The 72,089-nt window shown below is 39.1% G+C and overlaps 5 protein-coding genes across 11 annotated transcripts in view; 2 read left to right on the top strand and 3 right to left on the bottom strand.

Moving 5' to 3' along the window:
* Nucleotides 1–1,244, top strand: part of LOC125178173 — a 3,213-nt gene extending 1,969 nt beyond the window's left edge. Inside the window, exon 1 of the mRNA XM_047881320.1 lies at nt 1–1,244. This exon is cut by the window's left edge and continues 1,969 nt beyond it. Coding sequence (XP_047737276.1) covers nt 1–1,238 — 1,238 coding nt within the window. The 3' untranslated portion in view covers nt 1,239–1,244.
* Nucleotides 1,245–15,670: 14,426 nt separating this feature from the next.
* On the bottom strand, nt 15,671–27,942 carry LOC108666513 (neprilysin-4). The gene is made up of 16 exons (XM_018153399.2): nt 27,357–27,942; nt 26,456–26,562; nt 26,061–26,199; nt 25,471–25,676; nt 24,841–25,020; nt 23,886–23,972; nt 23,604–23,728; nt 23,069–23,194; nt 22,832–22,928; nt 21,764–21,862; nt 20,967–21,044; nt 19,805–19,967; nt 18,472–18,681; nt 18,212–18,318; nt 17,261–17,433; nt 15,671–15,770 (listed from the first exon to the last, which is right to left on the bottom strand). The coding sequence occupies exons 1-16, from the start codon at nt 27,940–27,942 to the stop codon at nt 15,671–15,673; spliced, it is 2,583 nt and encodes an 860-aa protein (XP_018008888.2).
* Nucleotides 27,943–35,942: 8,000 nt separating this feature from the next.
* LOC108666512 (annexin A7-like) lies at nt 35,943–36,702 on the top strand. Its single transcript, XM_018153397.1, has 2 exons — nt 35,943–36,006; nt 36,248–36,702. The coding sequence occupies exons 1-2, from the start codon at nt 35,943–35,945 to the stop codon at nt 36,700–36,702; spliced, it is 519 nt and encodes a 172-aa protein (XP_018008886.1).
* Nucleotides 36,703–42,922: 6,220 nt separating this feature from the next.
* Nucleotides 42,923–51,460, bottom strand: LOC108666522. Of its 7 annotated transcripts, none has more exons than XR_007156813.1 (5): nt 49,990–50,371; nt 47,584–49,402; nt 46,969–47,189; nt 45,448–46,547; nt 42,923–45,281 (listed from the first exon to the last, which is right to left on the bottom strand). XR_007156813.1 is itself a non-coding variant. In XM_047881318.1 (4 exons), the coding sequence occupies exons 2-4, from the start codon at nt 49,319–49,321 to the stop codon at nt 46,389–46,391; spliced, it is 2,118 nt and encodes a 705-aa protein (XP_047737274.1). In that variant the 5' UTR covers nt 49,322–49,402; nt 51,348–51,460; the 3' UTR covers nt 42,923–46,388. The 7 variants fall into 7 exon arrangements, 2 of the variants coding, with proteins under 2 accessions (XP_047737274.1, XP_047737273.1); XR_007156812.1 differs by having other exon boundaries at nt 42,923–45,447; nt 45,481–46,547; XR_007156814.1 differs by having other exon boundaries at nt 42,923–45,405; nt 45,501–46,547.
* Nucleotides 51,461–54,756: 3,296 nt separating this feature from the next.
* On the bottom strand, nt 54,757–61,022 carry LOC108666511. The gene is made up of 5 exons (XM_018153396.2): nt 60,894–61,022; nt 59,921–59,979; nt 57,301–57,358; nt 55,232–56,691; nt 54,757–54,946 (listed from the first exon to the last, which is right to left on the bottom strand). The coding sequence occupies exons 1-5, from the start codon at nt 60,949–60,951 to the stop codon at nt 54,875–54,877; spliced, it is 1,707 nt and encodes a 568-aa protein (XP_018008885.1). The 5' UTR covers nt 60,952–61,022; the 3' UTR covers nt 54,757–54,874.
* Nucleotides 61,023–72,089: the final 11,067 nt, after the last annotated feature.

The following is a 72,089-nucleotide window of genomic DNA, read 5'->3' as shown; positions in this document are numbered from 1 at the left end:
CGAGTGTTTCTGAAATTTCTGTTGAGTCCAAAAAGTCCTTAGCTCCTTGTAAAGATAATGATAATACAGCTACTAATGCGGTAGAAAAGTCTAATAGCTTTGATTCTCTGTGTCGTAATGTAAGTGGAATTTCCAATGGAAATAATAAACCAGTGGAAATTCATAGAAATAATAGATGTGATAGTTTAGACCACAAGCAAACTAGCAAATCCAGTTCTGAATTATGTCCAAACCCTAATCCTCATAGTAACTCGTTACCTGTCACCCCTACACCAGTTACCAGCACACCAATCCTCAGTAGCGCAAGATGCTTCCTTAAAAGAACAAACAAGATTCATTTCAATTCTGAGGATGAGGATCTAGATCTAAGTTTGGACGATGGTGACGAAACTGATGAACTGGGAGGCAGAGAATCGTCGGAACATTCAACTGACGTGGTGGTCACGTCAATCATACACACCTGCACTGCCGTCACTAAGATAGGTGACGGGGAATCTCCTAATTCACAAATAAAATTACCACCTCTAGTGCATCCCCAAACTGGACGTCGAAAATCAGGTTCCATACATACAGGACGTCTGTCAGTAGACAGCGGCAGATGCAACGCTAACTCCAACGTCAGCGCCGCTGGTCAACAATTGAAGGCAGACCATAACTCTTCATCTAAACTTAATTCGGAAAATTTAGAAAGCATTGACACAAAAGGTTCAGGTTCCCGTATATCATCCGCCTTAAACCAGCTGATCACAACTCACAACGTCCACTCTAACAAGACCAAAACAAGCGTCGCCAGAGCAGAATCTTCCTCGGTTGGGGAAAACGACAGAAGCTCCGTGGTGGTCGCGCCAGGAACTTCAGACACTCAGTGTTCTTTGAGAAGTTCCCTTAAGAACTCGAAGAAAAGTATCGCCAAGTCCATCAGGAGTTTGAAGAAAAAGAAGAAGAAGAAGGACGCGGCAGCTCATGTACGGCATCGCTCCAAGTCAGAGAACCGTGCAAACAAAGCTCTTCGCACAATCTCTGTTATTTTAGGTTGTTTTGTTGCATGTTGGACGCCATATCACATCATCGCCATAGCTGAGAGCTGGTGCACATGTACAAACATTCACTTGTTTTTGTTTTCGTATTTCCTGTGTTATGCCAATAGTCCCTTGAATCCTTTTTGTTATGCCTTGGCTAACCACCAGTTCAAGAAAACCTTTATAAGAATACTCAACGGGGACTTGCATTACACGTGAATTATGTCACGTGCTTTTAATTTAATTATTTTTAAGACCAGCAATATCTAATAAAAAATTGTAAACCTTCGCCCGCTTAACTCTCAGTAAAAATTAATTTATTATCAATTGACTGGGCATGAATTTATGTTTAATGTAGGTAAAAAGATACAACCATGATTTGCCTGTTATGTTTTAAATGGAAATTTTTTTATCAGTTTTTGGTGTTGATTCATGAGAAGGTATTTGGACGGAGGGATATTTATACAGGGGATATTTGGACGGAGGATATTTGGATGCAATATAAGATTTTGGATGCAATTTATATCCGATATCCTTATTAGAGATCGATAAAATGTATATTTTATTTCTCTATGCAATATTTTTGAATTCATTATAACTTTGACAGTTAATTGGGAAGTTAATCCCAACGTAGTGCTTAGCATCAGTTATTTTGTGCAAATTGGAAAAGAAGAGTGTTATAATATTTATACCTTACCGCTTAAAATAAGCAACATTGTTAAAGTGAAGTTACACCTCCCTCGATAACCTATACATAAGAATATAGCTTAAGAATCATGCTACTTCCAAATAAATGTGCTTTTCTAGCATAGGACACCCTGTGCTTGCTAGCGAGTAAGCCTTGTATAGAAAAGATTATAATGAGCTTTATTATACATAGTTTAAACTGTGCTTGCTATTAAAGGTAGAGACTTCATACGCATTGATGACTAACCGTACGCTTTGTCTATATTTTCATCATATACATTATATGTATGTTTTATTCTGTGATGTAGATAACCCAGCGTGTAATGTAAGTGTCTTAGTAATAAGAGCGAGAAAATTTCGTTTATTTTGTATTGATGGAAACTTATGATTTTAAATAACATTTGGAGAGATAACTGAAATAATTGTTGTAACCATTGTTTAATGGTTGGATTTTTGAGCCTAATGGCTTACAATGGTTTGAGCCTAATAGTTTATAATGGATTGGTCCTAATGGTTTTTCAATGGATTGAATGAATTCCGCTTCCCGTGCTGAAATTTATGGAGATTTTTTCCAACGTGTATCGATCATCCCATTGAATATTTCCCATTTTACGTATTTAAGATAAAAAACATGATATTATATCCAAATGGATGCTCAGAATTTGGTAAAAGCAGAACATATATGAAATGAAATTTAAGTTAGCACTCGACGCGGATTATTTCCCCTCGAAATTCCATTTATGAAAAATTAAATGAAATTTGAATGACATATTTACTTCGTACCAGGTAGGGTTCAAAATTTATATTCATTTCTTCTCGAACGTTCTACCTTCTACCATCACTCAAGAAAGGAAAATCATTGAATCAATGAATAGAATAACTTGTTTATTGTAGTATTAATAATATAATAGTGTTTATTATATATACAAATATCATCAAGACTGGGCACGAAGAAGAGCTCAGCTGCGTCTGTTTCGACTGCTCCCCTCATCTCCCGCCACCGGCAATTAAAATTCATTTTTTTAAATACATGAACTAACAAATCCTCCAAATAGATTAATTAACCAACGGTGCTATTACTAATAATCCTCTGCTTGTGAAGCCTTTAATTACGTTATACTATGAGGAAATAGGCGAGCTTTGTTTTCAGTGGTTGAAATCGTGTTAAATTAATTGTTGCCGAAGACGAATTCATGCTAAATTTGAAACTTTCTCCGCTAGTAATAGTAAATCTTTTAACTAATTACTAAATAAATTCGTTGTTCTAAATTCTTGAAATTCTAGGACAGGAAAAATTTAGTAAAATCTAACAAACCAATTAAAAAATTTTATCTTAGTTTCGCGTTAGTGCAGACGACCTGGTGGTGCGAATAACTAATTATTACTTGAGTTTGTCTTGATATATAATACGCGTTGCGGGTGTCTAGTGCCAGTGCCACGGCCGCAGCCGAGGGGGGCGGTCATGTGAGCCCGGCAGTGCAGGACTGCAGCTCGTCTCCGTTCCTTGTCTTATGGGCATATTTTTTACGGATCTGTCCTTTAAAGATTATCTCATGAGGATGTTTTTTTGTATACTGATGTTTGAAGACATTTGTTTGAGTGTATAGTGGATGATGTACAAACTTCCAAGACTGAGACATTTGAAGCGAATAAACTCTGTCAAGATTGTGGCGAAGTCATTTAGAAGTGTCAACTATGTTGACGATAGATTATGTCGGATAATTAGACATATTAGAAAATCAGCCATGTCAGACTGTTAACTATGTTAGACGACCAGCCATGTTAATCGGTCAGCCATGTTAGATAGTCAGCCATGATGTCTAACGCCCCCGAGGGCAGTCCCTCGTATTGGAGGGGGATACCCCCAGCTACCCTAGATAATGATAATCCTAGAGTCTACCCTAGCCCTAGAGGTCCTTCTCCACTAGGCAAATGACGTTGAAGCCGCGATTAATTAACGTTTGTTCATTGAAACACTATTTTATCAACGTTGATTAATTGAAACGACGTCTTATCAACGTTGTTTCATTGAAACAATGTTTTATATACTTTGATTAATTGAAACAATGTTTTATCAACGTTGATTCATCGAAAAACTGTTTTTTCAACGTCGATTCAATGCTACATGTCGGGTGGGTCACATATTGTCTACAGATAAATTTACAACGTTGATCTGATATCGTTGAATTGACGTTGAATTTAGTTTATTACAATCTCAGCTGCCAGCTAGGCAGGATACCTAGAATCTAGTTGCGCGCTTGGAAGAAAGACTTCATACAATAGCGGCATGTGCGTCACTAGTGACATTGCTATTGGTAACAATAATCTATCATTGTACAGTATTGCTGTTGTTAACAATAACCAATCATTGTACAATATTTCCTTTTCAACAATGACATATCATTGTACAATATTGCCTTTGTTGACAATAAGTCATTAACCTATCACTGTACAATATTACCTATGTTAACAATGACATATCATTGTACATTATTACCTTTTTAACAATGACAAGTCATTGTACAATATTGCTATCGTTAAAAATGACCTATCATTGTACAATATTGCTATTGTTAGCAATAAACTTTCGTTGTACAATATTGCTATTGTTAAAAATAAGCTATCATTGTACAATATTGCTATTGTTAACAATAACCGACATTTGAATTTGTTTAACCTTCAACCTCATCCTTAGCACTGAACAATGAATTATAGAGATTATTTTTATTCCCATCCGTGTTGCTATAATTATTAACCACTAATTTGCATAAACTATAAACAAAACGAAATTTGAAAAGTTGCCCCGTCAATAGGCTGTAGTTTTAAGTTTTTTTTTACAACCGAATTATTTGTGTGAGTTGTATGTTGAATTTACCAAGAATTAGGGAACTTAGAGTTAGATGTATTAATTGAGACAAAACTTATTTAAAATTAAATAATATCAATTCCACGAAAGTTCTATATTTCAATTTTTTCATTATTTATGATAAATATTCTGGATAAATGATTGATTTTGAGTAAAAATATCATTCTCATTATGATATTTTATTAAGTGGTATTCGCATAGAATTTTAAACTTTATTCTACTTCTTCAATTCGTGTCGGATTTTTAAACTAAATGAACATATTTTAAATTTCCGTGTTACTTCTTTAAGTAATTTACTTGCTTCCGAATTGCGTAGAATTTTTAAAACAGTTTCGCTGTGGCATTTAATAATATTTTGTATGTTATCGTGTGCAATTTAAATTATTTAGTAATTATCGTAAGTAAATTCTTTAATCAGATATTGGGGTACATTTCTTCTAACAAGAACGAGGTATTAACGAGATTTTGGTCGCACCAGGAAGCCCTCTAGAATTTCTTACTTACTTATTAGTTTCTTGGTGAAGTTCTTTATACGGATGACATCCAACCAAGGACGATATCCGGGGCATGCACGATATCCGGGGAATGGACGACAATATCTGGGGCAAGTGCGATATCTGGGGAATGGACAATAATATCCGGGGCAAGGAAGATATCCGAAGCAAGTGCGATATCCGGGGCATGCATATCCTTGAAATGGACGATAATATCCGGGGCATGGAGGATATCCGAAGCATGGATGACATCCGGGGCATGGACGATATCTGGAGCATGGACGATATCCGGGGAATGGACGATATCTGGAGCATGGACGATATCCGGGGAATGGACGATATCCGGGGAAGTGAGGACAATATCCGGGGCATGGACGATATCCGGGGCATGGACGATATCCGGGGAATGGACGATATCTGGAGCATGGACGATATCCAGGGCATGGACGATAACCGCGGGAAACTTGAGTGTATTATCGCGTGTCCTATAAAGTGTGTATAATTGATCAGGGCTCTTTAGTTTAAGTTAATCTATAATCAAATACTATATAAATATGATGCCAAGTCTATAGCCTATTCATCTGTTTGTTTATGTCTGTGTTACATAAATGACTCTGTATAGTGTACACAAGTCATACGGTGATATCAAGTCGTACGGTGACCTCAAGCCACACGATGACCTCAAGTCATACGGTGAGCTCAAGTCATACGATGACCTCAAGTCAACGGGGACCTCAAGTCATACGGTGACATCAAGTCATACGATGACCTAAGTCATATGGTGACCTCAAGTCACACGATGACCTCAAGTCATACGGTGACCTAAGTCATACGATGACTTCAAGTCATACGGTGACCTCAAGTCATACGGTGACCTAAGTCATACGATGACTTCTCTCAAGTCATACGATGACCTAGAGTCATATGGTGACCTCAAGTCATACGGTGACCTTGAGTTATACGGTGACCTCAAGTCATCATGCTAAGTGCAGTTGTCCAATTAATCCTGAGTGTACAGGAGCTTTGTGGCTGGCTTTTAATTAAGCCCTGCCGAATAATTGCAATCGAGGCTAATTGATTGATTTGATTATAACTGAAAACTATTAATTACCAGTCGAAATTAGTGGACTTTCAAGGTGATTGGAAACAAAAAATATATTAAACCCTGTTTCAGACCCTGTTTTTCCGACCCTGCTTGTCAGACGAGAATAATTGTCAGACCCTCTTTTCCGACCCTGTTTGATAGACCCTGTTTTCCAAACCCTGTTTGTCAGATACTGCTTGTCCGACCCTGTTGGCCACCCTGTTTTCCCAACCCTGTTTGCTGGATCCTATTAATCAGACCCTAATTGTCAGACCCTCTTTGCCTGCCCTTGTTTACCAAACCCTGTTTCATTTCAGGCAACGTCACTAATTTATTATTAACCTACCCAGTGAATGAAATTAGATAAATAATTTTTCGAGGAAAAAATTCTTAAAATGTTGTAATTTCGAGAATTATTCTACTAATTATCGAATTATATCTCTCTATGGATTCTTTATCTACAAAACGTACCGGAAATTATTATATATTTACGTTAATGTGCTTTTTGTTTGTTACATTTACCTGCTTTATTGAATTAACTTATTGTCAATTACCTCACATGATCTATTATTTATTTATATCTCCCCTTAATCTCATCAGTACACTACGAAACATTTAAAAATATTGTTTCATTACCCCCTAGATTTCCTCCGAAGAGGTTAATTATTATTTAGCTGATTTTTGAGGGGTGAGGATTTATATATACGGGGAATAGGGCTTGTAATCCATTACGGGCATGGGGGGATTTTTCATAATGATGGGATTTATCCTAATTATGTAAAAGCACCATAAATGGAAGTGAGGGAGAGTGATAACTTTAGGGTAATTCGTAAATGGTAACATAATTTAATGTGGATATGATCGCATGCTACCCTCCCCATGACACCTAGGCTCAGCCTTCCCCTTCACATGGGGTTGAACCCTAATACTGGCATGGGGTTAAGCCCTCCTCGTGATGCTTGTTCAGAGGGATGCCAACTACCATTTTAATAGAGTCCCATGATATGAATACGATGGAGGGCAATAGAGGGGAGGAAGTGAGGGTACGAGGGGACTTGTTGAGTCGGAAAGGGAGTGGGGAAAAAGAATAAATAAAATTGGGATAAATTTAAGCAAGAATCGTGTAGTTGGAGTGAAAAATATAATGAAGTTGATATTGAAAGAAGATGTAATAAAGGTAAAAAGAACAGTAAGATGAGAAGAAGGAAATGTGTGAATGTAGGATGGAAAATGGAGGAGGTTCGGTGAGATGTAAAGCGCAGTAAGTGGAATGAAAATAGATAATTTGTTCTGGAACGTGGGAAAATTTAGGGAAATGAAGATAAGATCGAAGTACAAGATGGAAAGAAAAGGATCCCTTCCCTCATAATATGAGAGGGAAGTAGAGTATAGTGATAAATAAAATTTAAAGGTTTTTTTTTTCTTCATGGTCAAACGTGTACAATTATGCAGTGCTGAAGTTGATATTAATATTTTTAGGCTGCCAGCGCGAGAAATGCAAGTTCAAGGTTAACAGTATGTCAATACGTTGACTGTGTGACTGTTGCATCAACTTGGGGAACCTTCGTATACATTTTAATAACCGTGAGTCAACATAAATGTGACCAAAGAACAACGTTGGAACATGTTACAATGCTGACGTAAATGATAGAGTTGCCAAAGCAGGCAACGTTTATCCAGAAAATTTCTCATGAATAGACAGCAAAATGTTAAAGGGAAGATGAACATATCTACACAGGAAAATTTACTCTACGGAGTCTGGTGCCAGCATTTGAGTACCTCGTTGATTGAATCATTTTAATTTTTATTTAAGTAACTTGTCATTGAATCACAGGGAATTCACGAGGATGTGACAATGCAACGTGTAGGATTTTAGCACCTGTATAAAATTTGATATTCACGTACATAGAATTAAAATTTTAACTATACATGAAAACAGAATATTTTAAATTCATGCAAAAAGCATAAGTATATCGGTATTAACTTGGTCTTTTTGAAACTTTGGTTCAAGACCCAAAATAAATTATGTTCGTGCCCCAAATAGTGGGCCATTATTGAAAATTGCGTTGAACCTTAGACCTGACCACTTCCTTCATCTCCTCAACTTCCCCTTCCCTTTCCCCACCTTACCTTCCCATACCCGGGGGAAGAGGAAGCCGCGAGGAAATGGGATCCCCTTGTCGGCCGCGTCTTGCACCAGTACTGCACCAGCACTGCACCAGTACTGCACCAGAACTGCACCAGTACTGCACCAGCACTGCACCAGCACTGCACCAGCACTGCACCAGCACTGCACCAGCACTGCACCAGCACTGCACCAGCACTGAACCGTACAAAATTTACATGCATACTGCATAGACGATATTTTAAGGCTCGTCAACATATATTGATTGCTGGTAAAATGTTGAAATATCTCAATAAAAATATAGAAAATACATATCAAATGCTCCGTATAAATTTTGTCTTAGATAAACACGGAAATACGGTAACAAATGTTTCTCAATAAATGCAAAAGACGTTAAAGGAACAAAAGACAAAGTAGAGAAAAAAATAGTGCTCCAAAAAAATAGGAAACGGCGGAGAAAAGATGAAAGATTGTTAACGAATTTCAGAGAAATTCATACTATTCATTATACATTTTCATACAGCGAATCTTGATTCATCCGAGGCTTCGTTCTGCGACCTAGGATGCAAATTTACAGTGAAATATATACATAACATAAATACATTAATTTACTCGGAACTGATACGAAAATTCCGGCGAGATAACCGGCTCAGACCCGACGGCTTTGAAGTTAATGCAGGGGAAAAACTATGCATTAGTCAATTTAAATAATATATTATGAATATTTTAGCTGAAAACGATTCCATTAAAAAAAATTCTGGTGTTGGTAACGCATTAGGATGAGTTATTGCATTGCAAAATTTACTGAATAATTTCTAGATTATTATTTTTTTGAGGCCTAAAAAAGTTTCAGTTTTTATTTTTTAATTTCGCTTTTCTGAAAATAATATATGCATTTTTTCTAGCAGTTGTTTGAGAAAATTCAGAATAATTCAATTTTATTAATAAACTTCTTTGAGATTCTGCTCACACTAATCATGATTTTGCCCTGTTAGAAATTTGTATATATTTTGGAACATATTTAAGTGAATTTGTTTTTCATTACATGAAAAATGAATATATGATGATTATTCCGTGCATACATAAATGATTATTAAATGAGTAAAAGGAATATTTTACAAATGATAATATGTAGACGACAATAGATAATTATACGTCCTATTTTGTAATGTAGAGAGATAACTTCAGTCTTCGTATTCATCGTATTGTATAAATAAATAATGAATTTAATTTTGAATAATCGAGCCCCTGATGCAACACATTCCAATCTAGGAACTTTGTACCTGCTACTCAAGATTGCCGCCAATCCGTGGCCATAGCAAAGTGATTTAACAATCTCCCAGAAGTGACAAGTAACTCTGGCAATCTAACTCTTCGGGCCACTCAGAGCAATGTGCGAGACTTTGTCTAAACAGGGGTGTAAATTTTGCCTTTATTTGGATCATACTGACCCATTCTGGTCCGATAAATCTGCCTATTATTCCGTTCATTACTGGGCTGTTTGCGAGAATGCATGTTACTATGTGGATAATGCGACCGGATTATTTTTCTAAGTGTGAGGCATTTCGCATTACCACTTTGAATGGGGGGCATCCACCATCCCTCCCCTAAACTTTTAATGGGGGGCATTACCCCCCAGTCCTGACGTCAGCAATGTGCACTCTAACTTCAATCACCTTCAGCCCAACTTAGGTGCAACTTATAAAAGCCATTTGGAACTTTAAGGAGAGTCTTTGAATCTCTGCAGAGATTCTCGATGTTTTTTAAAGTACTTCCACGTTATTTTAAAGTTTGTTCTTGTTATATTCTGATCCTCGGTAATTGTATTTTTGAAGGTTTGAGCTATATTGTTGAATATTCCATTCGATTACTATAAATTAAGGCCGTGGGCCGAATTTCAGCTGCTGTAAATAAGGCTTCATTGTTTTCATTAATAGTGAATTTTGCGTCTCTCATGCAAAGAATTTTTGATTCACTTTAAATTGTTAAAAGAATCTGTGCAGTAGTCACGTTGTCGCAATTGGTTCTGCTAATTTCATTCATTTGTTGGAACAATCAGGTTTGGGTTTTTATGTTTTTAATTTATCTTTTTGTATGTTTGAAACCTGGCCCCACCATATATAGGGGCTGTAAGTGTGGCAGTAGTTAGACGCCATAACGTCACATTATACAACATGCGGCAGTAGTTAGACACCATAACGTCATATTATACAGCGTGAGGCAGTAGTTAGACGCCATAACGTCACATTATACAGCGTGTGTCAGTAGTTAGACACCATAACGTCACATTATACAGCGTGTGGCAGTAGTTAGACACCATAACGTCACATTATACAGCGTGTGGCAGTAGTTAGACTGGTACAGTCATGGTACAGTCAGGGTACAGTCATGGTACAGTCATGGTACAGTCATGGTACAGTCATGGTACAGATCACGTGACGAGGCTCAGCTCATGCGCGCTGCGGCGGCCAGGTAAAATTTTTAGATAATTTTTCAAGCTGGCGACCCGAATGAGAAAATACTTTTTTCCACTTATGGACTACATCGCTCAGTATTCATGTATTTCTCTCAAATTAATTAGCCAGGAGTTCTGAATTCAAAGGTAGAAAGGTAAAAGTTCAAAGGCAAATTTCAAAAGGTAAAATAAAAAAATCAAAATTATATCAAATGAAATTACGCTAAGTTATTGGGTTTATGGTGAATAAAAACTCCATTTCATTGTAAATTTCTACTCAAATTTGTTGATTAAGCATCTAATTTCGGTGTTTATTGCCTAAAAAATATTTGATTTGTTTTCAATTTTTTTTGAAGAACTGAACCATTGCCTGCATACAATTAACCATTGCATAAAAATCAGGTCATTGACCCCTGATAGAACCATCCATGCGGCGCCTTTTATTTGCCTGAGTCAGCGAAATAAATGACATCTTGACTCGCGGTCACGCCACCCAATTTGCCGCAGGACCAACTTCCCAGGAAATAACCTCTACGCCCAGAAGAAAAACTGATGTCATCCAGAAAAAATGACATTGTGAGCCGTGAAACAGCTGCTGTGTTCTGAAGTATAGCTGCTACCGTCTGGAAAATAATAGCAACTGCCCTTGAAACTGCTGTTATGATCCAAAAATAGGGGCTGGCGACTTGCAGAAAAAATTGCAGATGTCGATAAAATGGCTAGCAAGTTTTAAAATAAAGCTGCTGCCATTTAGGTAACAAGGTAATGGTTCATGAAACTGATGTGGTGTTTCATAATAAAGCTGCTGCCATCTAGCTGCTGCCATTTATTATAAAACACATGACGTATTTTATAATAATGCTGCGGCAGTCATGAAGAAAAAGTGACAGCAGTTCATGAAACAGCTACCGTTTTTCAAAAAGTAGTTGCTGTAGTTCAGATAAATAAGAAGCAAGCCATGAAACACCTACTGAAGTCTAACTTTCAGTTACTGCCGCTCAGAAAAAATCTCTTTGTTAAAAAAATCCCTGCAGCCGCGCACCAAGAACTACTGTTTAGTATATTGCAGCAACGGGGAAAAAAATATTTTGAATATTACGAGTGTGGCCCAAACATCGTGGCCGCGGCAACGGAAACAACGCCTTTCGTGATAAAAATTATCGCTTGCGACTTGATATAGCTAGAAGGTACCACATAGAAAACAGCTGCTGTTGCCATAAATGAAACAGTAGTTCTTGAATTTAATAAAACAGCATCTTTTTCCTGGAATAAAATAGTTGCTAATGTCCCAAAAGGAAGCAGCAGCTGTCGCCCTCTCCCCTTAAAAAAGCAAATGCATTAAAAAAAACGCGGAAGTCGGGACGGCGCACTAGATAGCAGCGTCGGTTATCGCTGTGGGGAACTGATGAGGCTTCCATCGTTATCGCTTGGTCGTATTCAGCAACAGACAGGAACAGAGAGCAACAGATAGCGACAGACAGCAACAGACAGCAACAGACAGCAACAGACAGCAACAGACAGCAACAGACAGCAACAGACAGCAACAGACAGCAACAGACAGCAACAGAGAGCAACAGATAGCGACAGACAGCAACAGACAGCAACAGACAGCAACAGACAGCAACAGACAGCAACTGAGAGCAACAGACAGCAACAGATAACAACAGACCGCAATAGAGAGCAACAGACAGCAACAGACAGCAACAGACAGCAACAGACAGCAACAGACAGGCCCTCATCAGCTAAGAGGTTGTCCCCACAAAAATTGAAGAAGATATTGTGGCCGCCTGTGCTGAAAGCAAGCAGCGGCAAACAATGGCTGTAGAATTACGCTAGAATTGTTATCTCTAGCACAACATGATAACAAATACTCGTTTTGTTATGAGGCACAACATGATAACAGATACTCGTTTTGTTATCTCTAGCACGACATGATAACAAATACCCGTTTTATATCTCTAACACGAAATGGTAGCAAACATGCGTTTCGTAATCTCTAGCACGACATGATAACAAACATTCGTCTTATTATCTCTAGCACGATATGATAACAAACACTCGTCTTGTTATCTCTAGCACGACATGATAACAAACACTCGTCTTGTTATCTCTAGCACGATATGATAACAAACATGCATCTTTTTGCCTCTAGCACGACATGATAACAAACACTCGTCTTGTTATCTCTAGTACGACACGATAACAAACACTCTTCTTGTTACCTTCAGCTCGATATGATAACAATCACTTGTCTTTTTATCTCCAGCTCAATATGATAACAATCACTCGTGTTGTTATCTTCAGCTCAAGATGTTGGTAACAATATAACTAATTCATTATTTCCGTTCTGTTTTGATTTTTTCGAGCTACTTTGATCGCATTGGGCAACTGGAAAGTGATCAGAATTTTATAGTAAAGTTCTAGTTATTATTACTATTTTCTACACTATTACTATTTTATAAAATTTTCAGCATAGACCAGTGCATATTTTTATTTATTTTTTACTTATTTTGTCAGTCAACAAGACGAGTTTGTCAGTACTGAGAATTATTAAGATGCCTTAATTAGTGCTACAGTTTACCACCAAAAATTTTTTTTTAGGAAAATCAAAGAAAACGGCCTTGATATTTTTAATCATAACCAACATATTATTCTATGATAACCATTGCATAAATTTAGTTTATATAGATGTTCATTGCATTTACTTAGTAAAACATAATAATTTCAACTTTTGAATTTCCAAGATTTTACATATATATTCTATTAATTAACGTTTAAGGAAGAGCTCAAGTGCATCATATTTAGGTATCTCTAAAACAAATTCCACTGAATGTATATAAGAATGTTCTCTCATCAGAAGACGCGACTCACACAGAAGTCGGGACCTTCATAGAGTAATCCTGATGTCATTATGAATATAGTCTTTAATTCTACAACAGAAGTAATACAGAATAACAACCGAGTTAAGAATATTACGATAAACGTTACATTTGGATAGAGAGCATTTGGTATGAGTGAGCACTGACAGCAATTTCTAATTAGCAACTTGGCAAAGTGCTTCACTCTAGAAATTACTCATATGTAATATATATATTTTTGAAAAAATATTTCACAAATTTATCAACTTAAGATCAATATTATTGCTGTTCCGTATGTTGCATGCGAGTGAATTTAAACAGATCCCGTTACAAAGATGGAAACGTAAGATGGACTACGCATATTTGGCATTGCATACAAATTACACTCTTAGTAATGAGTTCAAGACTCGTCCGTGCTCTAATAATGTACTGCTTAGTAATTCATACCTCAATAATAAGCTAAAAGTTCAGCTTTCGTCCTCCACTAATAAGTTTGGAGTTCAGCCACCCAGCATCTACTAATGAGTTGAGAGTTCAGCCACCCAGACTCAACTAATGAGTTGAGAGTTCAGCCACCCAGCCTCTACTAATGAGTTGAGGGTTCAGCCACCCAGCCTCTACTAATGAGTTGAGAGTTCAGCCACCCAGCTTCTACTAATGAGTAGAGAGTTCAACCACCCAGCCTCTACTAATGAGCTGAGAGTTCAGCCACCCAGCCTCTCCTAATGAGTTGTGAGTTCAACCATCAGCCTCTACTAATGAGCTGAGAGTTCAGCCACCCAGCCTCTACTAATGAGCTGAGAGTTCAGCCACCCAGCCTCTACTAATGAGCTGAGAGTTCGGCCACCCAGCTTCTACTAATGAGCTGAGAGTTCGGCCACCCAGCCTCTACTAATGAGCTGAGAGTTCAGCCCCAGCCTGCAATAATGAGTTACAGGATCTAAAACTTTCGTATACGCAATCGCCCCCGAACGAGAAACTATATTTAATTTTTTGTATAATTTTATTCCTATTGTTTTTAAATGAATAATTTACTTGTTTATACAACTAATATACATGTTTATCCGACTATACAGGTTAATACGACTAGTAGTATTACTAAATTGTACTTTTATGTCCACACTCCGCCATTACATAGTGGAGTTTGGATCTAGCTAGAAAACTATAAGCTGGCCTACTTATTGTACAATACATTAAATATCGTACAATTTTAACGGGGACTACATAATTCATTAACAGGAAATAATAACAAGATATATGTTATATGACGCTGCGAAGTGCCGTCTGTTCTGCTGGTTGAGAAGAAGCACCGAAGCTGCTAATAAGTTGTAGTAGGCTATCGTGCGCTTGTTTATAAGCTTTCCATACGATGCGCTCTAAGGAGATGTCCAACTTACCGGATATTTACTGGATGTGTACTGAGAAGATGTCCAACTTACTGGATATTTACTGGATGTGTACTGAGGAGATGTCCAACTTACTGGATATTTACTGGATGTGTACTGAGGAGATGTTCAAGTTACTGGATATTTACTGAATGTGTACTGAGGAGATGACCACCTTTCTGGATATTTTTCTGTCGAGCTTACGCACTTCATTGTGGATTCTGCCAATTTCTGAAGTTGTACTTTGTAGAGCAGCCCTTAGATTCTTCCCAGACGGCTTCGTCGGTGAACACTTGTTCACCACACTGAACACTTGTTCACCACACTAAACACTTGTTCACCGCACTAAACACTTGTTCACCACACTGAACACTTGTTCACAACACTGAACACTTGTTCACCACACTGAACACTTGTTCACAACACTGAACACTTGTTCACCACACTGAACACTCGTTCACCACACTGAACACTTGTTCACCACACGGAACACTTGTTCACCACACTGAACACTTGTTCACCACACTGAACACTTGTTCACCACACTGAACACTTGTTCACCACACTGAACACTTGTTCACCACACTGAACACTTGTTCACAACACTGAACACTTGTTCACCACACTGAACACTTGTTCACCACACTGAACACTTGTTCACCACACTGAACACTTGTTCATCACACTGAACACTTGTTCACCACACTGAACACTTGTTCACAGGGTTCATCACGGATCCTTTTGGACACTGGAAAGCGCGACTGAAGGCCTCGGAATTCGACAGTGTCCCGACAACCCTGCAAGGAGAAGGACTGGCTTAGTGAATTAGGCTGGCTTAGGACTGGCTGGTGAATTTTAATATAAACAGCCAACAGGTTGATGTAGAAAGCTAACAGGTTTACGTGAACTGTCAATATTGCCGGACAAACAATTAGCGACTTAGTCGCGTTACACTGGCCGTTGAACATCTGTGAGGTATTCACACAATCGACAGGTAGTTAATTAAGGAAATAATCAAGGAAGCTTTTATTTTAATTTATCAAACAAAATCTTGAGTTTGAGTTCGAATGGTTTAGCTTCATAGTAATGGCGAAAATATTTAGTCGATAAGAGCCGAATCCCAAAGTTCAGAATGCGATATATAAGAGAAGTTGAAGGTTGATGGTTGACATAACACGTGACGAATGCGTGACGTAGATATAACGTAAGGCCGGCAAGTTTCAGGATCGGGTTAATGTATATTGGAGAAGAAATAAATTAAAATTATAAATCTTGCAAAATGACGAGGTAGAAAATTACAGCCTAAATAAATGATCAAAATTTCATTTATTTGAACAGAAAAAAACGCACACAACAAACCTGAGGTTTAAATGCCCAGTGTGGTGATCACTTTTTGAATGAAGAATAATTGCAGGAAAATAGCGGTAATCAGTTTATGGGGTGGGAAGTTGGACGAGAAAAATAGCTAGAACAGTAGAAGGTTTTGATGCTTGAGAAATTTGAGATAAAGATAAGACTAAGATTTAAACAGTGATCTTTGCAAGTGACGTCATCAAGAAACGCCCTTCTTGAGCAAAAACTACTAAAAATTTGAACAACTTTATTTGACTTATAATAAATCATGAATAAATTTACAACATGAAAGTTGAATTTGAATTAATTTGAATAGTAACACTTCCAACTAACTAGGTCCAACTTCCCAACAGATTGAATAAATGAATTTGATAGAGCAAAAAAAATAAACAAAACGAAATTCAAACGACATTCACACAAACCAAGGGACAGAGAAACAGGTTTGAAGCAAGATGATAGAAATACTTGAACGTTGATGCTGGTAAGTTGATAATCGGTTGAATGGCTGATAAACTGGCAATCGGCGGTGGTAACTTCAGAAATGCTAATCTTTTGAATCTAGATTAAAATATCGAGATTTGAACACAGATTTGGTCACTGGCGGCACGTAAAATGTGAGACAATCGATAAGTGATGCTGATGAGGACTGTCAAGATCCGCGGCAGAACCCCTGATTTAGACTACTAGTAATACTTATTCTTCGGCTAAAGTTATAGAGAATCGGTTTCTAGAAGCAAGATAATTCGGTTAATATTAGATCATATAAACAAACCCTAGCATATATACTAATTAACGGTGAGAAATTAGGAATTTCTCACACATCAACATTGTTTTTCCCTCCTTCTAATCCAAATTTTATTGTTTCTCATTGCTTCTTGATATAGAAATTTAACTGAAATTCAATATGTGAAAATGTGAGGGCACTGCAACTAACCTGAACCTGTTAGGGGAATGTCTGCCAGTCCTCAGGTTTGTGAGGGCTGCCTCAGGAGTGTTCACCTCACACCAGATCTGGCCGAAGTTGAGGAAGAAGAGCTGGTCTAGTGTGAGGTTTGTGAGGCCTGGCAAGGCGGCGTCCTGGTGCTGTGTCAGCCATTTCTGGTAGGCCTATAGGCATATTTTAATAATATATTCAAATTATTGCGTTTTGACGTGATTTTCAAATTCTAAGTAATGGCTTGAATTGATTTAGTTTTAATTTAACCTGAATTTAAGTTTTTATTCTAAATGTACTGAATAAATTGAAGTAATTTTCCAATTCATTTTACTTAAACTAATTTTTTTCAGTTGAATTGATAATTAATCAGGAATTTAATTCTAAATTGCATTTAATTGCATCATCATTTTGCGTTCTTAAATTGCAAAATAATCACGCATCTAAAACATACCTGCCTATATAAGTAATATATTATGTATTCAGTTTGACTCAATAGTGAATTGATCATGAAATAAAAAGCCAAGAAATACCAAATTATTTTCCCAGATATAATCGAAACAATTTTCATTTAAAATTTGGTGAATTTCCAATGCATTTTATTAGCTTATGAAATCGTTTTCATGGAAAAAATTTCTCATTTCCCCTGCAGCCTTGCCAGGTGGAACATATAAATTTCTGCTGAAGATATCAGCAAAATAATATTTATAACTTGCATTCTTTAACTGTTTATGCCTAGATTGGTTAAAATAATCAACTGTTACAAAAATAAATTGATTCTTCCAAAGCTTTTGTTAGGCACATTAATGAATGATATTAAAAGTTCATATAAGCTTTAACCATTCATAATATAATGAAGTTATTAACGATGTTTAAACATTAAATGCATTAAATTACATTAAACATTATTTGTAATTAAAAATTATAATTAGTCAATTCACAGTTACTCACCGTATAGGCAATATTCAGTCCAGCGTTGTCGGCAATGTTCTCCCCGAGCGTTGTTATAGCGTTAACTTGCATGGCCAACTCCGGCACTTCGAACAGCCCGTATTGCTCTGTAGTGCAATGTTATTAATAAAACAATAATATTGATAACAATATTTATATGTTTTCGCTATAATATTATATATATAATATAATATAATATAATATAATATAATATAACATAATATAATATAATATAATATAATACATGCCGTGCCACACACCCAGCATGCAGGTGGCGCGCGCATAGAAGGCCAGCACGTCGCGCTTGGTCCACCACTGCTGCAGGTTGCCCGCCTCGTCGAACTGCCGGCCGCCGTCATCGAACCCGTGGCTGATCTCGTGCCCGATCACCACCCCCACACCCCCGTAGTTCAGGGCGCGGGGGTACGCGGGGTGGTAGAACGGGGGCTGTAGGATGCCCGCGGGGAACACTGGGGGGGAGGGTAGAAGGGGGGCTACAGGACACCCGCGGGGAACACTGGGGTGGAGGGTAGAAGAGGGAGATGTGGGATACCCGCGGGGAACACTGCGGGGGATGGTAGAAGGGGGGCTGTAGGATGCCCGCAGGGAACACTGCGGGGAGGGTAGAAGGGGGGCTGCAGGATACCCGCGGAGAACACTCGGGGGAGTGGGCTGTAGGATGCCCGCAGGGAACACTGGAGGGAGGGTAGAAGGGGGGCTACAGGATACCCGCGGGGAACACTGCGGGGGAGGGTAGAAAGGGGGCTGCAGGATACCCGCGGGGAACACTGGGGGATTAATTTTTGGTAACCTTTTATAATAGCATTAGAGGGATGAGTTTTGTGAAGGGAGTCATGAAACTTGTTAGTGGATTTGATGCAATTTCTGGTGAAAATGATGATTTTTCGTGTGAAAAAAGTGCAGGCATCAATTCTAATTTTTTTCAACTGTAAGTTATTGTAATGTCAAGGAGTGTTGTAAGGACTTTTATGATTTTTTAATTGAGAATTATTCAATTCGATTATATTCTAATCGAGGAAATAATTACGAATAAGAGGGAGGATCTATTAAAAATTTTAGAACATTTTGTGCATGTTTAAAGCCTTACAACGTATATATGCAGGGCTACACCAGCGATTGATTTTTAATGTTCGAATAACTGAAAAACATTGCATTGATTTTAAAATTAAATTAGCTCCTTAATTAAACAAATATATTGATCATGTTATAGTAGAAGGAGACTCAAACGAGGGTTTGAAAAGGTCTATCTTGAACTTGCACAATCTCAATTCAAAAATATATGCATAATAACGAGATTGTTAGACATAAAGATTATCTGACTGATGATGTTCTTGGTGCGACCGTTCATTGACTGTATAAAAACTGTACACTGACTGTATATAGACTGTACACTGACTGTAAATATACTGTATACTGACTGTATATAGACTGTAAACTGAAAGTATACAAATTGTACACTGACTGTACACTGACTGTATGCAGACTGTACACTGACTGTACACTGACTGTATGCAGACTGTACGCTGACTGCACACTGACTGTATGCAGACTGTACGCTGACTGTACACTGACTGATCATGTTCTTAGTGCGACTGTAGTAGGCGTTGACAGTTGCCGGCGCGGCGGCCCAGGCCGTCCTGTTGACAGGCTCGCCGAGCTGCGCGTGCGCGAGTTGCCAGTGGAAGCGCAGCATGCGCAGCACGTTGCTGAAATGCGCGTCCTCAGAGAACTCCAGCTGAATTAATACAGAATAGGTAACTTGTGCATAATTCAGTTATACATATCAATAATATCTCTAAATTTTGAGTAATACAAACATACAATAGTTGAGTTATTGGCATCATCTAAAACTGTCAATATTTCAAATGTTTACAGTTATGTTAACATTTGTACCGCATTTAATAATCAACCTGATTCAAATGTTCATCTGAAATACGTATAAATTAATTAGCGTCCGGATAAGGATGAATTCAAGAAATTTAAATATTAATAAACGATGAATTTTTTACCGCGAGAAAAATTTTCTGACGAGAAAATCTTTTTAACGGAACACCAAAGTGCGCAGAACTCAACTGCAGGGCGTTTTGATTTATGTTGATTGCATACATCAATATGGCAAGTTGTATTATGACTTAAAAAAATAAATGGAAGAATAGAAAATATGGTGAATGTGTCAAACAATGTGGTGGAACTGGTTTACGATAGTTGATAACGTATTTTTTTAGAAATAACTTTGCTTGTAACCATTGTACCCAACATAAGCGCCATGTGTTGATAAAATCTACGGTGTTTACTACCAGGATTTAAGTACATTCTCGATTTTTCCCACGATAAGATTCAGAATGAGAACTATAGATAATTTGTTAACATTTTCAGATGGAAGACTGATAATCAAGGATCAGAAATTTTTATTATAAATTTTGATATAATTTCCAAATTAAAAATGTTAATTGTTCAATTATATCCACTAAAACTCTATTCGCTTCATACCAGAATCATAATAATCATACGCAGATCTCTTAATAATCATGCCAAACTTCTCCGTTATTCTTGATGAACAAAAAGAGGTACTCATTTTACTCATCATCCCATACTCTCCTTCATTATTAGTGATCAAAAAGTGACACTCATTGTATTCACCATGCCATAATCACCTTCATTAATAGTGATCAAAAAGTAACACTCATTGTACTCACCACAATAGTGATTAAAAAGTGACACTCATCATACTCACCATGCCGAACTTTTCCATCATGTATGTATCGTTCAGAAGCTCCTCTGGGTACCCGATATTCCATACGATCGAATTCACCTGTTAATGTAATGATAAGCACAATCGATGCAATAACAATATTTATAATAGCAATTATGATAAAGATGATACAAAATGCAACAATTTTCAAAATTGAAGAATTGTATGACTAATTCTATGTATAATTATTTTAATAATTGAAATGGATAACCTTCAAAATTAAAATTACCTCAGTAAAGTGAAATTATCAATATCGAGTGACAACAACTAATGATAGTCTTCAATTGAATCAAATTCAATTTGTTCACTCCTATAGTAAAATTATTTCTGGATGATTTATTGAGCGCAGAAATATTAAATATTTTCTAAATATTAAACAGTATTTGCCGGAATCCTCATCACAATTAGTCAGGATTTTGACCAGAGATTGTTTAAATGTTCACCAGAATTCATGAGAATTCAGACCACCAGTTTTCCTACGTCCCTGATAGTCTCATTAGTAACTTACTTAAGGGAATTAATATTACCTTGGTTAATGGTTAGCTTCGACTATATATATAAATATGAAAGCCTCTCAATATTTCCAATATATAATAAGTGCGCGAAGTTTAATATTATTATATATGATATTTAATGTTGTTTGAATGCTATGTAAAAATAAATATAGAAGTGTATGAAAGCAGTACTAAATATTAAATGATGAGCAGTATTTTCGATATTTTACGTCTATATTTTGCAATATATGATGATAAAATATAAAGTTGTCTTCCGTATTATACCTTCTGCATGGCTGTATGCCTCGTCTCTGGCATCATCCATTCAGCGTCGGCCACACTCGCGCTGAACGCTTGTCGGATGAGACTGATCATCTCCTCGGTCTGTGGCGAGTGAGGGGAAATGTTTCTAAAATAAGTGTAAAATGTGAGGGTAAATTCCACTCCAATGGTGCTAAAAAAGTAAGGGAAATGACCATGCAATGAAGGGAAAATATGAGGGTAAATTCCACCCTAATGACACTTACAATTAAGGAAAATTACCCTCAAACGACGGTAATATATGAAGGGAAATAACCCTCCAATGAAGGGGAATTGTGCGGTTGAATGATTTTCAGTTGACGATAACTAAGCAATCTTACGTAAGTAGGTAAGTCTATGTAACCCGTAAGTAAGTAAGTCTAAGTAAACCTTAAGTTACGTTAAGTATAGGTAAATAATTCTCAATTCGAGACAACAAATGAGCTATTGCCTCTACTTCAAGTACTGGCAATAGCTCAAGCCGTAAAATCTGGTACTTAGTGGTTGACGGTATCGTCAGATCTGCAATCAATTGTAGAGAAAAATTTTTGATGAAAAATTTAAATCACTTTTTAACATTAACTTTTGATAGAAGTTTTCGAATTATTTTCCAAAGCAGTGCAGCCATTTCAATTTTCCTTTAATCTATATCGAAGAGCTATAGAATTTCGCAGCCTTTTAAAACTGAAACAAACCATAGATAGCATACAGCACCAACCTGGTTGTCCAAACTGACTTTACGCTTGTACACAGTTTATTAACATAAGTGATGATACTATTTATAATTCAACTATAATTTATCATTGCAGGTGATGGTAACATATATTATTTATACTCTAATTTATCATCACAGGAGATGATACTATACATTATTCTACTATAATTTATAGTATAGTACCAGGTGATGGTACTATACATTATCATACTCTAATTGATCATCGCAAGTGGTGGTATTATATATTATTCTACTTTAATTTATCATCACAGGTTACGGTACTACATATCGTTATACTCTAATATAAATAATAATCATGTGCGTCAATAACCACGCACGTCACGTCGGCTGTCCTCAGGAAAATAGCGCCGGACAAACAAGCTCCCCACGACCCCCCCGAGGTTGCCGTTCACGTACGAGATACACGACCTCCATCTGTACAGAAAATACTAGTTTATACAGGAAAATGTATACCATATTCGTCATTGAAGGAAATATAATCTTAATGTGCAAACAAATATAAAAGATACAATTTTTATATGAAAAAAGTTCAAAAAATGCCGTACAGCACCTACCTGGAGGGCTGAGAGGTGCGGCCGTACAGCACCCTGACGTACTCCTGCTTGATGGCGAGGGCAGCTGCGCCCAGGTTCCCAAGTCTGTTCTTGACGAGACGCCACAGCAGGTAATTACTGACCGTCCTGGGGGTAATAGAGGTTATTACCACAATATATCATGTATGTACAATGGTAATTAGTATAGTTGTGACACAGAATGAGTAAAGTAATAGAATTGAAGTGTCAGCACTGAAGAAATAGGCCCATGGCCTGTTGCCGATTCTTGAACTTTTCGTGACTTGATTAACAAGCTAGGGATCCGGCCTTTGGAACCCGATCTTTCCATAGCTGACGATTGATTGAGATAGCTGCTGGACTTATTGTCTGGTCCGTAATTTGCTAGGCATTTTAAGACTGAACATATGCTCCTGCATAGCTGTAATAAGTGAATGGTATTCAGCAGGTCCTTGAGGCCGCGTATGTAGGTGATGCAGAAGACCCCCCCTCTCCTAGACCTACCTTCACCTAGACTCACATTCACCTAGACACTCACCTAGGTGCGGTGGTATTGAGCAGGTCATTGAGGCCGCGCAGGTAGGTGGCGCAGAAGACGCGCAGGTCGCGCGTGTGGTTGCGGTGGTGCGGCGCCACGGTGTCCAGGTATACGTCCCACGCGATCTGCGTTACGTCATCCACACTCCAGGTGTATCAAAACTAATAACAACTGTTATAATACCAGTTGATAATAATTAATGCTATAATATATCATATTATAGCAATATAATATGGTATATAATAATAGTATTAACTAATAATAGTAATAAAGTGCACAAACCGCGGGGAACTCGTGCTGTAGCTGCTGCCGCGTGTAGCGCCGGTGTATGGCTGTCAGGTTGCGCCGCTCCTCCGCCGGCACCAGCACCTGCAGGGTGGAGGGGTGATTAATCACCGCGGTGTGATGAACCAAAGTGAGTTAATCATCACGATCATCGGGGGTCAATTACCATGATCATCGCTTGTCGATTATAGCACTTTGGTAAAGGAGATCGATCATCATGGTAAGATCACCGTAGGTCGATCATTCATCACGTCCAATCACTGGATCGATCACCTCTCCGTGCTTGATCACCATAGGTCGATCATTCATCATGTCGAATCACTGTGATCAATAACCACATGTTGATCGTGTAAAAAGCTCCAATTAGAAGCAGCATGACAATTCATTCACGCAACCAGAATTTTCGCCCCGAAAGCCAGCCGTGTTAACTGAGATCAGTAATTTATTTCTAAAGGTACAGTGTTTAACTGAGATACTGTGTTCAAATTTTGTGCCCTGGCCAAATGGGCCCCACCCTGGCCGGCTGGGCCTCACCTTAGACATTTGGGACTTACCTTGACCAGATGGGACTAGCCTTGGCCAACTGGGACTAGCCTTGACCAACTGGGACTAGCCTTGGCCAGCTGGGCCCCACCTGGGCCAGCTGGGCTTTAGTTGGGTCTTACCTGGTACAGCTGGACTTAAACTGGGCCAGAGGCCTTACCTGGGTCAGCTGGGTTTCAGTTGGGCCTTACCTGGGCCAGCTGGACCTTACCTTGACCAGCTGGGCCTCACATGGGTCAGCTGCTGAGCTTCAGTTATGTCTTGCCTGGGCCATATGGGCCTTATCAGGGCCCGCTGGGCCTTACCTGGGCCAGCTGGGCTTCAGTTGAGCCTTGCCTGGGCCAGCTTTGGGCTTCAGATATGTCTAACCTGAGCCAGCTAGACCTTACCTGGGCCAGCTAGACCTTACCTGGGCCAGCTGGGTCTCAAAGAAGAGGACGTCTGCCATGTCAGCGAGGGCAGTGAGGGGCGCCGCCCCCAGGAGGGTAGCCGTGCTGGTCATGAGGGTCAGGTAGGCGTTGCGATACTTGGCGTCGTGAGGGTTCAGGTAGTAGTTGCGGCCTGGTAGGCCTAGCTTCGGCTGGTCCAGCTGCTATGGTAGGGACAATTAGGGAGGATAGGCCTAGCTTCGGCTGGTCCAACTGCAATGGTAGGGACAATTAGGGCGGATAGGCCTAGCTTCGGCTAGTCCAACTGCAATGGTAGGGACAATTAGGGCGGATAGGCCTAGCTTCGGCTGGTCTAACTGCAATGGTAGGAACAATTAGGCCTAGGATTATGGGTAGGCTTGGTATGAGTATGAGGCACGGGATGAGACATTCATGAATGAAACATTTATGCATTTGACTGATGTAACCAGTTTTTTCTTAATAAATACTGTGTTTTTTTTTTTTTTCAATTGTCGTTATAAGAGGATGTGATACGTGTGATACATTCGCACTATCCTGCGTCTGCTGTTGGTGACGTCACCTGCACTATCCTGCGACTGCTGTTAGTGACGTCACCTGCACTATCCTGTGGCTGCTGTTAGTGACGTCACCTGCACTATCCTGCGACTGCTGTTGGTGACGTCATCAGCGACGTTCTCAGCCAGCAGGACTTCGTTGTTCAGTTGACGTAATTTCGCCATCGTTGAACTGACGTCGAAATTCTGACCCGTCCAGACGGGGCCCAGCAAGACGGGCCAGCCGCCCAGCTCGTTCAGCAGGCCCAGCAACGGCTGGGTCCCAGCTGCCTCGATCGCAGCTTTCACATTAAAGCAAAAAATAAAATAGACAGCTAAGTTTAATTTAGTTGATCCAATTGCTGTGATATAAACTTTATTGTTATTTCCACAATGAAGTAAAAGCACTAGAAAGTAATTAAATTACTCAATATTTTCAAAACAATTCATTGGACATTATGTGAGAGAAAATAATGTTTCAGCTTCATGTCTCATTCAAGTGGGTAATGATCCGTCAAGGCCCAGTTAGGGCGGAGTCAAGGCTCAGTCAAGGCCTAGTCAATGCCCAGTTAAGGACCAGTCAAGACCGCGTCACGCTCCAGCAAAACCAAGGCACGACCTAGTCCAACTCAGTCAAGACCAAACCAAAGCCCAGCCAAGACCCAGCCAAGAGCGCGGGACAGTACCTGTATTCATGCAGCCCTTGTAGAGGGTCTTGGCGAGGGTAACGTACGAGGGCTCCGAGGGCAGGCTGGTCTCCTCCAGCAGTGATACCAGCACCGAGTCCAGGTCGTCCCTCAGCCGCTCGAACGTGTTGTCCACAGCCTGATGGTTATTATATTATATTATATTATATTATATTATATTATATTATATTATATTATTTTATATTATATAATCGTGTCGATAATACGACAATCTAATCAAATAATAATAGAAAATATTATGATATCAATATAATTTAACTACGTTAATGCCAAATAAATTATGTTATATGTTATGCAAGTTAATTAACGTTAATATGTTATTATGTTATGTAATTATATTATAAGTATTATATTTAATTCATGAAAACCATGACCTGGTCAGGACGTAGAGTGAACCTGTCAGCCCAGCCACCACACGCGTACTGGTAGAAGTCCTGACAAGGATCCGCTGACTTATCCATCAGCGCTGACATCAACTCCGCTGTACCGAGGACATGTAAGGAAATTAGGTAATATTGATATTAAAATCAAAACTACATTCGCTGACACAAAAAATGAACAGGTCATTTTGTCCAATTAGTGACTCATCCATAACATTTCAATCATCAACACCAAAAAAGAATGGGTAATATTGTTAAAATAGTGACCCACTCAATACATTACGCGCATTAAAAATAAAAATGAAGGATTGAAGGTCTTGAATCGAGGGATGACGAGCGGTCTTGACTGATTGATAAATATGGTAACAGGTTGGTAGTTTGAATGTGGTAGTATTCGCGTGGTAGTTAATAAAACATGGCGGTTTTCGAAGTGGTAATGCAAAAATGGTTATCATCAAGTGGTTGTTCCAAATTGGTAGTGTAGTTGTAGTTTAAACTTGACGTTACCCAAATGGTAGTTCGTACAAGGTTGATTAGTGGTAGTTCAAACACGGTGGCAGCCAAGTGATAGTTTCATTATGTTGCTAGTCAAGTTATAGTTAAAACTTGACTGTATAGCTAAGTAGTAGTTAACACATGGCATGTTAGTGGTCATTCATATATGATGGTTATTTAGTGATACTTTAAACTATTCGATTTGAGTGGTAGTTAGAAATCGCTTGGAATCACGATAGATTAGCAGCACGGATTGGACCAGCTAATATGGTTGAATGTTCATCATTGTACAACCTTTCCGTGAGGATTTGGTGAAAAGGCCATTTGTGCCTAGAGAATAAAATTGGAATTATTAGAACAATCAGTTGAATTTCGAATGATTTGGTAGCCTTCGACCCACCTTTCTGCTTGAGGACGAAACTGTGGTGGTGACTTTGATGTCCGGAGAAGTCTACTTGTGGAATCTTTTTCTTTGTAGTCTCAGAAACTGAAGTTTCGACTTCTTGTGGAGGCATAACAACGGATGGGCCAACGACCGAGAAATCCACCAAATTTGCAACAGACGAGTTTGGTATCGGCAGGAATTTTTCGTCTGTGTCCTCAACGATAGCAGATGAAACAGCATCCACATCCACCGTATCGTCGATACTGGAGTCGATATGCAATGAGCTTGCGATTTCCTGGTAGATTGGGACCCTTTCGTTCAGAAGAGAAGACTCAGTAGAAGTTACGCTATTGAATTCGGCGGTGAAATTGTCAGAATTTATTGCGTTATCTCCAGATGATGACGAGGTTGTCACGTTCCCTTTGTATGGGGAGGAATGGTACGGCATTATGAGGAAGTTCTTTCGGATGTACTTCATCCCCATGTGGGTTATGATTTCCACGGCCTCGTCAGCAGCTTCTGACTCTTCAGATATATTAGCCTTGTTCTGATGTACGTCGTGCACGGTGATATTATTAACATCTGTTATTGCATTCACCATTCCTACGGTTTTCGTTGCAGGAATCAGTAAGTTTGTCGAATTTTTAATTGAAATTCTAGAATTATTGTCTTTTGGACCCGAAACTGCTGGTCGCCTTAGTACATTTGGCCTTAGGTCGTCGCGTTCACTATCGATCCAAGGCTTGCTTACGTCCACGGGTTCACTGCTGTTGAATACATCAATTTTTTCTTTAAAGGGGCTCAACCCTAAAAATTTTGATACAATTTTGATGGAGTCATTTGCTGGTTTGTTTTTCAAGTCTAACTGGGTTCTTGTTTTTCTAGATGAGACGGAAGAGACATTTGTGAGATTATTATTAACATCGCGTAGTGGCCCGCTGGTCTCCTTCCATTTAACGGCTGGAGGAAAACCAAGGTCCGGAGTATCAACTGTCTCATCTCCATCATCGAAATGTTCTGAGTTTATTTGTGAAGAGATGTTCTGAGCTAATATGGCATGATTGTCGGATTTTGAAGCCTTTGCAGAGCGGGGGACCTCTCTTCTGGTCAGATATTTATTAAAGAATAATTTAGGATCTGCCGAGAAGGTTGGCCTTATTTCAACCGATTTAACGGCCATTTTAGCTGACTGCCGTGTTATTCTAGCTTCAGGTATAATAGAGTCATTCGTATTATTTTGGATTTGTTGGAGCTGGCTACTGGCATCAGTAGTTTGATTTATCTCATTTTCACTTGTAGTAATCAAAGTACTGAACGTGTCTGACACAGTGGAGATACCCGCAGGTTTTATGGCAGGGTTCCCAGTCATCGCTGACCGCTCGGTGCCATTATCATTAGAGGCATCATCGGAGGGAATTTCTTCCGAGGGAAAACTATCCGAAGAATTATCATCCGGTGTAATATCATCCGGCAAAATATCATCCAGGAGAATGTCATCCGAGGGAGAATGATCCTCCAACGGAATATATCCAGAGGGAATATCCCCTGTAATTCTGGTGTCAGTTGCAGAATAATTGACAAGTTTAATTGATTCCGAGGAGGATTGTGCTGTCAGTGCCAGCAGCACCGACGCCGCCAGAATTATTGGCAGGAGCTGCAAATTTTTCATGTTGGTAGCCAAGGGCTTGGCACAGGGAAATGACACAGGGAAATATTGTAATTTATGGGGTTATTAAAATTTTGTGATCGAATTGTTTAAGATTAAAGTTAGACAAAAGATTATGATTGTAGACTCCAAGACAATCTAGGGATTAAAAATTGCTTTGTTTAATGTATTGGCAGTGATCCTAATTTTTAGTTCGCAATGTTGATTGGCTGATGAATTAAAAATTGCCCAGTTAATAATCACTTCCCTGCCATCATCATTGTAGGCTCTGGGTATTGCAATAAGTGAACACTGAAAAATGAATAATTCCTGTAAATACCACATATGAATAACCAAACATACCATAATTATAATATTTATAATTACAATCATCTTAAATAAATCATAAATAAATAAATCATAAATAAATAAATCATAAATAAGAAATATATTGGTGCTGTAAGTGCCAGTTGCTACGGGAAGAATTTGTTATTCTCTATAATTACCAATTAATTTATTTTATTTTACTGAAAAGATTTCATGCCGAATATAATTAAAGATAATCACATTTGATGACTCGAAAAATAAGGAAAATAGTGAAAATACCACATATTTTTTATATTTCTAAATAAAAACATCAGCGTATTTTAAAGATAGCAATGCTAACATCTGGCGTGCACAATATCTAATAGTGGCAAACAAACAGTACGATTTATCCCCAACTCTTATTGAGGCGATAGAAATTCCTTACTAATTTCAGTAATACGAACTATAGTGTTCTAAAGACCCCAATTAATAGTTTATCAAGCCGGTTTTCAAAACCATCGTTAGCTCCAACAACCGGACTAAAAAATACCTTCTACTTTTCTGGAAGCAGTCTTCAAAACACGCCAGCAGTTTGCCAAACAAAACTTCAAATGGCCCCCAAAAATCTTCTTAGCAATGCAAGAGACCCTCCTCCCTATAGCCACTCAAACCAATCTCCAGAAGGCCCCCCAAATGTCTTCCAAGCAAGTCTTCAAAAGACCCCGAAACTTTGTATAGTGTTAAGGTCAAGCGACATCTTCGGCCAGCCTATGTTTGCAATGTTTATATCGTCGCTGCAGTCTTGAGCTTCCTCAGTTGTAATAACAAGGGGGGGCTAAAGAATGTGTCGAATAAAATTTAATGTACCAGGCAAGGAGCAACCGATTATTTTTTACGGTCATGTATCATCTCTGCTACTCATTAATGTATATTTTCGTGAATCCAGTGTTGTCAATTCTTAAAAAGATTCCACCAGATATTATGAATTTCTGTGAATGACTGCACGGCAAAAACTTTATATTTTCTTCGTAAATAATTTCATCAAACATAGATTTCTCTCAAAATCTAGTATAAAATAATATCAATCGGAAAATGTCGCGATCATCCCTGCTCCAAACGTCTAAACTTTCTCCGTTAACAAACACGTTGAAAAATGTTCTCGTCATTTCTGTTCTCGTCATCGCCGGAACCTTTCTTTCGTGTCCTTATGCCAGGTTGGACGTCTCATTAAGAACTCGGCGAAGTTGTCGCAAACTTATATCTAACTCAAGTTTACCTCGAAGTTATGCAGAGCCTGATTTTCTTTTACGTCTCCAGCGATATGCATGTCACGCTGTTACATTTGTCATGTTGCTTGATTTCGCTCGACAACATAGGCTACTACTTCTCATCACTCTCCAAGAAATTGTAATTTTCGAGAAGTTGGATTTTTTTTAGGATTCTTAGAGAAATTTGATTATTCGATGAGTTGGATTATTCTTTTTAGGATTATCTGAAACTTTTAATTTTTTATTGGGATTATCTAAGAAGTAGAATTTTTCTGCCCAGGATTCTCAGAGAAGTTCTATTTTTCTTCATTTAATATTTTGAGAAGTAAGATTCATTTTAGGTTTCTTAGACAAGCAGGCATCTTTTCCTGAGGATTCCTTAAGAAGTAATATTCTTCAGAGATCTCTGGGAGAAGTAGGATTCTTATTCTTGAGATTCCTTGAGAAAAAGAATTCTTCTTCATTGGATACTTCGGGAAGAAGGATTTTCCTAGAAGAAGTCCTGATGTTAAGCTTCTTTTAGTTTTAGCAGCGAAGAGCCGCGAAACCCACGGTGTTGTGCGATAAGTGAGCCCCAAGATTCGAAAGTTCCGTATACGAAAATCCGCTGCATCGGATACCGTAACCCGAATCCCACTGCATCAAATACCGTAACCCCCATTCAGTTATATCTTATCCCGAATCACGAATCGCGTCATATGAAAATCCGAATATCGAATTCCGTTGTTTCAAATCCTCTGTATCGAAACCCGATGTTACTTTTACAAAATTTTCACAGTTCGCCCCTCTCCCAAAAGTCCGTTTATAATTTTTTGCGTTTATTGGAACCCAAAAAGCTTTAATTATCGAAATTAAAATTTACTTTAAATGACTGAGCGCTCATAATATCCAACGCAATTGGCTAATATCGGGCATTAACTGGTCATTAATTGGTGGACAATGACGCCGGCATTCGCAGCCTAAACTCCTGTCACATGCAGAGACTTTGAATCCATATGATATTATTGAAGCGATGCTATGTTTAACATCATTCGATGCTCTCGCATTCATGCATACTGAATATGTCTGCTAATGCTTGTAATGGTTGCTTATGTTTGTGGTGGTGTTTGATCATGTTTATGGTAATGTTTGATTATGTTTATGGTAGTGTTTGCTTATGTTTATGGTAGTGTTTGGTTATGTTTATGGTAGTGTTTGGTTATATTTATGGTAGTGTTTGGTTATGTGTATGGTAATGTTTTATTGTGTTTATGGTAGTGTTTGGTTATGTTTATGGTAGTGTTTGGTTATGTTTATGGTAGTGTTTGGTTATGTTTATGGCAGTGTTTGCAAATGTTTATGGTAGTGTTTGTTTATGTTTATAACAGTGTTTGCTTATGTTTATGGCGGTGTTTGCATATTTTTGTGGAAGTGTTTGTTTATGTTAATGGCAGTGTTTGCATATGTTTATGGCAGTGTTTGCGCATACTTATGGCAGTGTTTTCATAGGTTTATGGCAGTAATAGCTTATGTTTATGGCAGTGTTTGCATATGTTTATGGCAGTGCTTGCATATGTTTATGGCAGTGTTTGCATATGTTTATGGTAGTGTTTGCACATATTTATGGCAGTGTTTGCATAGGTTTATGGCAATGTTTGCATATGTTTATGGCAGTGTTTGCTTATGTTTATGACAGTGTTTGCATATGTTTATGGCAGTGCTTGCATATGTTTATGGCAGTGCTTGCATATGTTTATGGCAGTGTTTGCATATGTTTATGGCAGTGTTTGCATATGTTTATGGTAGTGTTTGCTTATGTTTATGATAGTGTTTGCTTATGTTTATGGGTTTATGGTAGTGTTTGGTTATGTTTATGGCAGTGTTTGCTAATGTTTCTTGCCGTTACTGCTTGTGTTTGTAACGTGTGCGTACGTTAAAACGTCTTATGTCTGCTTACGCTTGCAATGTTTGCTAATATATACAGTGTACTGATAAAGCTCTTGTCTGTTGTTGTTATTGGTTTTGATGCGGTGTCCGTAGGATTCTGCGTTCCATGTTTCCTAAAACATTAATTTATTTATAAAATTTTTTATTGGCATCTGCAAATTCAAAAGGCAGATCTAATTTCGCATGGCTGAAACGGAATGATGAACACTGAAATCTGAATTTCTTATCGAATTCAACGTTTTTCTCTGGAGCATAATAAACAATAGAAGCCAGAGGCTATCTATTGCTGAAAAAAGGGTGTATGGAATAAAAAATGGTAAAAAAGCGAAAATTCCGTAAAAGTTTATAAAATTGATAAAGGTTTGGGTCGTTGAACGCAGACCAGCGAGCATCCATCTAAAGCCGTCAGCAGCAGCTCCCTTGAGAGTTAAGAGCGGCTGAGAGGTGGCTTATGAGTGGCTTAGGGGTGGCTTATGAGTGGCTTAGATGTGGCTGAGAGGTGGCTTATGAGTGGCTTAGGGGTGGCTTATGAGTGGCTTAGAGGTGGCTGAGAGGTGGCTTATGAGTGGCTTAAATGTGGCTTAGGAGCGGCTTAGGGGTGGTCTACGGGCAGCTTAAGAGTGGCTTATGGGCGCCTTTAGGGCGACTTAAAGGCAACTTATGAATGATTTAAGGGCGGCTCAAAGAAACTTAGCTGTGGCCTGCTTAGGCGTGGCTTTCTCAGGGCAGCTTAGAGGCGACTTAAGGGTGCATTAAGGAGGTTTAGAGGTGACTTAGGACGCCTAATATAGAGGCTTAGGTGTGGCTTGGAGGTGGCTTAGGGGCAACTTAGTGCTGGCTTTTGGGAATTCAGGAGCAGATTGATACTGTCCTAATTTTAGCTTAGTAGTGACTTAGGAGTGCGCGAGAGAAGCTTTTGGCTCGTCAAGTGTGGCTCAAAATTAGCACACATTTAATCGTGTCCACAATTCAGTCATCACCTGCATTCAAAACTAAAAATTTAACCTTACTGGTACTGATTCCTATTCATTCCCACTTCAGACAAATTTTTAATCAAATTCTCCTACATTTTCCTGATTTCCCAATATTGACTTTCAATTCTTCCCACTATTTCCCTACTCCTTCCATTTAACTTTATATGCGGGATAAACCTAAACAACAACAATACCACTTAACTACTATACGGGAGACACTCACTACAACATAAATACTTCGCTTAATTTAGAAAAATAATTCATTAAATTTAGACTCAAAATTTATCAAATTTAGACCAACGATTTCTCTTAACAGGAAACTCACTAATCCTCTTTAATTTCAATCCGATTTCTTCCTCCCTCCTCACATTTTTCCCTTCCCGTTTTGACAATATTTTACTCATATTGTACCTATATTTTCAACGATTTGAGTTTTCACTTTCCCTTACTTTGGGGCATCCTTTTCATCAGCATAGATCGACATTTCCCCTCATTTTGGAAATTCATATTCATCAGTTCAAACTAACGTTTTTCCTCAAATTAAACCAACACATTCATAAATTCGCACCCTTATCTTCCCTTGCATCGGACAATCATTTTCAGCAATTAAACCCGAAAATTTTCCCTCACCATAGACCCTCATTTTCATTTATTCAAAACAGCATTTACCCTCATGTTGCATCCACCTTTTTCCTCACTTTGCAACCTTATCTTCATTTATTCAAAACAACATTTTCCCTCATATTGCACCCACCTTTTCCCTCACTTTAGTCCATCATCTTCATTTCTTCAAAACAACACTTTCCCTCGTCTTGCACACAACCTTTTTCCTCACTTTGGACCCTCATCTTCATTTACCTAAAACAACATTTTCCCTCATCTTGCACCCACCTTTTCCCTCACTTTGAACACTCATCATCATTTACCTATAACAACATTTTCCCTCATCTTGCACCCGCCTTTCCCCTCACTTTATCCTCATTTTCATCAATTCAAGCCCACATTTCCCCGCACCGGACACTCTTCCCCTCCAGCTTTTAGTGCCCCCGGTCTGGTCGTCCGTGTCGCATTTTTCAGACGTCGGCAGTGAAGCGGAAACCTCGACGACCGGGCGACCCAAGTTGTGAATCGTAGTAAAGTTGTCCCGACGATACAAAGTTGTCCGGCAGTCGGAAAGTTGGGAATAAGGCGTAAAGTATTCCGGATGAAAAAAGAATATCAAGACGCAGTAATGTAATCTGGTTGCAAGAAATTTTTGAATCAGGCGTAAGGTTACGTCGTCGCGATAAAGTTGTCCGACTGCCACAAAGTTGTTGATCCGACGTAGAGTTGTCCCGACGCGATAAAGTTGTCCGAAAATGCTGTAAATCCGACGTTAAGTACACCCGTCAAATGTAGCTAATCCCCAAGCATGATACAAATACCATCCAAAACTTCGATGAAATCAACTCAGACTAAATTAAAAATAAACTGTAACTTAAGCAGCTTATAAAATCACAAATGCAAGCCATGTCAACGATTTCGAAGAGTAGGTATCTCGGCAGGGCTTTCTTGCAAATGTTAGTCCACAAGAGAGTTGGCAGCCGATTTTGTCAATAAAGCAGAACGTCATCAACAGGCTCTGTTGATGAACTAACTGTTGATTTAAAGTTGATAACTGTTATTCATTATCTGTTGAATCAATGATAATTACAGTGGGGGGAAATAAATATTCGTACACTTGAAAAATCGTATTTTAATGTATGTAAGTACACAAACTGAACAGGAGAAGTAATTTATATTATGTATTAAAAGTCTGTTGAATCAATGGTAATTACTAAAAGTCTGTTGAATCATCGATAATTAATAAAGTCTTTTGAATAAGTGATAATTATTAAAAGTATATTGAATCAATGATAATTATTAAAAGTCTCTGTTGTTTGTCTGCTTGGAAATTTGTCGATGCATGTCATTAACATCCATCTTACGAATTATAGATTTACTGATAATCAAGTCAGCTGTTAATAACAGTATAATATTACAGGATTTAATGCATATTGTGATAATTTATACAGTATGCTTAGAGTGCCACACGAAGCTCAGACTTAAAGTGCCTCATGAGACTTGGGCTTAGAGTGCCTCATGAGGCCCAGACTTAGAGTGCCTCATGAGGCTCAAGCTTAGAAGGCCCCACGAGGCTCAAGCTTAGAGAGTCTCACTAGGTTCCGGCTTAGTGTGCCTCACGAGGCCCGGAGAGGATATTCAGCCTCTCGAGGTTCAGAGAGGCTATTCAGCCTCTCGAGGCTCAGAGAGGATATTCAGCCACTCGAGGCTCAGAGAGGCTATTCAGCCTCTCGAGGTTCAGAGAGGCTATTCAGCCTCTCGAGGCTCAGAGAGGCTATTCAGCCTCTCGAGGCTCAGAGAGGATATTCAGCCACTCGAGGCTGGCACGTTGAGTGGCCTCTTAAAACTTCCCCACGCCTCCTGACGGCAGAGTGTCCTGATGTTGCTGCACCACAACTTAATCCCCTTTGTCCCCCGGCAGGGGGAAGGGGCTTCTTACGAGGGTAAGGGGATCTGAGGGTTCCCTAAGAGGGGAAGACTACGCAAAAAGGGAAAATCTCCCCCGCTGGGAAGGGGGGCTGCTCCAAAATTTGAAAGGGCTCCAAATTTGGAGACTTTTCGATTGGCCCTCTAATGAGGGAGAGCTCCCTAATGAGGGAGAGCCTCCTAATGAGGAAGAGCTCCCTAAAGAGGGAGAGCCTCCTAATGAAGGATAGCCTCCTAATAAGGGAGAGCTCCCTAAAGAGGGAGAGCCTCCTAATGAGGGAGAGCCTCCTAATAAGGGAGAGCTCCCTAATGAGGGAGAGCTCCCTAATGAGGGAGGGCTCCCTAATGAGGGAGAGCCTCCCAATGATGGAGAGCTCCCTAATGAGGGAGAGCCCCCTAATGAGGGAGAGCTCCCTAATGAGGGAGAGCCTCCTAATGAGGAAAAACTCCCTAATGAGGGAGAGCTCCCTAATGAGGGAGAGCTCCCTAATGAGGGAGAGCCCCCTAATGAGGGAGAGCTCCCTAATGAGGGAGAGCCTCCTAATGAGGAAAAACTCCCTAATGAGGGAGAGCTCCCTAATGAGGGAGAGCTCCCTAATGAGGGAGAGCTCCCTAATGAGGGAGAGCTCCCTAATGAGGGAGAGCTCCCTAATGAGGATGGGCTCCCTAATGAGGGAGAGATCCCTAATGAAGGAGATGGCTCCCTGGAATAAGGACTATTCTTCCCCAAATTCTTCCACGTCTTTTCGCCTTCTTTTGAGGAGCACTTTTGCACTCTTCTTCCTCATCCTCTCTCCTCACGGGGCTCCCTCTCCTCCCCCTCTTTCTTTCCTCCTACTCTCCTTCCCATCTTCTACATCTCCCCCTCTACAACTCCTCCCCTCATCTCTCGTCCCCCCCTTTCCACCACATTCTCCTTTCCCTCTTCGCCATCTCTTCAATGTCTCCCCTGCTTCAATTCCTCACTTCTTCCTTCCTTCCCTTCTTCCCTCTTTTTCCCCTCCTCTCCTTCCCCATTTCCTCCTCTTCCTCTCCCTCTCTTCCCCTTCTCTTCTTCCCACTCTTCCCCTCCTCAGCGGCAGACGGCAACATTGAAATTCACTTCCCAGCGACTTCTTCCAGCGTTTGAGGCACCGCAATATATTGCATTGCAAAATATTTCGCATTAGAAAATATTTTTAATTGGAAATATTTTGCGTTGGAAAATATTTTTCATTGGAAAATATTTTGCGTTGGAAAGGGTTTCGAATTGGAAAATATTTTGCGTTTGAAAGGGTTTTGAATTGGAAATATTTTGCGTTGAAAAGGGTTTTGAATTGGAAAATATTTTGCGTTGGAAAGGGTTTTAAATTGGAAAATATTTTGCGTTGGAAAGGGTTTCGAATTGGAAAATATTTTGCGTTTGAAAGGGTTTTGAATTGGAAATATTTTGCGTTGGAAAGGGTTTTGAATTGGAAAATATTTTGCGTTGGAAAGGGTTTTAAATTGGAAAATATTTTGCGTTGAAAAGGGTTTTGAATTGGAAAATATTTTTAGCTCTAGGAGGTCCGGGAGCTCTAGGAGGTCCGGGAGCTCTAGGAGGTCCGGGAGCTCTAGGAGGTCCGGGAGCTCTAGGAGGTCCGGGAGCTCAATGAGGTCCGGGAGCTCTAGAAGGCCCAGGGGCTCTAGGAGGCCCAGGAACTCTAGGTGGTCCGAGAGCTATAGGAGGCCCAGGAGCTCTAAGAGGCCCGGGAGCTCTATGAGGTCCGGGAGCTCTAGGAGGCCCGGGAGCTCTAGGAGGCCCGGGAGCTCTAGGAGGCCCGGGAGCTCGAGGAGGCCCGGGAGCTCTAGGAGGCCCAGGAGCTCTAGGAGGTCCGGGTGCTCTAGGAGGTCCGGGTGCTCTAGAAGTCTCATTCCTCTAGAAGGCCCTCAGCTCTATGAGTCTTGCGGCTTTGTATTCGGAAGCATTATTGTGACGCGCGTCAGCCTACAATGAGAAATGCATTCTCTGCTTCCCTTAATTAAAATATAAATAGTCACAAAATGGCACTCACTGCATAATTTTTAGATAAATTTAATTGTTTCGGTATAAAACTTACTTCAAATTAACCGGCTCGGAAATTGACGCACACAAGAGCGGCGTTATCAGAGCGACACCTCACACAACCTGCCTTCACGAGCGCTCCCACGCAACTAACGCGAGATTGCCAGAGATCCTGAATGCCCGGCCGGCGGCTGACTGAGACTGCCAGAGATCATGACTGCCCGGCCGGCGACTGACGGAGAATGTCAAGGAACATGACTGTCCGGCCGGCGACTCGTGTGAGACTGCCAGAGATCATGACTGCCCGGCCGGCGACTGACGGAGAATGTCAGAGATCACGACTGCCCGGCCGGCGACTGACTGAGACTGCCAGAGATCACGACGCCCGACCAGCGACTGACTGAGACTGCCAGAGATCACGACTGCCAGTAAGCGACTGTCCTGTCATCCCTGCTTTTATTCGCCCAATCGCCGTCCCCGACCGTCCATCAGACGCCGGGCTGCCGCTTATCGCTCGACCAGCGAAGGCTGGTCAGGATTTTCTGTCGCATATACTTTAAGCCTCAGGCCTACACAGCAGCTGCAACATCAGGTGCAGCGAGTGCAGCTGCACCTGTACAGTAGCTACAGATGTAGCTGTACAGTAGCTACATCTGCACTTGTACAGTAGCCACAGCTGTAGCTGTACAGTAGTTACATCTGCATTTGTACAGTAGCCACAGCTGTAGCTGTGCAGTAGCTACATCTGCACTTGTACAGTAGCTACAGCTGTAGCTGTACAGTAGCTACATCTGCAATTAAACAGTAGCTACAGCTGCACTTGTAGAGTAGCTACAGCTGCACCTGTACAGTAGCTACAGCTGCACTTGTAGAGTAGCTACAGCTGCACTTGTAGAGTAGCTACAGCTGCACCTGTACAGTAGCTACAGCTGCACCTGTACAGTAGCTACAGCTGCACCTGTACAGTAGCTACAGCTGCACCTGGACAGTAGCTACAGCTGCACCTGCACAGTAGCTACAGCTGTAACGAATTACAGCTGTAAAGTGTCCGTATATTAGAACTAAAAAAGGCTCTAGTGCCATCAATGTCATCAAGCAAAAACATTTTCGGCCTTAACTAAAAGAATTTCATGACTTGAACATTCTGCTTATATAATGTTGATCAAAACATCTGATGTAATCTATTCTTAAAATTTAGTAGATTAAATAATGAATACTCTTTTTAATAGGGCCTGGGTGTGTAATTTTGTTTAATTCTATTCGTTTGATTATGTTCTTTGTTTACTTGTTTAGAATAGCAGTTAATTTGTATAGAATATTTGTATATTTTTCTATAATATTTGTCCTGAATATTGTATAATTGTATAAATATTTTTATGTTTGTCTAAAATATTTGTATAAATGTCTAGAATATTTGTATAAAAAATTTGTATTTGTGCCTAAAATATTTGTATATTTGTCTAGAATACGTGTATAAAAAATTTGTATTTTTGTCTTAAATATTTGTATATTTGTCTAGAATATTTGTATGTTTTTCTAAAATATTTGTATACTTGTCTAAAATATTTGCATATTTTTCTAAAATGTCTGTATATTTGTCTAAAATATATGTATATTTGTCTAGAATATTTGTATGTTTGTCTAAAATATTCGCATATTTGTCTAAAATGTCTGTATATTTGTATGAAATATTTGTATATTTGCCTAAAATATTCGTATTTTGTCTAAAATATTTGTATATATGTCTGGAATATTTGCATATTTGTCTGAAATATTTGTATATTTATTTAGAATATTTGTATATTTGTTATATATTGGTATATTTATCTAGAACATTTGTATATTTGTTTAAAATATTTGTATAATTGTCTAGAAAATTCTTGTATACATGTTCATACTGTTTGTTTACATTATTTGGTGGCGACAGCGTGGGCGGCTGCATGGAACAACGGCGGCGACCTCTTGGCGTGCCTCCAGGACGCTGCCTGACCTGCTGACCTAAAACAGCTGCAGTACAGCTGCTGGGACGGCAGATGTACTGCAGCTGCAGCTTACTTATTTACAGCCGCTGCTACAACATTTCTTACTTATTTAATGCAGTTGCTACAATGACGCTTACTGATGTACTGCAGCTGATACAATAACGTTTACTTATTTAATGCAGCTGCTACAATAACGTTTACTTATTTAATGCAGCTGCTACAATAACGTTTACTTATTTACTACCTTTGCTACAATAATGCTTACTTATTTAATGCAGCTGCTACAATAACGCTTACTTATTTACTGCAGCTGCTACAATAACGTTCACTTATTTACTACCTTTGCTACAATAATGCTTACTTATTTACTGCAGCTGCTACAATAACGCTTACTTATTTACTGCAGCTGCTACAATAANCTATAATGTACCTGTCTCTTATACACATGAAGATGTGTATAAGAGACAGCTTATTTAGTGCTGCTGCTACAATAACGCTAACTTATTGACTGCAGCTGCTACAATAACGCTTACTTATTTACTGCAGCTGCTACAATAAGGCTTACTTTTTTCACCTGCTCAGATGATGCCGTTTTATTTAATTTCTGCGCAAGTGTAAATAAAAGAAGTTAATTAAATCTGAGAACCTTTATTTATCGCCAAACGAAGTGGGTGAAAGTGGCCAGTTAGAGACCAGATAACAGTAGTAGTGGTGTGCACTGCAGGGAAAATTGGCTGTTATCAGTAAAAGAACATGATTTAAGGAGGGAATATAACAATATTTAATTCAAAGGAATAAGTTACTGTGACGCAAGTTATATGTCTCTCTCTTTCCATCCTCACCAAATAATTGCCGATTGCAGAATAAAATAATCTAGTGGCATGTAACAAATGAAGAAGCAAGCTGAGGTCAAGTTGCGCGATACGGAGGTTGGGTGGATTCTTATCTGGATAATGGAGATAAGAAGTTAGAACCAATCTTCAAAATAAATTCAAAATGTAACTCAGTTTGTTTTAGTTTGTTTAGACCAAATAAATTGCGAACAACAATAATTGCAAAATGACCCAATTAACTAACCTATTTGTTTCCGTTGAGGAATTCTAGACAAGTTTTCTCCTGTAGAGACGCGAACTATGAGAATAAAAATAGAGTAAACAGTAATAGAAGTGTTCGCTCGTACTTAAATTGAGTTAAGCGCATGCAAGCATGCAAGTCAATTCACAGCACTAAAGCCACTTAAAACTAGGGTTTTTACTCGGAAGCTCAAATGAGCCACTAACCCAACGGGTTTCAACATCTGACGTGAAGCCAGTTAAGTAAGATCTTAAACGAGCGAACACAGAAGTCCTAACATGCATTTACATCTAACAAAACAAAATGAAAACATACTCGCAGATATTCCAAGACTTTCCGGAAATTTTTTCGCATATTCTGGACGATTTAATTTCAACGATTTTTCAAGTTCGTCGTATAATTTAAATGATTTACGGTAGCTTTTTTAACCCTCTGCTGCCTGAATGAGTAACCGGAGCAATATTGTCACAAGCCTACTTCCCAAAAAGGATACGTTCTAGTGAGCGCAAAATGACTTGCACTGATGGTTGCCGCCACGTACGACAACTTTAAAATGTTCTCTGTTGCGTACAAACGACCTCAGGTTGCTACACTCAAAAGTTTACGAATAATATAGTTGATAGTTATGTTCCTGGAGAGTGACATACGGTGGTAGAGGGTTAAGACGACGTCTCAACTTTTTTTCCGTCAAACAGAATTTTACGTCAATGAAAAGAACGATCTTATCGTGGACGTACACTCAGAGAATTTGAAGAGACTTTGTATAAATTGTAATGCAATATTTGTGGTAATCTTGACCCAGTTATTATTGCTAAGCTTAACAAGTGTGTCACTATTTGGGCAATTTGACCATCAATTTTAGAGTTTACGGGACGTGTTGACATCTCGCCGGCTGTTGGAAACAGTGGGAAAAATACCCGTACGGAAATTCAAGTGCAGTTATACAAAATTTAATAGTATTTCAAATCACATTCAAATCAATAACAATGATAAATCCAATTTAATTCACCTATTCAAGTCAACAATAATAATAAAAATAATAATAATAATAATAATAATATTAATAATAATAATAATAATAATTATAATAATAATAAGAATAATAATAATAAATCGTGTTCAGGTAATTTATCACAATAATAATAACAATAAATCATATTCAAGTCAATGACGGTGAAAATACATGCCCGCTTTTGGCTCGCCTTTAATTTCTGAAAATGTAGTTGGAAAAAGAAATTTGAAGTAAAATGAAATTAGCTACGGTCGATTAATGGACGATGGTCGATTTAGCTGACGTCAGCATCGAGCAACACGACCACCTCCAGCGGTCGCCGATTAATTGCATTCTTTTTAAACTGCAAAAAGTTTGCCTTTTACAATTCAAGTTTGAAGGCCTGATCGAGACGTTGCTATTAAAAACTAAGTTAAAAATTATCGTTATATTTTAATCAATAAAAATTTTGGTATTACTCGAAAAATTTTTTGAAGAATAGCATAGAATATACAGAATAGAGGAATAAAAATTCTGGTTATTCCATGTTTAATTGGTTCCTGGATATTAGTTGAGTGCTTGTTGATTCATAAAATAATATATTATGTGTTAGTGTTGTGTTGTTAGGCAGAAGTTCTTCAGTTATGCAGGTCTAATTGGAGACCAGAGTATGCCTTTTATTAACAATTTTCTTATTTTTTTCAATAGGCCGAACGAAATTTCTTGCGAGTGCTTGGAGATCAAAAAGCAGATTACCAAATGACATTTTACTGAAATACGACGTTTAGAATATTCAATATTCATCATCAAGCAGGTGAAGAGTTATTACAACGCTTAAAATTGAAATTTGGAAATTATATAAGTATATACAACAAGTATCTCAGATACGGATCAAAATCGAATACATGTTATATATATTCACATATATTATTAATACATATGAGCATTAATGAGCCTATTTATATAATAGTTCACTTATGCCGTAGCTTACTGGCAGTATGAATTTCTATCGGGATGAAAGTAACCACAATATCTCTGGCTATATTTAGCGGAGATTTACTCACTATTCCGCTCGAGATTTAAAAGAAGATATTTTTCAGTCAATTATAATTATTTGTCCAATTAATCCAATCGAAATCTATAAGATTTTGCCTCCGTCCACGGTATACGTATGTTGGGTTATATATATATTATGACACACTATCTGTTATAATATGGTACATATATATTATGATATATTATCCTGAGCTAGTGTGGTTAATTCAGTTAAGTTAGACATAAGATTTGACTGTGTTTTGAAAATGAATTTTGCTCTGAAATTCGTGAGTCCAGGAAGCTTCCTTCATGATGAATCAAAGTGATTTTATATTGTTATTTCAACAATTTTACTGCTAAATAATATTTTATCAATTCTGCTTATATTTAATTACTACATAGATTACGACACATATATTGGACCTTCCAACAGTCGACCACAATTTTATCGCCGTTAAAAGATGTCCCCAATTATGTAAGATAATTAAGGATTAATAGTAATCTTACCGGCCATTCAAAAGCCCTGGATTTGTCTACCCTAATTTAAAAATATGTTCGAGGCTCGAGCGCTCGTTAGCGCCTGCCACTTAGCAGGGCAATTTACGATGACCAGCTTCCTTAGAGGGGAATTACTGCACCAAAAATTATACGGGAGCCATTAGGCCTGTGGCCGCAGCTGCCTCATGAGGCCATGTTGACGATGAGGAGGACTACGTTGACGGTAAGGAGGCCCACGTTGCCACTAAGGAGGCCTATGTTGACGGTAAGTAGGCCCACGTTGCCACCTAGAAGGCCTAAGTTAAGGGTAAGGAGGCCTACGTTGCCACTAAGGAGGCCTATGTTGACGGTAAAGAGGCCAAAGTTGCCACCTTGAAGGCCTATGTTAAGGGCAAGGAGGCCTGCGCTGCCACTAAGGAGGCCTATGTTGACGGTAAAGAGGCCAACGTTGCCACCTAGAAGGCCTATGTTAAGGCTAAGGAGGCTTTTGTTGACTATGAGAAGGCCTAAGCTGCACACGCTGATTGTTTCCTTGGAAATTGTGTTCCCCATTTATCATGTGCAATGCATGCTATCGCCAAATGGCCTGCAATGACAATCCTATGATATCGGGCTGATAAGCTTGTCACAAGCAGCTCTAATTCAAAGATAAGATAGGATAAAAATTCCGAGATAATAAGCGGCTATAACGATTAATGAATTATTCGAATGTATGTAGTAAAAAGAAAAGGAGTCGTGCACTTATTAATCATTTATATTTCATAATGTAACAAAATATGTATATGCAAAATTCATATTGTGTGATAACTATCGAAAATATAATTTGTTTGAAAACATCAATTATTGCGTACAAATAAGCTAATGGTAAAATTATGTTCCTAATTAGAGAAAGGTACTTAGAGGTTATGATTTAGTTAATCAAGATAATAATTACAACCTCAGGTAAACATATATAATCGAATTAAATTACATTTACGACTGTAATAATATAATTTGTTGTCACCGTGAAACCAATTAAAATTCGCAATTTTTATTTATATTCTATGTTAAATTAAAACTACTGACGGAATAGTAGCAGAGCCGAAATTATTCGTAATCAAATTTATTAGTTAAAATAATAATCATGGGCGGCACATCAGCGGCCATCGATTCCTATATAGCCTAAGAATTTCTCGAGAATTTCAGTGTGTATTTTAATGAACGGTTTTGAACCTTGGTATCACTTTATACTTTCCCGAGTCCTTCACTTTAAACTACCACCTCTCGCTTCACCACTCAATTTCACATTAATTATATAACTTGCTTCACCGTTCCCAAAAACCACTAACTTCACCACTTATATGCGGAAGCTCACTTCACCAAAAACATTAATATTCACATCGCAACTCATTTTACCCCTCATTTTACCTACCATTTTATCACTAACTTAATTAATCATCCATCAAACACCACTTTTCCAATACTTTCAGCACACAATTTAATAACTAATTTATCATTCACCTTAATTACTACTAACTTGATCACTAGCTTTAATACTCAGGGTATCGCCAACTTACTTAGTTGGTGATACCTTGACACTACCGTTCCCTTCACTTACTCTACCACCTCTTTCATGTACTCCACCACCTCCATCACTCACTCTATCACCTCTTTCATGTACTCCACCACCTCCATCACTTACTCTACCACCTCTTTCATGTACTCCACCACCTCCATCACTCACTTTATCACCCCTTTACTTACTCTACCGCCTCTTTCATGTACTCCACCACCTCCATCACTCACTTTATCACCCCTTCACTTACTCTACCGCCTCTTTCATGTACTCCACCACCTCCATCACTTACTTTATCACCTATTGCATGTACTCCATCACTCACTTTATCACCCCTTCACTTACTCTACCACCTCTTTCATGTACTCCACCACCTCCATCACTTACTCTACCACCTCTTTCATGTACTCCACCACCTCCATCACTCACTCTATCACCCCCTTCACTTACTCTACCGCCCCCTTCTTCTCTAACTACTGCCCCCTTCTTCGTACTATTTTCCTCCGGCTCTATCACTGGTGATGAAGGCAATGGTGATGTTACACCTGGGACTCTCATTCTACACCTCACTCTATACCACACCCTACATCACATCCGACGTCACGCTTTGAAAGAGGAGGGTGATGTTGCGGTAGAGGCTCTCAATCTATACCACACTCTGCATTACACTCATCACACTACAGAAGGCGATGGTAATGTTACGGTCGAGGCTCTCACTCTTCACCACACTCTGCATCACACTCTACACTTCAGAAGGCGATGGTCATGTTGCGCTTAGGACTCTCAGTCTACACCACACTCTACATCACACTCGTTACACTTCAGAAGGCGATGGTCATGTTGCGCTTAGGACTCTCAGTCTACACCACACTCTACATCGCACTCGTTACACTTTAGAAGGTGATGGTCATGTTACGCTTAGGACTCTCACTCTACACCACACTCTACACCACACTCGTCACACTTCAGAAGGCGATGGTGATGTTGCGGTCGAGGCCTTCACTCTACACCACACTTTACACCACACTTTACACCACACTTTACACCACACTCATTACACTTCTGAAGGCGATGGTGATGTTGCGGTCGAGGCTCACACTCTACACCACACTTTTCACCACACTCTACACCACACTCTACACCACACTCGTCACACTTCAGAAGGCGATGGTGATGTTGCGGTCGAGGCTCTCACTCTACACCACACTTCACACCACACTCTACATCACACTCATCACACTTCAGAAGGCGATGGTCATGTGGCGCTTAGGACTCTTAAGGACGGTTGGGTTGAAGTAGAAGGCTTTGTCCAGGCCGTTGTTGACGCGCTCAACCACCGCGTGGCGGTGGCTGGCTAGAGGGTTGTCCTTTGAGATCTCCTGCTGCATCCACTTCGATACCTTCATATATAATGAAATAATATTATAAAATATGATGTAATATAATATGATATATGTAATATTAATATAATATAAATTAGTTTGTGTCAAGGTGGAAGTTAGGTATCAACACGTTGTCACGGGAGCCGAGGCATCAACATATGAGACATTACTTTGGCCTGGAGGTTGTACTCCTACCAGTTGAGTATAACAACTGAAGAAATAGCTATGAATAACTACTTCAAATAACATAAAAAGATAACTATTATCCCTCGAACTGATGAACCTTATCCCTCACCCGGAATACGAGCCACTCGCGGTCCTTATGATATTCAACCGACAACATCTAAGTAAAACAACTGAAGACAAGAACTAAGTACATGAACTAAGTATAAGAACTAAGTACAAGAACTAAGTATAAGAACTAAGTACAAGAACTAACCCGTCTAACGAGCCCCTCGATGTCCTCATGGTATGCGTGCTTGGCGAAGACCTGGCAGATGGCCTGCACCAGCAACGACCCTTTGCGGGGATGGCGGTATGCAACACCCCCAGAGTTGGTCGAGAAGATCGAGTACATGTCAGAGTAGTCGGGGCTCGGGGCGTCACAGCCGTCTGTGTCTTGCGCTTCGGCGTCAGGCATGAGCTCGCTGTCGTTCTCGTCTGGGTAGGGGAGCGTGAAGTGCAGGGTATGAGAGGAAATGAGTAACATGAGGAAATGGGAATTTGGGGAGGGGAAGCAATTGTGAATACACGGGGAATTAAGAAATGCTGAATGTGAGGACGCGAAGAATGTAAGGGCACGTGGATAAGAGGAGGAAGAGAATATGAAGAAGGTGGGATATGAGGAAGAGGGGAATATGAGGACATCATATTCTGTATTTCATGGACAAAGCACATGATTTTTACTTACTACGCAATAGAATTCATATTTTATTATAATTTCTCAACAATTTTCTTTGGACTTCCACTTTCCCAAAAAGGACCTTGAAGAAGTTCAAATGGTTCACATTAGTCACAATCAACAAATAACTGTTCTCAATGATGCTTCACTCACCGAAAGGGAAAACAGTGTGCTCATGTCTGTGTTCGTAAGAGACCAGATTGGGCGAGCTCAAGTAGTCTAGAGAATAATTTCTGCGACGCTGCAGGGGCGTAGCAGGATAGTACGCAGGACTGGCAGGAAACTCAGGACTCTCTGATAGTGCAGGACTGGTGGAGAGACCAGGGGTACGTTCAGGTGAAAGTTCCCTGATCGTTGGTACTTTGTACTGGTGGGAATGGTGTTCTTCTGGGTCCTGGTGTTCCTTGTGGGTAATGAGTTCACCCGGAATTTGGGGTTCTTTCTGAACTGCAAGCAAGGTTCCCGAGTGCTCAGCGAACATTGCCGAGAACTCCTTCCTCAGCTGCTCTGCCATTTTATACACAGCCGCATTTATTTTAAGTTCAATGAACTCTTCGGTGGCACTCGGCGATAAGTACGACACGCCGGTTTTCGTACGAACTTGGTTTACTGACTTGCTCTGAGGTCGGCAGAACTGGAGGATGAATATTTTTGGCTTGTTGCGAAGGTGTTGACAGTTGGTGTTGTTAAGCATAGAGTAAACATCCATTAAATCCACGAATTCTCCATCAGAACACACAAACGTCTTATCATGCACGCCATGACTCATCAAAATAAAAATGCAAGAGTCATAAGCCCTGTGGTCAAGCTTACTGAACGCTTCCAAGTCTTCCATAAGTTTCTTCTTAGTAATATGGCCGGTTTCGCAATACTTTTGGCTTTTGCGATAACCCATTTGCTGGAAAAGATCTAGCAGGTTCGCATAGTCCACTTTGGAACCTTGTCTCAGACTGTACTTGTTGTCGTCGAATTCTTCGATGTTCTTCATGAAGATCAACCCTCTTGGTTTGGACTCGTTTTTATAGGCCCCGTCTGCAGGACCATGAACTCTCTCGTAGGTGACGGTGAAATTCTTCTGCTCGGGTGCACTCGTCCGACGTGTTGCAGATGATCGGCGGAACTGGTCGTTCAATCCGCGGTTGAAACTCTGATGTGGGAGGGAAGCTTTCCGATTTTTATACGTTGCGGAACCTGTATATTCGAGAGACTGTTGATAGGCAATGGTTTCAGTTCCGTTGAAATTGGTGCAACCAACGGAGCTTCGTCTCTTATGCATTTTTAGGGACTCCGACGAAGTGGTCTTTACGAGACCGTTGGTGGGGCGCATCTCTGCAGACGATGGGTTCAGTCGTCGGGTGGATACTTCAGCGGATTTCTGCTGAGAATTTCTAATGGGTATTGCTGCTGAAGCAAGCTCCGTAGCATCTGATAACTGTGAGTTGGATGAATTCTGACTTTCGACGGATGTTTGCGGGCTTGCAGATTTTTTACCGTTTGGTGGCCTTGCCAGGTGAATTTTTTTCTGGTCACCCATGTGCTCTTCTCCAATTGGAATCTTTTCAGATTGTCCTAATGGCTTACCTGCTGAATTCTGACAATCGACTGATGTCTGCGGGCTGACTGATTTTCTACCGTTTGATGACATCATTAGTCGGAGTTTCCTTTGACCATTTGTGTTATCTTCTTGAACAGCAGCGACCTGTTGAGATTGTCTAACAGGCAGAGCTTCTGTTTTCTGCTCAGGATTTGACAATTGTCTTTTGAATGACTCCATCGACCGTCTATCTACCGACGACTGAGGGCTTACTGAAGCTTTCCCATTAGACGGCACCTTGACGAGAGTTTTTTTATTCAGTTCCCCAGAGATAGTTTGTCCTGGAATGTTTTGCATCTTGTCGCCGCTTGTTACGTAGAACTTCGATTTAGTTAACGAAGCGAACGACACGCTTTTCCCCTTAAGAGATCCTCTTTTCTGGAAAAAGAGCTTGTAGGTAATATTTTATGGTGACTTCGTGATGCCCGATTAGAAATTTAAAATAGTTATTCGAAATTTGTTTTCGTTTGTTTAGTGAAATTTAATCCTATTTTCCATTGTGACATGTCCGTGATCTTACTTGTGTTTCTGTTCTGTTCCTACTTGTGTTTGTGTGTGTGATAGATATAGAGCACGCAACATAATCAAATCCTTTTTATTAATGTTATTTTTTAATAATTTTATTCCATTTACTTGTGAAAAATGGAAAAAAATTGCTCTAAAACAAGTAATCATAGAAGAATTTTTTTAAAGAATACACGCTGGCTAATAAATCTGGGTGCATGACCTTTAAATTTACTTGTATGATTCATTCATAAACTTATTCGTATGAAATATACATTTACGCACGTGGTTTATACAATTTTTTACACGTGGGTCTTTAGTTATAAATTAATGATTATTGTGAGTTACGTATGTTAACAATTGGGAACGGGAACGTAATTTATTATTATCATCATCAATTATCGCTAACGGTACCATCATTTGTAAGCTAAGGTATCATTTAATTATAGATTATGACTCACCCCCGACATGATGACAAGGTTAGACGATATTTCGTCACACGGAAATGTTGATTAAACTTTCTCTTTCTCAATATTTTTCGTTTCTACTTACGATACATATTTCGTACGATATTTCACTTACACTTCGTGTTCAGAACGTGAGTTTTATATTATTTCCTATACAACACGTATCCCGATCACGTATAGCACTTATATCGGCCCGTGATGCTTCGCACGACAGCGTATCGGAGACACTGAGACTTTCAATAACAGTGATGTAATAAATATCTGTTTCTCGAACGTTATAAGCATAGCTGTTATCAGTTGATGGGTTATCAGTGAAGGCTGTTATCTATGGCAAGTCTAGCTTGCTTTTGGTTAAAGGTTGCGTCATCGATGAGTCAGCGCGCAATGCAATCGCGTAAACGATCTCTATCTTTTAATTACATTAATATTATAACCCTTAAGTAGAACAATAAAGAGTTATCGTATTTAGACGCCTAATTAGAGTTGTTTGAAGTTACGCTTTGATTGCCGTAATTGCCAGAGCATAATTGCACCCATGCGTCTGATACAGATAAGGAAGGTGCGACGTGCTTTATGTGTGGCAGCTCACACCTGTTTTTTTTTACTGTAAATTAGTACGTATATAGTGACAAAAACATGTTTTTCTGGCATATCGCGAGCTCAAGGTTCCACCGATTACAGCAACGATAATTTTATAATTAGTATAACGATGTCGGTGCGTTCATTTTTCTTTGAATAATTACGTCTGTTTCTTTTTATTATACAGTTATTTTCACTATGAAAAGTCCATGGCTTATTTTAAAAGTTTTCTAGATATAGTTACGCACTTCATGTGAACTTAGACTGCGTGGGAACGGGCATGTTTTTTTCGTTAGAAATCTACTGAATTCCACCAACCATTTCACATTGGTATAAGGTTGAATAAACGTTTATCTATGAAATAAACGTTTTATCAACGTAGTTTCAGTGAAATCAACTCATAATCAACGCTGGTTCAACGTAATACGTTTGGAGAAACTAAACAGAAGTGTTTGTAGAACATATATCTAGTGATATTTGTATATAATTTGTATTGTTATTCGAAATAGTAATTCAGATTACTTTATAGCTTGAAAATGAAACCAGTGCTATATTAGTTGATTTTTCACGCTAGGGAAATTATTTTTCGTGAAGTAAATGTACACGTTAAATACAATGATAGTGAGGCCTACACCACGAGCAACTCGATCACTCATTAAATACTCACGATGATAGTGAGGCCTACATCATTAGCTACTCGATCACTCATTAAATACTCACGATGATAGTGAGGCCTTCATCATTAGCAACTCGATGACTCATTAAATACTCACAATGATTATGAGGGATTTCGTTTTACAACTTCAATTCTTGATTGGCCAGCGAACTTTACACAGAAATATTTCTTTACCTTCTGAAACTAACACACATAATCGTATATCGTCATGTACATGGTACAGGGTGTTTCAGAATTAAGTAACCCTTTTAATTTGTTAATAAATAAAAAACTAAGAACGTTATGAAGTTGAAACCTGTTTTATTTAAAAGAAGAACATTTTTATGGTAATATTGTATCCTAGTTTTTAAATATAATATCTTTTAAATGCCCACCACAATTGTTTTGACAAAATAGGCTCTTCTCTATAATTAAACACAAATTTAGCAAGCTATACAGGATAATGACGTAACTATGATACAATATTACCATAAAAATGTTCTTCTTTAAAAAAAAAACAAGTTTCAACTTCATAACGTTCTTAGTTTTTTATTTATTAACAAATTAAAAGGGTTACTTAATTCTGAAACACCCTGTACAACTATAAAATGATAAAGCAGTATATATTCACATTAATTGTCATTGTGCGCATCGCTGAACAACACTGATGACATATCCATGTCGTCAGGCATATTTATAATCTTACGCATGCAGGTGCATGGTTTCGTTCCCATATATAATCTCAGCAAGTAAAGTTGAATTTCGCTGATATCGTGCAGCGAACGATTATTTCCATTAGGTCTCACCTCATAATGCTATTCGTACGACCTATTTCGCTGTTCTGGAAGAAGCAGAAATAGCGGATACCAATTATAATATTTACGACATTGCTTTGTACAAAGAGACGGTCACGACATTCTGTTATATATTGGGACGTTATTTGCATTCCAACGTAAAACGAGACTTTTATAGTATTTCATTATACGTATATAACGGGACGGTAACGGCATTCTATTACACAACGTGGCGTGATTTACATTCTGTTATGTAACAGAACGACAACGGCATTTTCTTGTGTAACTGGGAGCTATTTTTATTCCAGTGTTTTGAGATACGCCTAAGGCATTTTTGATTATATTAATAAGCATTCTAATTCCTTAGAGTCGCTTCTAAAATAATTCTTCTCATCATCGACAGGAAGAGTAGCGAAAAAATTTTAGCATAGCCATTTTGAACGGAAGCTGTAGCTCTAAATTAATGTATATATATTCATTGGAGAAAATGCGCACTCTCATAGTACAGCAGGTGCGTGAACGATCAGTGTGAGACATGAGTCATAAGTCACGAGTCATGAGTTGCGCCAGGGCTTTAATACCACCCACAATTATTGTATGTTTTATTAACAATAGAAATGCATTACAGATTGGAAAATATTCATTCACATCTGCGGCACGTAAAAATTCAATATCGGCGATATTTATCTGCTGGTTGTTTTCTAGTGAAAATATGTTTGTTATTCGCTCATAAGTGACAAAGCTAACCACGTAATATGCTATTCCGATAAATAATTTCAAATTATCATTTTGGGCACTTATATATGGTACGTACAATGTTGCTCAATAAAGTAATAGTGATTTTTACTAATGTTTTATAATAGCGACAGCTACATTCGCTGTTAGGGTCAGAGCAATCCATCATTACAAAAATTCATACAACATAATAATGTGGAGGTCTGCTTTGACCGCGCTTTAATCACTATTTGTTTTCTTCAGCCGCAGCATCTCCCTAACAGAGACTGAAGAGAAAAATTAGCTTTGCTATACACTGTTAGAAAAGTTACCGTTAAACGGTAATACCGGCGTTTCAGGGCCGGTTGGCGTGTGAAAAGAAACACCGTGTCGCCGTTTTCATTCTAATTTAACACTAGAAATCCGCAAAACATCTGATAAAATCGGCGAAACAGTCTATTTTCACGGGGCGGCCGGCCACTATAACGCCAGAGGGACCGTTTTTTCACCGTTTTTTCTAACAGTGATATATAATTTTCTCGGCAATCAGCTGATTGCGAGAAGGCAGTCACTGTTGCCTGACTAACCACACTTTGTGATATCTGTAAAATTTTGATAGGTCATACAGTACTGAGTTTTTGTCCACGTATTTGAATTTAAAATTACTTATATTATCAGTCTGCTCATATCGCAAGTTCACAAGGAAAAGAAAACGCCAAGCAAATTCACCATATCGATATTGATCAATATCGATATGGTGAATTTGTTTGGCGTTTACTTTGCTTTTAAACTCCTTGCATTTAGAATATGTTTCTGTGTCGTGGCAGCGGATTCTCTACTATATTAAAATATACCTTGTGGTCTATGAAAGTGAACTGATCTGGGCCTATACTTTCAAAAAAGTTAAGAGATCGTCAGTTCATCAGCCAATAATTGACGGCCTTTCAAGCAAAATCCAAAAATTATAGACAAGAATATAGAGCGTAAGTACTTACGTTCACTTGGCGAGTTTTGAAAGTATGGCCCCAGTTCTACGTAATCCTTGTACGTTAGGGCCCATGGGAGGATACCCAGTAACTCCGTCTAATTAAGGAGCGTAGCTACAATACGTCAACAGTTTATAACATTTAGTTTATTTTCTATGATATTAGATCATGTCATGGAATATTCTTTGAAGTTCTCGTGTAAAAAAGTAGATCTGAAGAAAAGTATGTCTAATAAGATGGGGTAAGATTTTTCCAGCGCGGCGGAAAGCGCGCTCATGATTTAATTAAATAAGTCGTCTGATTTCAGTCGTCTTAAACTCTTCTATTTTTTATCGGAAAATAAAAGAATGAAAGCGAATTTTTTATCAATAACACAAATTTCAAACATTATCATGATGCGCTGTCCGAAACTTATTCCATCGATGTTAAATACTCTAAAATAAGTCACGTTTGCAAATACATGAGTTATCCTCAGCATGCAAGTGAATTATATTGAGTTGATCTGCATACAATAACTATGAATTATTTTTACTAATACATAGCCAGTTGTTTCGAGATATACCTAAATCACTTGAAATTAAATTTAATGACAGAAAATATATTTTATACTAACAAAATACACAAAAAATGAAATCAATTATCTATTAATGAAAACCTTGTCCTCATAACCTCATTAACAACAATCTTATAATGATAACTTTACACAATGGCGTAGAAATCATGTATACGTGTAGCTCTTCAACATAAGTACACATTTTAATGACCTATAACTATACTGATACATAACGATAATGACCTAAAATTATACTGATATATAACTATAATGACCTATAACTATACTGATATACAACTATCATGACCTATAACTATACTGATATATAACTATCATGACCTATAACTATACTGATATATAACTATCATGATCTATAACTATACTTATATATAACTATCATGTCCTATATCTATACTGATATATAACTATCATGTCCTATAACTATACTGATCTATAACTATCATGAACTATCATGTCCTATAACTATACTGATCTATAACTATCATGACCTATAACTATACTGATCTATAACTATCATGTCCTATAACTATACTGATCTACAACTATCATAACATATAACTCATGTTAGTTTATTACATCAATGTTTGACGTGGCCGCCGCTGTGGCGCCGTAGCCGCGCAAGCCACCGGCGCAGGAACTGTCGCTGCTTCTGAAAAACAAGGAAAATATCTGACTAATAATACAACTAATTTTGTAAATAATGAAACAATGGCTGCTATTTACATCCTCGCTAAGGCAAACTAGTGATAATTTGTCCAAATTACGCCACACTATTTGTGTTTTTGGAAGACATTATGACCTACAATTATTAGACCATGTAATATATCTTGAGAAGCGTTCTTAATTTGTCCATGAAAAAATAATTTAATACATACTCAATATATCTTCTTGCAGAACATATAAAAGTTATATTAGATCATATAAAAGTTCTAACCTTTATAGTATTAAGCCGGCGCGTAATCTTTGGCACAGTGGATGACTGAGATGCTAATGAAGATAAAGTTCCATTGTCAGATCTTGGTTTGATCTTTCCTTTCGTATCAATTTCTATTATTTCATCTTTTTCTTCATGTAAATCATTGTTTTGCAAAACTTTGCTGTAGCCAGTGTGTTTTTGAACAGCAGATTCTATCATATTTGTTATGTTGACTGAAGTTTTCGGCCGCCATTCATGTTTGGTGTTCGCTATTGAAGAAAGTAAATGATGATTTTTGACATCATCCAGCCAGATTTTGTTCTGCCAAGACCTTATCTGGTCTGCCATGGAGGGTGAATGTAATTTTTCAATTTCAGACCCTGATGCTACGTCACTTGAACGAAATTTAATGTCAGGTTCACGTCCCGCGTTCACTGCCTTGTCGCTTATTGCTGGGCCCTTATGATGTGCTCTGATTGCAGGTCCATTTTCCTTATCTTCACGATGTGGTTCATGTGATGTATAATTTAATGGTGAATTCTCATGTGTATCAGAATATGGTTTTATCTCGTCTCGTAGTGTAACAGGATTGCCATTATTAGCTTCATCTAAGGGTGGTAAATTATTTAATTCGGGCGTTCGTTGGAAGGCCATCTTGGATTTGGAAGTGAAACTCATAGGAGAGGGAATATTTTCTTCCTTCTTCTTTTCCTTTTCACCAACTTTATCAAACAAGATGTTTGTTTGTGGGATGCTGCGTTGGTTAATATATTTGAAGTGATCCACCTTGGTGGGGTTGGAGGATGTCATTGCCACCACCACACGAGGCTGCGGGGTGTCAACCACGATGCGGTGGAAAGAAAATCTTGGTAATGGGTTAATCTCTGGTGTAACACCTTCTGGTGTGGTTGCAATGATTTTTCTGTATGTGTTATTGTTGTTCTTGCTTGCTTTCTGAACAGTCAAGTTATTGAATACATGCTTGTTTGTAGAATATTCCGTATTTTTATTAATCTTGTCCATGAATTCGACATGAAAAACTTCTTTCTGAACTGTTGTCTTCTGAATTTCTGAACTGTTGTCTTCTGTTTCAGTGTTGGCAAATCCTCGAATTTTATAAGCGGTATAATTATCGTACGAATTCTCGGTGGATGCTCTAGCAGAATTAAAATTATTCAAATCCATTTTCTGTTTTGTTGAAAAAATTTTGTCGAGTTGAATATCCAAGTTTGAGGCTAGCAAAGCCAGCAAGAACCGTTGCCATGGGTTCTTCTCAACTCGGTCACATCCATCAAAGCTGCAGTTGAGTTTCAACTTCTGTGTTGAGATCTTGGACCTTTCTGAAGATTCATTTCCTTTGGAAATCATCGATATTCTTGGATTAGAAAGCTGTGTCTGGCTAGGTTGAGATGAATTTCCAAATTTCCGGTTATTGTTCGGCAATGTTATTCCACCCATATCATTCAGCGATGTCCATTCTGAAATGATTCACAATTAATGAATGAATTAAATAATGAATTATCACAAATAAATACTTATAATTTATTAGTGATAAGTTATCAGTAATAAATTTATTATAATTATTATTCAGTATGCTCGATTGCTGTTAGTGTTCAAGTGTTAAGTGAAATTGTAATCTTTCACATGTTTAGTGCAAGTGAATTATTGTAATTGTAAATAATTATCATTTTTGTATTGAGTTGAATGAATTTTCTAGAATGTATTGAGGCATTTTGAGGATGAAGAGGGAATCACCCACTCATCACCCACTCACCACCCACTCATCACCCACTCATCACCCACTCATCACACCACTCATAAATACAGCCATACAGCGATTCCTATGGTTACTGATAAATATAAATTATTGTCTTTAGTGAACAAGGCAAAGTTAAAAGTAAATAATAACACATCCCACACATCCCACTCAACTGCCGGGTGTGAAGGGGTCCAATAAACTCATGCACCCATCAGAGTCCTCTGTAATATACACACGTGAATTATATATAATATTCTATGTAAATATATTTGTATATTATTACTTTATATATTTTAAACTATAAAAGGTATCCTCGACGTCTGCATACCTGCACCCGGAAGTCCTTCTGCTGCATGTTGCTGCAGGAGCCCTCCCGCCTGCACCTCCTGCAAATAAATAAAAGTTTAGGATTCCCTGCGATGATTTTACATAAATACAATAAAATATGGCGTGGGTAAGAATAAAGTTTGACAATTGGACATATATTCTGGGATAATGTTGAGTGGCGATGTCTTTGAATGTTGGTGTAGGATGCTAACAGGTAAGTTCAGCCGTAACATGTTGATGTTACAGCTGTAACATGTTGATGTGACAGCTGTAACATGTTGATGTGACAGCCGTAACATGTTGATGTGACAGCCGTAACATGTTGATGTGACAGCCGTAACATGTTGATGTGACAGCCGTAACATGCTAAAGCCGATGCAGTCATTCGCTCGCATCGATTTGAAGGAAATTAAATATTGAAGTTGCGCTCGTGCGACGTCTGATGACCTCACTTGACCTCGCATCACCTCACATGACCTCACTCGTGGTAAGGTACTAAAGATGACCTCCTGATGACCTCACATGACCTCAATCGTTGTATTGACCTCCTGATGGCCTCACATGACCTCAATCGTTGTATTGACCTCATAATGACCTCACATGACCTCAATCGTTGTATTGACCTCCTGATGACCTCACATGACCTCAATCGTTGTATTGACCTCACATGACCTCAATCGTTGTATTGACCTCACATGATCTCAATCGTTGTATTGACCTCCTGATGACCTCACATGACCTCAATCGTTGTATTGACCTCATGATGGCCTCACATGACCTCAATCATTGCATTGACCTCCTGATGACCTCACATGACCTCAATCGTTGTATTGACCTCCTGATGACCTCACATGGCCTCAATCGTTGTATTGACGTCCTGATGACCTCACATGACCTCAATCGTTGTATTGACCTCCTGATGAAATCATGATGACCTCATAATGTTTGTCAGACTGTTTGTCAGACTGTTTGTTAGCACTTCAAACGCCCCGTTGGTCTGTTATTTTCCCAGATTCTTATCCTTAACGCCTCAGCGACCACAAAAAGCATTTTATCGTCAGGCGTCGAATCGAAAACATCTTCATTTTAATGCAAACGAATGAGATTTTTTCCTTAGATAATTTATCTTAATTCAGTAGTAAAATTAAGAAGCAACATCGTTACGGATCAATATAAATCTACGGAGATCGCAACCAGGATTCAACTAACTGTTGAATCAATATTCAAATACCGCATGTTTTTTCGAAGGTCTTTGCTTTTTTTCTTGTTTATATTCAGACTTGAACTTTTTTCTTGCCAAGCACCAAATTTTCCGTAGATTCTCAGCAGCCGTAATTCCTAGACCTGAGCTGCTGAGCCCACCATATCTTTGGGGCTGTAGGGCTGCTTACACAAGCCCAGTGTTGAGCCCCATATTAAGTCCCATACATTGAGGACCTAATCTCCTTTAGGAAACCTCTTACGGAGCCTCGTTCAGTGATATCTTAATATAAATTGTAAATGCTTACGTCATCTAATATTATTTAAACTGATAATTCGTGCGGATTCAAAGCACAGTTTTTTCAATCCAAACACCGAATTATACTTTTAATCGATCTGCCTAATCATTGTCAAATATTTGCTAAATTGGTATTCTCTAAATAAGTAAATAATATGTTTGAAGTTATCCATGATCTATATTTTAACGACACTTTGGCTCGAATATTCTCAAAACATCATTTTCACAGCTCGCCACAATCCGCTCCCCGCGGCTATATGGTTAAAGGCTTGCCTTCAGAAGAGCAATGCGTATAACATATGACCCTCATCCCAACCCTCATAACTCGAGGGTAACGTTATAACACGTCTTATACGTCACATTCACTTCGTCATCGTCAATCATGAACGTCACTCGGACGAGCTCCTCCAGAAATTAATTCGAATTCCGAGGGAAGCTGAGGGATTGACACCCGTCTCCCCTCTCAGGAGCTGTAGGGGTGACTATCATCCCACACAAGCACCGGAAGTAGTTACCCGTCAAAGGATACAAAAAGGATAACCGCTTTCTAATTAGATGAAAATTTGATATGGGCGAATATTCATACTCATAGGCTTGGTAAAATTGATTGCAAAGTAATTCTCCTTGGCAATCAACTTATGCACTCAGAGATTGCAGTGTGTGCAATCAACTTATGCACACACTGCAACCATCACTCACGCACTCAGAGAAGCGAGTGAGATTTTCTCCAAAAAGCAATCGAGATTTTGTACTTGCGTGGGCCGGATTCTGACCAATCCCTGTTAAAATATGTAAGTTAATTGTGGTTATTTATATTATGGTTATTTAAAATTCACCTGGACTAACCATTGACCTCAATTCAATTATTCAAAGTCATTACATTAAATCATTCTTATTATTATCAATTAAATAATAGCAATTTATGAAATTTATAATTAAAGTAGTCTTAATTATTATTGTTAATATTACTAAGTTTACGAAGTGAACTATTCAAATAGTATTTCTTCTTATAATTAATTATTTTATGTTCATGAATCTGTTAGGAATTTTAGTGACTATATTAAATATGAAATGAATAAACAATGATGTATGAGTGTTGAGGTCCAATGTCAGTTGCACTTACTTGATTGACTGTGTTGGTGAATGCTGCCTCTGCTGATACTCCCATGTCAGCAGCAGCTCCTGCAGCACCAACAAAACCGCCTTCAGCACCAACAGCACCAACAGCACCACCTTCAGCACCAACAGCACCACCTTCAGCACCAACAGCACCACCTTCAGCACGAACAGCACCACCTTCAGCACCAACAGCACCACCTTCAGCATCAACAGCACCACCTTCAGCACCAACAGCACCACCAACAGCACCAACAGCACCACCTGCAGCACCAACAACACCACCTGCAGCACCAACAGCACCACCTGCAGCATGCAGCACCAACAACACCACCTTCAGCACCACCAACACCACATTCAGCACCACCACCTGCAGCACCAACAGCACCACCTGCAGCACCACCTGCAGCACCAACAACACCACCTTCAGCACCACCAACACCACATTCAGCACCACCACCTGCAGCACCAACAGCACCACCTGCAGCACCACCTGCAGCACCAACAGCACCACCTTCAGCACCACCAACACCACATTCAGCACCAAAATCACCACCTTCAGCACCAACAGCACCACATTCAGCACCAACAGCACCACCTTCAGCACCAACTGCAGCTATTTTATCATTTGTTTTTTTTTATCAATCCTACATACATATTTTATCATCTGATGCACTTAAGTCTAAGACGACTTAGATGCTACATAAATGATATCGAACATGCAATTATCGGATGCAATGGGTCAGACTGTCTGAAGAGTGACACACTTTTCCATAACCAAGGCACATGCAGAGATCGGACGTAGCAGTGATACGTTCTCTTGCAGAGCTAAATTTTGCCAGGATGTTCGACACAAAATCATAAAATGCATCGCTATTTGGACATTGAACGGCTTATTTCTCATGGTGTATCATAGCTGATAACGTCTCTGAACAATTGAGTAAAATGAGGAGAATAACTAATAATGTATACGTACTTACCCATGTGAAGAAAGAAGATGAGCAGAAAAAGTAAGTTATGGAAATGGAAAAGTTTCATTTCTGCAATGTTTTATTTTGTTTAAAATTCAACTCAATTTCACAAAATGTCTGAATACTTCAATGTGTTATCGTATTATGGCCTGAAACAAATGAAAGGACATTGAAAATAATAAATAAGGTTTACACAAGCAATAATGCATTATTATTTCAAAGCATATTTCTAATGTACTACACATTAAAAAGCAAAGTTAGCTCATTTTTAAACAACATTATAAAAATTTTTTATTTATGTGCCATTTCCCCATGGCTCATTTTTATGTTCTAATTGCTGGACCAGTAACCAAGATCCTTTGCTCCCCTTAGTCGCGGCCTTAAGGCTGCCATTGAACTTAAGGCCCCGCGCCCTTAGCCTTAATTAAGCCACGACGACCGATTCGTTCCAGTTAATGGAATTTCTTTTCGTCCGAGGGAAATTAAAACGACCGCCATTGTTGAGTCATCCATTAGGGAACGTGTCCCTCCCCTCCCTCCCTCCTTTCCCTCCTCCCCCCGGCGGGCCGTTTTAGGGCGCTGATGGACTCGGCCTCTGCGACGTCCAATCCTGTCCTGATTTTTTTTCAAAAATTCCAGGGCTTAACAACAGCAGTGATTGGTCAGTGTGGCCAATCACCTTGAAGCTGTACAACTGTAGTGATTGGACAGTGTGGCCAATCACCGTGAAGCTCAACAAATTTAGTGATTGGTAATGTTGCCAATCACCTTGAAACTTGACAAATGCGGTGATTGGAATGTATACCAATCACCGCGAAGCTCAACAACAGCAGTGATTGGACAGTGTGGCCAACCACGATGCATCTCAACAACAGTAGTGATTGGACGTTGCCAATAACCATGAAACTTGACAAATGCACTGATTGGAATTTATACCAATCACTGTGAAACCTAGCAACTCCAGCGATTGTACTGGATCTTCAATCATCTTGAAGCTTGGCAACTGTAGTGATTGGGTAATGTCACCTCGTAGCTAATTAACTGCTGGGATTGGACGGCGGCGCCAATCACCTCGAAGCTTGACCATTTCAATGATTGGACTGGATAGACAATTACCTTGAAGCTTGACAACTGTAGTGATTGGATAATGTCACCAATCACCTTGTACCTAATTAACTGCTGGGATTGGACGACGGCGCCTATCACCTCGAAGCTTGACTACTTCATTGATTGGACTGGCAAGACAATCGCCTCGAAGATTGACAACAACAGTAATTGAAGAAAGATCTACAATTGCCTTGAAACCTCATATTTGCTATAAAATAAAGTCTCATATATCTCCCTGTCATATAACGAACATATATACTTTCTTTTATAAGCAAATTTTCACTATCTTTCCAGCCTATGTAGTTCAACCGAATAATAATAGCATTTATTTTACGCGAAGATTGCCAGGCATTCACCGCACAGCAATGACCATTAATTCCACTCTACTTAAACTCTTCTCTGAGACCCGATAACAGATAATAGAAATACATTAGCACGATCTGCTTAGGCTTAAGTAAATGGGGCAGCGTTTGTTACAGGGTTCATTTCAACAGGTAAAGGTGGAGGGGGAGGGATGGATGGAATAGAAGATAAATGGAGAATATAAATGGAATGGGGATAGGTGGGGAGAATGAGTGGAATGGAGATAGATGAGGATGGATGAAATGGGGTAGATGAGGAAGAATGGTATAGAAGATAAATGAAGAGAATTCAAGGAATGGGGATAGATGAGGATGAATGAAATGGGGTTGGGGATATATGGGATGGATGGAATGGAGATGAACCAAATGAATGACAAGGGATGGATAGAATGGTGCAGGTTTACGTCCCAATGAGCCGCTCAATCAGCCGCCCTCCCATCTTTCCGTGATCCTCTACCCGTGATTGCACCAAGCTTCCCGTGATTACACAAAGGTCTTTATTTACCCACGAACCTTCAGGAGATTGTGAGTCAATTTTGAGGATAGAAAAACTAGTGGGATTGTTGGGATCACTTCACGGAATATTAATTTATGAAATTCAACACGCCACAACCCACTGGACTAGCAATACGTTATGACATAAAATAAATATTCACTCTTAAAAACAGGATCCTCAGTAATAACAACAAAATATTCACTCTTAAAAAAGGATCTCCAGACATAATAAAAAAATTGCACAAAACAAAAGAAAGATATATAAAAAATATTAATTGAGGAGATCGTCCAAAGCAGGATGAACTGCTGTGGTCTGTACGGCAGACTACGCGATCACTGAGCGAGGATGTGACGTCAGAATTGGATTCTTCCGTGACATTATGCAGTGTAGCTCTGCAGTGCAGCTCTGCAGTGTAGCTCTGCAGTGCAGCTCTGCAGTGTAGCTCTGCAGTGTAGCTCTGTAGTGTAGCTCTGTAGTGTAGCTCTGCAGTGTAGCTCTGCAGTGTAGCTCTGCAGTGTAGCTCTGCAGTGTAGCACTGCAGTGTAGCTCTGCAGTGTAGCTCTGCAGTGTAGCTCTGCAGTGTAGCTCTGCAGCGTAGCTCTGCAGTGTAGCTCTGCAGTGTAGCTCTGCAGTGTAACTCTGCAGTGTAGCTCTACAGCGTAACTCTGCACTGCAGTAATCATTGTAGCTTTGTAGTGCAGCCACTTATACAGGGTGAACCAGAATTAAGTAACCCTTTTAATTTTTTAATAAATAAAAAACTAAGAACGTTATGAAGTTGAAACTTGTTTTATTTAAAAGAAGAACATTTTTATGGTAATATTGTATCATAGTTACGTCATTATCCTGTATAGCTTGCTAAATTTGTGTTTAATTATCAAGCCTTAAATTTTCATCATGATTGGCTACAGCAAAGAAGAAAGAACGAAAATTCTGCACACCTACATCAGGACGATGTCAATAACAGAAGTTCAACGTGATTACAGGATCCATTTCAAAACAAGAATAAGTCCTTCAAAAAAAAAAACAATTAAATCTCTTTATCGAACATTTGCGGATACCGGGAAATTACTAATGAAGGTTATGAAAGCAACGAAGAGAAGAGCCCTATTTTGTCAAAACAATTGTGGTGGGCATTTAAAATATATTATATTTAAAAACTAGGATACAATATTACCATAAAAATGTTCTTCTTTTAAATAAAACATGTATCAACTTCATAACGTTCTTAGTTTTTTATTTATTAACAAATTAAAAGGGTTACTTAATTCTGGTTCACCCTGTACCACCACCACCCTAAACACCATCCGCCACTCTCAACGCTACGCCACCTCGCGCCGCCGCTGCCGCGTCTAGAGTGGCGGGAGTGACCGGCGATACCGTGGCGTTTGCAAAGTCTTACCAGGTCTTACCTGCTTTAGCCGTAAGTCTTGACACAGGGTGGATAGCTAGGTCAGCATAGCCCAAGTCCACAGTGCGATTCATATACCACCCCGAGCGTAGCGCAGCCGGGCATCTTCACGGCTTTTGACACAAAGCGCCCACCACAACAGCGCCGTTCAGTCACAGGCCGCAGCGCATACAGGCCGGAGCACAACTGACCGAAGATCAACAGGCCCTACCGCAACAGCTTCTCCTAACGTAACCTAAGTTCCTAACCTAACCTAACCTAACCTGCGCCTCTGTTGCGGTAGGGCCTGTTGCGCTCCGGCCAGTTGTGCTCCGGCGCTGTGAAGCAGTGGCTGAGTTGTGCAAAGCGGATTTACTGTTAGCCGGAGTTACCCACAGCTCATTGATCTGAGGCTATGTGTAGATATTGCATGCTGATGGTTGGCGTTAGGCCCAGAGCCTGTTTACGAGTCAATTTTGTTACCCACGGCTGCGCTCCCCTTGACACAATTGTAAGTCTTGACGCAATTGTGTAAGTCTTGACACAATTCTAAGTCTTGACACAATTGTAAGTCTTGACACAATCGTAGGTCTTGACACAATCGTAGGTCTTGACAGACGTAAGTCTTGACACAGCGGTAAGTCTTGACACAATCTTTAGTCTGGACACAATCGTAAGTCTTTACACAACCGTAAGTCTTGACACAACCGTAGGTCTTAACACAATCGTAGGTCTGGACACAACCGTAAGTCCTAATCCAACCGTAAGTTCGAAGTTGATTACAAACTTGAAATCCACTAAAACTTGCTGAACTAAGAGGATCGCAAGTCTCTTATTATCATGAAATTGTAAATCAGTAGAGGATCGTTAGCCATGAGACTGTCGCAAGTGTCAAGATGAACAAGTGTTTCCAAATGGGACGACGGCCTTCAGAAACACTTGATCGACCTTCGATTACAGAATTAAACCAGTGATATTGACACACATTCTTACTTACAGCACGAGCTGAGTGCAAGAGGCATTCGTCAGCCCTCTCGCCTTCACAAACTGGGCCAAAAAGACCCACGCAAGGGCAAAAACTGCATTGATGTTTGAACAAATTCTTACTTATTTATTGGGTGGGTGTACTTATATTCGTGATGTGTTAGTATATTAATATATTAACTAATGTATGAAATAATGCGTTATGCTTAGAAAATCGTAAACTGTATAAGACCAAAGATACATAAAATAAACAAACTATATGTATGATATTTTATTATTTTATTTATTTATTGATCGTCTTTCTTTTTCTTATGCATTTATTGAATTGTGTTTTTATTTCCTTCTTTATTACCAAGACTTTCGAATCTGGCAATCTGCTAACCTTGCTGAAAAAACTGCTCTAGCAAGGCTTCCCCTAGAAAATTTTCTTTAGATGACACCGGCTTCAGAAAAAAAATATTTTCTGGGTTAACTTCAAATGTTTGGATCGTTACATTATATATTGCTCAAAGCTCAGATGAGAGTCTGAAACTATTGAGTCAGATTAACCTAAAGCCATATATGTCATGTAAAATAAACTTATGAATGCAACAAGCTCACTTTCATATTATATAGATATATTTTGAAGCACTTTTTAAAGATTAACTGGCCCGAACAGATATTATGACAAATCTACATTTGTACTTTAGTACACACCTTATTCCCGTTTATACCATTTACACTCCATACACATAAAAAGTATTCAATATTCAAGAAGAGAACGTGCCATTAAGAATGGATCTTCCGTCAATGATCAAAGAACATTGCCTGTATTTACCTGTCAATCATCAAGGCTTCCTAACACTACAGCACCTAACACAAAAATTTCCCTTGACGTAATTTTAACACGCTGAGAAAGCAAGCTCATGAACACCCTTAGCTATTTAATTGCATTATAATTATCATATGTATGGAATATTAACTCTTACAAGTCAAAAATAACTTATACCTACTAGTATATTTAAGTGACTACTAATGTTCTATATATTTGCCATATATCTTAAAGGTAAATATTTCCGTTTACCAGCTATCCCTAGTACACCGAAATCTATAACCCTAAATCAGAGATTAAGTCAGTCAAGTGGTTAAGAAGATAAGATGTTAAGGTGTTACTTCTAAGGGTTCTAACGTTGAAAGGTTAATGGGTTAAGGGGTTAAGGAGCGTTACCAGCTCTAACGAGGGCGTTACTTTTTTGTCAATAATTAAGTTATTCAGTTAATTAAGCTGATTGATGCGGACTGGCGTGTTGTCTCCTCTCTTGTAAGATTATAAATCCAACGCCAGGGTAACTTATTGTGAGCGATAGTATTGGAATAAGCTGTTCATTGTCACCGTCACTTTCTTAATAAATAATGAGCTATAATTGGAAGCCATTAGGGTAGGGAATGCCTGACTTGAGAAAAGAACAGCGACCGCCGCTCAGCTACTCTTTAAAATTGTTCCCACCGCCACCGCCACCGCCGCTCGGCTATTCCTTAAAATTGTTCCTACCGCCACCGCCACCGCCTCTCAGCTACTCTTTAAAATCTTCCTACCGCCACCGCCACCGCCGCTCAGCTACTCTTTAAAGTTGTACCCACCGCCACCGCCGCTCAGCTTCTCTTTAAAGTTGTTCCCACCGCCACCGCCACCGCCGCTCAACTTCTCTTTAAAGTTGTTCCCACCGCCGCCGCCACCGCCACCGCCGCTCAGCTTCTCTTTAAAGTTGTTCCCACCGCCGCTTGTTATGCAAAGCCTCCCCGCCATCTCGCCCCTGGGGACCCAAGCGGCGACTCACAATGCAGGAGCGTTGTGTGAAGTGTGTGGTGCTGTGTGATGTGTTTCTTGCTGTGTGTATTGCCGTGTGATGAGTTTCTTGCTGTGTGTGTGTTACTGTGTGATGTGTTTCTTGCTGTATGTGTTGCTGTGCGATGAGTTTCTTGCTGTGTGTGGTGCTGTGTGATGAGTGTCTTGCTGTGTGTGGTGCTGTGTGATAAGTGTCTTCTTGTGTGTGTTGCTGTGTGATGTGTTTCTTGCTGTGTGTGGTGCTGTGTGATGAGTGTCTTGTTGTGTGTGTTGCTGTGTGACGTGTTTCTTGCTGTGTGTGGTGCCGAGTGATGTCTTTCTTGCTGTGTGCATGTTACTGCGTGGAGTGATTATTGTTGTGTGTGTGTGTTGCTGAGTGATGTGTTTTTTACTGTGTGGCGTATTTTAAATTATTGTTTTTTATGTTAATGGCTTTCCATTCCTGTGGCGATCCACACTCATCATTCAAATATTGATTTTTTGTGTGTGTTCGAACTATCAATTCAATTACATGAATGATCATTCCAATTATTTTAACAATTTAGGAATATTTGGAACAGCTGTCCCTTGGCATGATATGAGACATGCTGATTAATCATTGTACTTTTATTATTGTGGCTTTTTTAATTTATCAATTATTTTTTTCATGATTATGGCCTTTTAATCTATCAATAATTAGTTCTTTCATGATTATTGTTTATCATTCCATACATCCACTTGACCATCTCCCTCAAAAGTCCTGATCCCTCTCATCCGTCGTGTTTACTCGCTGCTCATCATTTTCCAGCAGGGCTCCCTGTATTTATAAGCACAGACAAAGTACAAAAGCTCGTTCATGTTTGCCGTGTACAGAACAAAACTGTTTGTCAACGAAGCAACAAGCAGACAGCTTTGTCAACGTGGAGCTTTGTCGCCCTAAAGACAAGTTTAACGACAGTTTTGCTGTCTCTTCTTGTCAACCAAATATTTTATAAACTAAAAATATTAATGTTTGGAATTAATTGCGCATGACTTTATTTATAGTGCTAAATAGAACAGGAAATTCAACCTTTTACCTTGAACAATTTTAATGATAGATTTAGCTAGAATATTATATGCACTCTAATGATAGGTTGCAGTCAGACCGAACCAATTCGTAGTCTTCAAATGAATGATAACTGGTCAAATAATTTAATAATAATGATTATGCACTTGTACGTTAAGCCAAATCCATCGTAAGGATTGCATGCATAAAAAATCTGGTCGTTGCACGATGAAATAAGAAAAATTTTGAAAATTTTTTACCAATTTAATTTAAATTTGCAATTTTGAATTTTAGGAAATATTTTATATGCATTGATAGTGTACCAGTGTTCAATATTGGCATTTTATGCAAGAAAGACAGTCAATTAATTGTGGTTGGGTGAGAATGGCAACCAATCAATTGCAGTTACGTAGATGTACAGCCAATCAATTAGGATCATGCAGGTGTGGTAGCCAATCAGTTGCTATGCGAGTATGGCTGAAAATAAGTTGTGGTTGAGCAGGCATAGCAGCTAATCAGTATTGCGGTTGGGTAGGTATTGCAGCCAATCTTTGAGTAGGTATGGCAGCCAATCAGTACTGCGATTGAGTAGGTATGGCAGCCAATCAGTACTGCGATTGGGTAGGTATGACAGCCAAATTTGGAGATAAATTCGAGGAAACAGTGAACTGAAAACAGACGAAAAAATTAGTGTAAATGGTTGCAAGATGTACAGACAAACATTAGCTATGAGCTGGGAATATTGGGAAATGTAAATGTATGAAAAAAACGAATGAATAATTTATGCACATTAGTGAATGGTGCTGATAATAACACCTCAGAAACGATATCATCGTACTATCGATGACAAACGAGGATATTTCGAACAAACAAATCATCTTACATTTATGACTGCAATACTTATTTGTGTGAGGCTATGATATGAGGTTGATATCAATCAGTTCTAAACAAGATCTTCAGTCTCATGAACAATTTTAGCAAATATCTCTCTACTAAAACAATGTTCATTCGCTTAAATATTTTTCACAGAAGTTTATTTTACAAAGTTTTGACGTTTTTGACTCTAGGAGTGACTGAATCAATTAACTCTCATGCCTCAATTAACCCTCGTTCAGAATATCACAATTAATCCCGTTGCAAGGGAAGGGTGTCAAGTTCTGACTAAAGTTGCACAGCCGGTGAGGGTAAATCAGCGAGGGTAACTCAACGAGGGCACTTGCAGACCAAAGGTTATTCCGTATCACAATATTTGTTAATTAACTAATGGAGCCTTTGGGAAGAGACTTAATTCAGTTAATGGCGATTCTCACTCGCTTTGGAACTCAAGTATCTTAGGTCTGTAACTGGTTTACTTTGATCCATGTAAACAATCAAAGAAAAAGGTTCGTGAACTCCTGGCATCACGAGATGCTATTGAAAACCAAACAAACTCGCTACCTCAACTACAAAGGCGCTCAGCAAACAGAAGATCTGTTCGTAGAATTGGGTCCTGTTTGGCGCTAACAGAGCCAAGTGTTCTGTGATTTGCTGAGGGCAAACAGCCCTCAAACAGCCCTCAAACAGCCCTGCTTGGCCATAGAGATAATGATGAGAATAGAGCTTAACTGCGAGAGATAATTATGGCCGGTGTATTTTATTATCGTTATGTGTGAAGAGGATAATTATGACCGGTGTATTTTATTATCGTTATGTGTGAAGGGGATAATTATGGGCGGTGTATTTTATTATCGTTATATGAGAAGCTTATAATCGTGGCCGGTATGTTGTATTATTATGATATGTGAAAGGGATAATTATGGGCTAATGTTTTATTATTATGATATGTGAAGGGGATAATTATGGGCTAATGTTTTATTATTATGATATGTGAAGGAAGCTTATAATCGTGGCCGGTATGTTGTTTTATTATTATGATATGTGAAAGGGATAATTATGGGCTAATGTTTTATTATTATGATATGTGAAGGGGATAATTATGGGCTAATGTTTTATTATTATGATATGTGAAGGACATAATTATGGACTAATATTTTATTATTATGTGTATTATATAAGTATGGGTGCTGTGTTTTATTGTCGCGATATGTGAAAGGGATAATTATGGACTGATGTTTTATTATTTTGATATGTGAAGGAAACAATTATGGGCGAATGTTTTATTATTTTGATATGTGAAGGAAACAATTATACACTAATGTTTTATTATTATGCCTTTTTTTATTATTATGATATGTGAAGTAAATAATTCTGGGCGAATGTTTTATTATGATATGTGAAGGAAACAATTTTGGGCAAATCTTTTAATATTATGATATGTGAAGGGGATAATTATAGATGCTGGGTTTTATTATTATGATCTCTGACAGAGATAATTGTGGGCGAGGTGTTTTATCGCGTGAAGGGAATAATCATGAGGTTTTTATACACTTATGAACTGAGAGAAGCTAAAGGTTTTTATTCACTTGTGAAGTAAGGGAAGCTAATTATTTGCATTGGATACAACCAGCCAGCAACATGCTCGCTACAGCGACGCTATACGTAATCCTGCTCCCAGCTATTAACTGTGTTACTGGGTAACTGTGTTGCGCAATGTTGCGTAACTGTGTTGCGTAACTGTGTAGCGTAACTGTGTTGCGTAACTGTGTTGCGCAACTGTGTTGCGTAACTGTGTTGCGCAATGTTGCGTAACTGTGTTGCGTAACTGTGTTGCGTAACTGTGTTTCGTAATTGTGTTGCGTAACTGTGTTGCGTAACTGTGTTGCATCGTTACGTCGCTACCCGCAACATATTAGACTGATACATTTTCTACGTCACACGCTACAAGCTACATCGCTACACTCTACTAGCAACATCGTTACACGCTCGTAGCAACATCACTACACGCTACAAGCAACATCGCTACGGGTTACAAGCAACATCGTTACACGTTACAAGCAACATCGCTACACTCTGCAAGCAACATCGCTACACGTTACAAGCAACATCGCTACTCGCTACAAACAACATCGCTACACGCTGTAAGCAACATCGCTACACGCTACAAGCAATATCGCTACGCGTTATAAACAACATCGTTACACGTTACAAGCAACATCGCTACACGCTACAAGCAACATCGCTACGCGTTACAAGCAACATCGCTACACGCTACAAGCAACATCGCTACACGCTGCAAGCAAAATCGCTACACGCTACAAGCAACATCGCTACGCATTACAAGCAACATCGTTACACGTTACAAGCAACATTGCTACGCGCTACGAGCAACATCACTACACGCTACAAGCAACATCGCTACGCGTTACAAGCAACATCGTTACCCGTTACAAGCAACATCGCTACACGCTACAAGCAACATCGCTACGCGTTACAAGCACCATCGTTACCCGTTACAGGCAACATCGCTACACGCTACAATAACATCGCTACACGCAACATTGCTACACGCTACACGCAACATTGCTACACGCTACAAACAACATCGCTACACGCAACATTGCTACACGCTACACGCAACATTGCTACACGCTACAAACAACATCGCTACACGCTACACGCAACATTGCAACACGCTACAAACAATATCGCTACACGCTACACTCCCCGTGTCTCCCGTCCGCCGGTCGCACAATGCACCAGAAAGGCGACCAATGGAGCGCCAAATTTTATGTCGCCCGACCGGAAATTCAGGAGGCATTCAGGGGGCCTTCCGGAAGGCCTTCTGGGGTCTTCACGAGGCCTTCACGAGGCCTTTACGAGGCCAGCACGAGGCCTTCACAAGGCCTTCACGAGGCCAGCATTAGGCCGTCACGAGGCCTTCACGAGGCCAGCAAGAGGTTTTCATGATGTTTCCATGAGGCCTCCACGAGGCCTTCGGTAGAACTTCATGATTCTTTCACAAGGCCTTCCCCTAGCCTTCACGAGGTATTCAGTAGGCCTCACTAGGCCTTCATGAGGCCTTCACGTCCTTCTTGTTGGACGCATCGGAAGTCTTCTGCAAAATTGCCTCCATCGAAA

This window comes from Hyalella azteca, unplaced genomic scaffold, assembly GCF_000764305.2.
Source record: "Hyalella azteca isolate HAZT.00-mixed unplaced genomic scaffold, Hazt_2.0.2 contig7624, whole genome shotgun sequence".
Taxonomy (NCBI): domain Eukaryota; kingdom Metazoa; phylum Arthropoda; class Malacostraca; order Amphipoda; family Hyalellidae; genus Hyalella; species Hyalella azteca.
The sequence above is the reverse complement of the archived record's forward strand: the minus strand, read 5'-3'. Positions and strand labels throughout refer to the sequence as shown.

Bases quoted from the DNA above. Each gene is read 5' to 3' on its own strand.
- LOC108666511 (XM_018153396.2), bottom strand. From the start codon at position 60,951: ATGAAACTTTTCCATTTCCATAACTTACTTTTTCTGCTCATCTTCTTT. The intron at 59,980-60,893 runs GTAAGTACGTAT...TTGGTGCTGCAG, and splicing joins CATCTTCTTTCTTCACATGG to GAGCTGCTGCTGACATGGGA. The intron at 56,692-57,300 runs GTATGCAGACGT...GAATCATTTCAG, and splicing joins AGAAGGACTTCCGGGTGCAG to AATGGACATCGCTGAATGAT.
- LOC108666513 (XM_018153399.2), bottom strand. From the start codon at position 27,942: ATGGTGAATGCAATAACAGATGTTAATAATATCACCGTGCACGACGTA. The intron at 25,677-26,060 runs GTACTGTCCCGC...TTAATGTGAAAG, and splicing joins CAAGGGCTGCATGAATACAG to CTGCGATCGAGGCAGCTGGG. The intron at 17,434-18,211 runs GTGAGTAACTGT...ATATGCCTATAG, and splicing joins GACTGAATATTGCCTATACG to GCCTACCAGAAATGGCTGAC.
- LOC108666522 (XM_047881317.1), bottom strand. The intron at 47,190-47,583 runs GTGAGTGAAGCA...TCCCCTACCCAG, and splicing joins GCACACTGTTTTCCCTTTCG to ACGAGAACGACAGCGAGCTC. The intron at 46,548-46,968 runs GTTAGTTCTTGT...TTATATATGAAG, and splicing joins TCGAGGGGCTCGTTAGACGG to GTATCGAAGTGGATGCAGCA.
- LOC108666512 (XM_018153397.1), top strand. From the start codon at position 35,943: ATGTTGCTGCACCACAACTTAATCCCCTTTGTCCCCCGGCAGGGGGAA. The intron at 36,007-36,247 runs GTAAGGGGATCT...AGCTCCCTAAAG, and splicing joins GGAAGGGGCTTCTTACGAGG to AGGGAGAGCCTCCTAATGAG.